The sequence below is a fragment of the Marmota marmota genome, unplaced genomic scaffold (assembly GCF_001458135.2).
Source record: "Marmota marmota marmota unplaced genomic scaffold, marMar, whole genome shotgun sequence".
In the NCBI taxonomy this organism is placed as follows: domain Eukaryota; kingdom Metazoa; phylum Chordata; class Mammalia; order Rodentia; family Sciuridae; genus Marmota; species Marmota marmota.
Window position 1 is genome coordinate 910127 of NW_025999969.1, and position 72089 is coordinate 982215.

General features: G+C 40.5%; 1 non-coding gene and 2 pseudogenes across 1 annotated transcript; 1 reads left to right on the top strand and 2 right to left on the bottom strand.

Annotated features, from left to right (window-relative positions):
• Positions 1-11310: 11310 nt before the first annotated feature.
• Positions 11311-11412, top strand: LOC125617132. Its single transcript, XR_007348004.1, has one exon. It is a non-coding gene; the product is annotated as a U6 spliceosomal RNA (small nuclear RNA).
• Positions 11413-12488: 1076 nt separating this feature from the next.
• LOC107154266 lies at positions 12489-41092 on the bottom strand (annotated as a pseudogene).
• A 29711-nt stretch (positions 41093-70803) lies between these two features.
• The window catches only part of LOC107154293, a 3623-nt pseudogene continuing 2337 nt past the window's right edge, over positions 70804-72089 (bottom strand).

The following is a 72089-nucleotide window of genomic DNA, read 5'->3' on the forward strand; positions in this document are numbered from 1 at the left end:
ATACTACATGTATGTACGGTGTATCAAAATACACTCTCATGTATAACTAAAAAGAACAAATAACAAATAAAAAAAGAAAGAAAGGGAGTCATTAGGTTATATAAAACAGAAAGGTTCAGAAACATAAAAACTGAAATGTGTCCTTTGAAGTTGGCAAGAGAAGGTCATTTGTGGTCTTTGCTAGAAGTTTCTTTGGAGAGGTGAGAAGGAAACGATTACTCTGCATCGTGAGCAACAGTGAGCTGTGAGCCAATGGGCCAGAATGTCTTGAAACCTACTTTTTCAGATGCCTGGATTTGTACGGTGTAGAGAGACAGGTGATGAGATCATGAACGAATCTAGGGGTGCAGAGTTGACTTAATAAACTGAGAGAGGGAATCTGGGAAAAGACTAAAGTGTGGGAGGAGGAGATAATTGATGAATCAAGGTTTTGAGGAAATGAAAAATGTGCTAATATAAATACCAGGATTAATAATGAGTGCTACTAATACTGATACTAGCAAGCATTTATAAAGTGCCTGCTATTGACCAGGTACACTGTTATGTATTTAACATAAATTTAACTCATTTTATCCTTACAATGATCCTAAAAGTAAGTTCTATGATGACCTCATTTTAGAGATGAGGAAACTGAGTTACTGCAAAGTGAAATAATAATTATCATCATTTTTGAGCTTTTTAAAAAATTCAGCTTTACATGTTAGTTATAGTAAGAACACAGCAAGAGGCAGTAGGAACACAGATTGCCTTGGTCTCTGATTTGGGAGACAAGGACAGATATGGGCACAAAGATGGTGTGGGCTAGGAGAGGGAAGGGAGAAGGCAGCAGGAATTTGTGGCAGTCCAGGCCAATGGCTTTGATTTCTTTGATGAGGTAGAGAAACAGCATCTTTATCATAAAAAGCACAGGTAACAATAAAAGAAAACGAGCGGGCTGGGGGAAAAGCTCAGTTGGTAGAGTACTTGCCTTGCATGCACATAGCCCTGGGTTCAATCCCCAGCACCACAAAAAAAGAAAAAAAAAAAAGAAAAAAGAAATAAAGAAAATGAAATATTTAAATTCCAAGCCCTTGCCACAACTATTCTTAACGTTTTGCTGTGTTTCCTTCCAGAACTGCTCCTAAGCATAGATATACAAGCCTACATACATAACAGGGTGAGTGCTTCCTTCTGATGGAAAGGATAAGAGTCAAAACAAACAAACCCAGTGGAGTTCAAACCCTGTAATTTGGATGACAACTAGAATTGTTCCCAGTGCATAGATGAGGGCTGTTTGACCCTCTCCCTTGTCCTGAGAAGCCTCCCTGTGGTCTTTTGTTGTGTGAGTCCTGCAGAGCCTCTCATCTGGAGTACAGAGGTTTGAGGTGCTGTGTTGGGAGGAAGCCAGGCCATCCTGCACAACATGCTGAAAGATGATCTTTGCAGTGGGGGCAGAGGTGCATCTCTGCAGATTGCTTACTTGGAAAAATATTTCAGATCTAAGTATGAATTTAGCTCAATCCCTAGTCGCATGACAATGTACCTATTACAAGCCAATTGCACGTAAAAACAAAACCCAAAACATAACAATACTTAAAATTGTGTTTGTGTTTTTGTTGCAAGGTAGATCTTCTTAGATTAAAGAAATGTGTGATGGTGTATGAGTTCGAGTGTGCATGTGTGTTTCTCTTCTTCACTGAGGAAAGGCCAAAACCACATTCTGGCCTCATAGCTCTCACTGGAATTTGGGGCAGGGTCTCCTGGCATCCCTGAGGGGAAGGCTCAGCAGGTGAGTTGGGGAAATGGTGTGGGGTGTGAGGAGTCCCTTTGTATTTGGTGGGTGTACAAGACCAGCCATTGAATCCTTGACAGAGCATGAAGGAGAGATGGAAATGAGTTTGTTCTGACTCAACACATTTGGGTCAGCCTGAGGATAAGTTGGAAAGTCGTTTGAAGGAGTACAATCCCAGGAGCCATAGGAATCCATGGAGCCCAGCCCTGAGCCTGAACCTTTCCTCATGTGTTGGACCAAACACATGAGAAAACAGCAAGCCAAAGGCCTGGCTGGGGTCCCAGCACAGCAATCCCTGTATTCCAGGAGCGATGGTCTTGGCTGAGCTGAGCCACGTTCTAACGTGTCTGGCTTGGATGACAGACCAGGTGAATATGTCTACCTGGCTCACTTCTTCACGTTGAAAGTCTGAAAAGCTAGGGCTGCTGCCAGGTCAGTAGAATTTTCAGTGTCTCTCACAACCCCAATTCTCCCAGTCCTTTCTCCGAAACTAGGTCCAATCTCCACAGGAATGTGTTCTATGAAGATGTGGGCAGAATGTGGCCACAGATGTAAATCAGGTCTAAAGTAACACAGATTCTTTTGTGGAAGTCCCTAAATGAAGGAAATACTTCCTTACATGTCCCCAGAGTCTTCACTTGGGGTCTGGCCCAGTGTGCATGCACCTCCCAGAAGAAGCCAAGCAGACCTGGTTGAAGACCTGATCCATCTCTGATTGGTTGACACTGGCCTTATTTCTCTTAGATCAGTTTCGCTATCTTTAAAATGAAAAAAAAAAATCTCTGCTCAGGAAGATGGAAAATGTCAATGCAAATAAGTATAACAGGACCTTAAAACTAAAATTTCCACCAAGTGCCAATATGTGTCATGGATCTGAAAATCCAAAGCGAGATGCCAACTTGCCTTATGATTTCCTAAAGAAATGCCAAGAATCTGTTCCAAGACTTTTGAAACCTATTGCTCATTCTGAGACTCTGAAAAAGTAGAAAGGAGAGGAGAGGATTTTGTAAGGAAGATGTCCTTGAAGAAAGCGTTATTGTGAGTTTTATCTTGGGGTCAGGACTGGCCCCTGCTCCCTCACCTCCAACTTGGTGGGGGTGAATGTCCGTGGGCCGGTTTCTCCAAGAGTCTAATGTATGACCCACAGCTGGGGGGTGGTGCCTTGGGTCTGGTACCACTTGGGAAAACTGGAAGGTAAAAGGAGAGCTTATTAGTTGCTGTGGTAGGACTTCTGCCACCTTATTGGGACCAGCCTGCATTCCCAGAGTTTTTTAGGATAAGGGAAGCGTAAGAGTTTCCTCTGGACAATTGTAGGCCCCACAATAGAGAGGGCCTGCAAGGACTTTTAGTCCATGTTTCTGTTACTATAGCAAAATACTCAGAACTGGGTAATTTATAAAGAACAGAGTTTATTTTGTTTATATTCTGGAGACTAGGAGGTCCAAGATCATGGCACCAATATTTGCTCAGCATCTGGTGAGGGCCCTCTTGCTATCAAGACATGATAAAGGACATCACAGATGCAAAGCAAGTTGCTGGCTCAGGTCCTTTCTTCCTCTTATTTAAATACTAATGTCATCGTGGGGGCCTAACCTCAAGACTTCACCTAATCCTAATCACCTGCTAAAGTTTCTACCTCCTCCAAATACCATTAACATATGAATTGGGGATTAAGTTTCCAACACATGAGTTTTTGGGGGACATATCAAACCATAGCAGACTCCTGTGCAGAAGAACTCCAGTGGGAAGAGGTGGGAGACGAATGCTCAGGGCTGTACGAAGTCTCAGGTGACTATCTCACTGCACTTGAGATCCATCCATGGTTGCAGAGAACTCTGGGAGAAAGCTGAGTCAGGAACCTGTGGAGGAGGCATGAAAGCAACTCCATGAAAAAGAGGCAGAATTCAATATCTGCCCAGCTAGAAAGCCCCAAACCCAGCTTATAGCTGTTGCTACCTCTTCCCCAACTCACTTCCCCAGAGTGGCCAGAGTCTCAGCTGTGGTAGCTGGCTGGGGCAGGTAGGGTAGGAAAAGAGAGAAGATGCCAACCCCTCTCCATGTTACCCACTGGAGGTTTCTAGCTGGTTAACCTCAAACTGGGGGAAGAGAAAAGATTTTCAGGTAAAAGTAAATGAATACTTTGCATTAACATTCTAACTTCTAAAGTGAAACTGAATTTTTAACTAACAGCGTTTACAGACTATTCTAAGCTTGAGCAGAAAATTTTGAGGCCTGCTGGAATTGTCATGCAGGCCCAGGAGGCTCCCCTCTCTGTGCACTGATGGTGTAGAGAAAACAGTACCCTGGTTGCTTAAGGCTCTGAGCACAGGGCCCAGAGCTGGAACACGCACAATAGCTTTCTCTTCCTCACACACCTGAGGATCTCAGTTTTGTAGTCTGCTTATCCTGACACACTTTTCTCCAGTTCAGGTGTTACACCTTAAGCATGTTGTCTGTCTGAATGTCAAGGTGAAGTTCTCTTAGTCAAAGCCATTTCTTCCTTCTGATTATCTTTTTTTTTGGGGGGTGGGGCAGGTACGAGGGACTGAACTCTGGGGCACTCAACCACTGAGCCACAACTCCAGCCCTACTTCGTATTTTATTGAGAGACAGGGCCTCACTTGAGTTGTTCAGTGCCTCACTAAATTGCTGAGGCTGGCTTTGATCTCATGGTGCTCCTGCCTCAGCCTCCCCAGCTGCTGGGATAAAGGGTGTGCACCCACAGCACCCTGACCCCTCTGATTATCTTGAGCCAATCTTTCTAGAAATCAAACTTCCTCCATGAAAGGCCCTGTCTTCCTGAGGAAAAGAGGATGTGTTTTTCTGGGTTTCAGACAGAGGTGGTGCTTCCCAAAGAATCAAGCCAGGAGATGAAGTTTCGCCACCTGGCTTCTGCCATTTGCAGTTGTATGGCCCCCATTGACAGACTTAGGTTCACTATCCCACTACTTGTTCCTCTTTACAATGAATTGATAATAATAATGTGTATTTCATGTCGCTAAGAATATGTACTGAAATTACCCATTGGGTAGAACTCTAGGACATGGCCAACATTTAGCTATTTTTTTTAATGCTACAAAAATACACAAAAATAAATGCTGGAGAGGATATGGAAATAAAAGAACAATTTTACATTGTTGGTGGGATTGTAAATTAGTACAACCCCCATGGAAATCAGTAAGGAGGTTCCTCAAAAGGCTAGGAATGGAACCAACACATGACCCAGCTATACTACTCCTTGGTATTTATCCTAAAAATTAGAGTCACTGTATTACGGTGATACATGCATACTCATATTTATAGCAGCACACTTCATAATAGTCAAACTATGGTGCCATCAATCGGTGAATGGATAAAGAAAAAGTGATACACAAACACACATATATATACATATATAGATGTTTTATTCAGTCATAAAAAGAATGAAATTGTCATTTTCAGTAAAATGAATGGAACTTGAGAACATTATACTAAGAGAAATAAGTCAAACCAGAAAGCATGTCTCTGTGTTTTCTCTTATATATGGAAGCTGGAGAGGAAAAAGGAAAATAATGGTGGTGATGGTGATGAGGAATCTTTTGAAAACTGAAGAGAAATCAGCAGAATAGAGGAGAGGGACTGGGGAAGGAGGAGGATAGGAAAAGGGAAATACTGGGGAATGATACTGGTCAAATTATATTGTTATAGAGTACTCATGTAGGAGCATGTAACAATGAATCCTACCCTTATGTACTATTATAATGTACCAATGAGGAAAATATGGGAAAAATGAGGTTTAGGGGTTTAGCTCAATGGTAGTGAACTTCCCCAGCATGTGCAAGACTCTGGGTTGAATAACCAGTTCAGCAAATAAATAAATATAAATAAAAATAAAGCAGTTTCAGATAGTTCATCCTACTATGTGAATGACTGTGTTGGCTTATGCATTCCCCAAGGTCATGTGTTCAAAACTTAGTCACTAATACAACAGTGTTGAGAGGTGGACCTTGAAGAGATGATCAGGTCACAAGGGGTCTGCCCTTATAAATGGATTAATGCCGTTACTTTGGGAGTGGGATCGTTATGGAGGGATAGTGTTCCTGATACCCCTGTTCACCACTCCATGCTGTCAGCACGTGATGCCTTCCACCGCATTATGACACAGAAAGAAGGCTCTCGCCAGATCAGTGCCTTGATCTCTGACTGCTAAGCCTTCAGAACCTCGAGCCAAATAAATTTCTATATAAATTCATTAAAATTACTGAGTCTCGGGAATTTTGATATAAAAGCACAAAATGGACTAACACAGAACTGAGTTGTAAACTCTAAATTGGTAGTTATTGTGTTAGAGTAAAAGAACACAACAATAACAAAAAATCCTTCCATCCTAGCTCTCTAATAGGTCTCCAGAATTCCATTTGCAGGAAAGTCTCAAGGATCCTGAAATAGCTGTGAATGACTGCTCAAGACCCCCCTCCACTTCCTTGACAGTTTCTCCCAGTACCCATAGAGCTTCCTCTCTCTTACCTTCTCACTGCAAAAGCAAGCACAAACAACAAATCCATCTTCCCACAATCCCTGCCCCCCAAACACCTAAAATTCTCCATTATTTTTTGAAATTTCAGTACAGTGTGTCCAAATGAGCATTTATTATATTCATCCTATTTAGCACTCAGCATATCCTTTTTTGGGGGAAGGTGCTGGGATTTGACCCAGGGCACTTAACCACTGAGCCACATTCCCGGCCCCTTTTATTTTTTGTTTTGAGACAGGGTCTTGCTCATTTGCTGAGGTTGGCCTCGAAATTTGGCTCTTTTTTGCCTGAGCCTCCTGAGTTGCTGGGATTACAGGCATGAACCATCAAGCCTAGCTAGGGTATCCTTTTAATTCTAAGGACTCACATTTTTGGGGGGTTTGAGGAATACTCATCTATTCTTTAAAAAAAATATATATATATTCTCCCATCAGATTGCTAAGTTTGACTATATAAACATTAAGAACTTTCATGTGGAGCTGGGGATGTAGCTCAGTGGTAGAGTGCTTCCCTACCATGAGCGAGGCCCTGGATTCCATCTCAGTATGGCAAAATAAATAAATAAATAAATAAATAAATAAATAAATAAATAAATAAATAAAAATAAAAACAGATTGTCATTAGAACACTTAATATGAGATTTACCCTCAACAAAATTTTAAGTGTACAATACTCCATGTTGACTATAGATACAGTGTTATACAGCAGATCTCTAGAATTTACTCATCTGGCTTTCTTTCCACTGATTAGTATTCCTCCTAGTCCTTGGCAACCTCCATGCCACTCTTTGATTCCATGGATCTGACTATTTTTGATTCCTTGGACTGTGAGTGGACTGTGAAATATTTGACTTTCTGTGACTAATTATTTCACTTGGTTAATATCCTCAGGTTTCATCCATATTGTCACATATTGCAGAATTTCCTTCTTTTTGTGTATTTTATAGTTTTAGTGCTGGGCATTGACCCAGGACTGCTCAACCACTGAGTTCTATACCCAGCCCATTTTTTAAACAAATATTTTATTTTTATTTTTATTTTGAGACAGGGTCTTGCTAAGTTGCTGAGGCTGGCTTTGAAATTGTGATCCTCCTGCCTCAGCTTCCCAAGCCACAGGGATTACAGGCATGTGTCATTGCACCTGGTAGAATTTTCTTTTTTTTTTTTTTTAAAGGCTGAATAGTATTTCACTGTGTGTGAGTGTGTGTGTGTGTGTGTGTGTGTGTGTGTGTTATCACATTTTTCTTTATTCATTGGTAGATGGATGTTTCACTTGTTTCTTCATCTTGGCTATTGTGACTTTTGCTACAGGAAATATAGGAGTGCTGGTATCTCTTTGAAATCCTGATTTTAATTCTTTTGGATAAATACTCTGAAGTGGAATTCTCTGATCTTATGGTAATTCTAATTTTTTTTTTTTTTTTGAGAAACGTCCATATTGTTCCATAGTGGCTGTACCACTAGCAGTGTGCAGGGGTTCAATTTTTCCACATACTTATCAACACTTGTATTTCATTTTGGTAATGGCCATCCTGATAGGTGTGAGGTGATATCTCCTAGATTTTTTTTTAAGTAAACAATTTTTATTGAAACCCTCAAAGATTAAATAGGACCAAATGGTGAGTTTGGGTAACCCAATAGAAAATATCACCCCACTGTACATCATTCACAGGAATGAACAAACCCATACCCCCAAACATTCAAATTCTCATGTAATTGCTACAAGTGAATGTAAATAAACTAAATAATCATTTTATCATAACTTTCATTTAATCATAAGAAAAAGATAATTGACATGGCATAACAAAAGATATGCAAAACTTAATGAAAACACAATTCTCTTAAATTCTCAAACTTAATTTTAAAGGATGCAGAATGCACTTGAGATGATTAAATGAAATTAAGCTGATTCTCTTTTTAATTGCAAACTGTTTTAACATCAGTTTAACCCCCATTTGTGGTATTTAAAAATAGTATAGCTTTTTTGATTAGAAACATCACTTAAGTTAAAATGAGAAGTTAAATACTAAAAGTTAAAAAAATGTTGGGTTTCTTTTTTCTTTTTTTGGGAGGAGGGATACTGGAGATTTAACCCAGGGGTGTTTTCCACTGGGTCATCTCTCCATCGTTTTTTATTTTGAGAACCGTGCTTAGGGTCTCACAAAGTTGCTGAGGCTGGTCTTGAACTTGCAATCCTCCTGTCTCAGCCTCCTAAATTGCTGGGATTACAGATGTGTGCCACACTACTGCTCCTGGCTTCCCTCTTACTCTTAAGTATACAAACTACAATATCTTTTGAAATAAAATCCTCACATGTAACTTTAATAAACCATTTAAACCAGAACTTTGAAAAATATTAAATGAGAAATTTACTGGGCAAATAATGCCTTTAATTTATGATTATTCAAACAGTTGAGTATGTGTCTCCTCTTGTAGAGCCCACATTCTCTCCTTTCTGGTCCTGGCAATGAAGAAACCTTCAGCTGGTTGTGCTCTTGAGACAACCTGTAATAATTTTATTTAGAGAAAAAAAATAACTTCCAATACACTGACCTGACAGATCAAGATGGAAGAGAAAGTTGGTGTTTTGGGAAAATTTTAATGAGAAAACCACAAAATTTCCAATTGAAAAGTTTTTTTTTTGTTGTTTTTTTTTTTTCCTCCAAAGGATTGCACCCCTTTCATTTAAGAGTAGGAATCCAGGCTAAAGGCTCTGGGATGTAGTCCTCACCATATATAGACTCCAGACTACCCTTGACATGCCTGAATCTATTGCAACCAGACTGCATGCAGGGTGTTTCCATGACATTTCTCACATAGAAACATAATGCAAATTAAATAAGTTTGAATCCATTTATGACGTAACTAGTTTTTAAAAAATATCCAGAGTTGCTAATAAGGCTCCAAGAAAAAGAAAACGTCAGGGAGAGGACTCAAATCCTTCTTAAAAGGTTGTTCTTTTATGATTTTCTCTAATAACCTCCAGAGTGATAACAATCACCTTTGGCATGCCCTACCCATATAATCTTAAGAGACATAGAACACCACTATGTTCACTACAACTAAATGCCAATTTTTATTGTTAATATTTAAGAGACTAGTTACAAGATTTCATAGCTTAGTCTCAAAAAGGTAAAATAGGTAAAACTTGCTTTGTCTTTATTTTATAATATAGCATTAATATTTTGATGTTCCTTCAGTAAACATTGATATAACTATCCTGGAATTACCCAAGAATTATGAAGTAGCTACAGTTACCTACAAATATTGTATTCAAGTGAAAAAAATACAGTAATTGCATATTTTCAGAAAACACTGTACCCAGAGGAAAAGAGGAAATACTGGGGAGTGATACTGGACAAATCATATTGTTACATTATGAACATGTACAAATATGAAACAACAAATCCCATGATTATGTACAATTCTAATGCACCAATAAAAATGCAGAAAAAGGAAAACATTGTATAAAAAATTAAATAAATGAAAGCCTTAAAGAAAAATAGGTTTTCAAATTGAAGTGACCAAAGATCATAGTAAATGAAAACATTTCTAAACATGTGACACAGAAATGAAGTAATATAAATCATCTAGGGATTCAAATCTACTGTATTGCTATGTTTACCTTTAATGTATCATTCTACATAATTTTCTTCCTTTGGAACAGTAATCTAAGGGGAATGACATTATTTTCATAATATTAGGCCATCAAATCTGTTAATATAGATGCTCAACACGTTCAATTATACAAAATAAATTTGTTTCAAGATGCAAATTTAATTGAAGTGTAATTAATGAAGAAAAAAGATGTTACAAAGATAGCTTTGGGGTTGGGGTTGTGGCTCAGAGGTTGATTGCCTGTCTAGCATGCATGAGGCACTGGGTTCAATCCTCGGCACTACATAAAAATAAAGTAAAAGTATTGTGTCCACCTACAACTAAAAAATAAATTAAAAAAAAAAAAGAATACCCAGATTGGGGCTGGGGTTGTGGCTCAGTGGTAGAGTGCTTGCCTAGCATGCGTGAGGCATTGGGTTTGATCCCAGACACCACATAAAAATAAAAATAAGACAATAAATAAAAACAAATAAGAATACCCATATATATGCTGTATTTCCACTTTGGTCAGTAAAATATCAACACATTCACTTAGATACTGACTTAATTCATGGATCATGGCCACATTCTCAAAGTATTTTAAGGATGCCAGGAAACTGCAAAAGCAGAAGAGATTTGAAGAACAGTATGTGCTAGCTAAACAAGAACTGTGTTTACTTAGCTAGTGAATACTTAGAATAATAAATTTTTACTTTATGATAGCCATCAGGCTCCCAAGCACCCAGAAATAGGAATTAAGGGTTTTAAATTAGTTATAAAGGTCTTAAGAAAATGATTAGACTGAGGTAGATTTACTCAAAATTTTGAGATTCATTAAGTGGTAGCAAATAGAATAATTTCTCAAAGGCAAATTTCTCAGTATACATACATTTGGGGGGAGGAGGGAAAGAGTGCGCATTAACTAGTGAAATCCACCCAACTGCATATAATACTCTGTTACACCAAAGAGTTTGAAGATAAGGGAAATTTTCTAATATAATTTCAGATTATATTTCTTTTTTAAAAAAAGTTTTAAAATTTATATATGACAGCAGAATGTATTACAACTCTTATTACACATATAGAGCTCAATTTTGCATATCTCTGGTTGTATACATAGTATATTCACATCAATTTGTGTCTTCATACCTGTACTTTGGATAATGATGTCCATCACATTCCAACATCATTAATAACCCCTGCCCACTCCCTTCCCCTCCAACCCCTCTGCCCTATCTAGAGTTCGTCTATTCCTCCCTTGCTTCTGCTCCCTATTCCACTAAGAATCAGCCTCCTTATATCAAAGAGAATATTCGGCATTTGGTTTTTTGGGATTGCCTAACTTCACTTAGCATTATTTCAGATTATATTTCATTTGGCTAAAACAGAGTGTAAAGTTGCTTTGCCATATTAAAAATTTACTACAGTGTGTGCTTCACCAGCACATATACCAAAATTGAAAAGATACAGAGAAGATTAGCAGGCCCCTGTGTGAGAATGACATGCAAATTTGTGAAGCATTCATTATTTTTATGCATATATAAATATACCACAGGGAATTTCACCTTTATGTATATGTAGAAATTACCAATCAAAAATAACTAAATAAGGGAAAGAAAGATCAGTAGAGGAAGGAGAATAAGGAGAGGGAGGAGAGAAGAGAAAAAGGCGGGACATGGTGATTGAAATCAAATTCCATGCATGTATGATTTTACAGTTATGCTGTGTATAACTGTAACACTCTAAAAAACAGTTTACTACAATAATTTTTTCACGTAAACATTTAGGCTTGAACTCCAGGACTTAATATGACATGGTAATTTTGCTTTTAATCTGTTGAATAGCTAAAAATAGACAATTTAAAAACTACAACAAAGAAAAAGTTGAAGCACTGCGACTCTTACGTCTTGAACTACTTCTGATGGTTAACTGTTAGGATTTAACAAATTCAAAGAGTTAATGAAGGCTTTCATTCATTTAGTCTTCTGCGCCTTAGCGAGGATGCATAATTACAAAAGACGGGAGACACTGGTAGAAGCTGCAGGACAGTTAGTTTTTGATGAAGCGACAGTTCTCCAGCATGTTTGGTGAAAGAATAAGTTTGCTGATGAAAACCATTATAAGAAGAGTCAATTTTGTGTTAAAGTATTTAAAGATGTCACCTTAAGCAGGAAAAAAAAAGCTTTAATAAAGTCTTCTTTGACTTATTAGGCATTTTCAGTCTATATCGTTAGTGTTGTAATTTTAATAGGACATCTCTACACAGTTATTGTTTGCTTGTTTCTCTCCCTACACATGGCTTCCTCCTTTTCCATTTTTTTAGAAAAAGGAAAAAGAAGATTTGTTGCTTTTCCAGCAAAGGAGAAGCACAGGGTTCCTTCTCTTCTTTTTTTCTTTTTTTGGTACTGGGGATTGAACTCAGGGGCACTTGACCACATGAGCCACATCCCTAGCCCTACTTTGTATTTATTTAGAGACAGGGTCTCACTGAGTTGCTTAGTGCCTCACTGTGACTGAGGCTGGCTTTGAACTCATGATCCTCCTGCCTCAGCCTCCTAAACCGCTGGGATTACAAGTGTGTGCCACCGCTCCTGGCTTCCTCCTCATCTTAATTCATAATGTGCAAAAAGCCATCAAAGATTGAGCGGGTATGCTTGAAAGTAGCAATTAAGCTTAGGGGTACCCTAGGGGTACCTCTTAAGTGTCCCTTGAATTGGTTACTGGTTCGTTGTCATTGTTCTTGAAGTGAATGGGTCTTAATTGATTATCGGGAACATCTTTGACAAAGATCCAGTTAACTTCAAATTTGCCCATCCTTTTATTCTGAGACCACACACTAGTATATGCATTATAGTCCATAAGGGACTTCATTTCAGCCACTGCACGAAAATATCCCTGGCCATTCACACTAAAGAGTAGATGGAGTGGGCCTTTCCCATTCAGGGAATGGTGACCTGCATCTAAATGCTTATTACCATGCTCAGGACTACACCAGATAGAGTACTTGAGGGAATGATGTATGTCATCCTAGAGTAGCTTTCAATGATAAACACATGTCCATCCTTCAGAGTCCAGTCAAAGTCTTGGGGATTGTAGTTGTTTAAGACCTTTAGCTTTTCCAGCACTGGATGTGCTTCTGTGCTAGAAGGTGAAGCGCTGAGAGGTATAACCCCTAAACCAAAGTTTTCATGGCCCATTCCATTGTTCTTGCTGGAGCCTGCTCCCCTGTTCCAAGGAGTTTCCCAGAGACTGTGCAGCTTCTGTGGCTGGGGCTGCATTTGGTGTGGCTGGGCCTGTGGCTGAGGTCCTTGTTGTTGCTGTGGTTGTGGTGACTGAGGCAGCTGGCATTGCACCAATGTTAGCAATTGAATTAATGGCTGAGGCTGTTGGATTTGGGGTTGGTGGAGCCTTTACCACTGACCCCTTTTCATGCCAAGCTTCAATATTCATGGTGTGTTTTATAGGAAGTGGTGGCACAGTAGAATCCCCAATTCCCATATTGCCTTTCCCTTTTTTTCCCCCAAGAGTTCCAGTCTCAGGTCTCGAATTTAAGTCTTTATTATACTTGGAGTTGATTTTTGAATATGGTATAAGGGCTCAATTTAATTATTTTGTATGTGGATATTCTGTTTTCCCAAAATCATCTGTTGAGGAGATTATCCTTTTTCACTGTATAATCTTGGCACTCTTGTCCAAGATTAGTTGAGTGTATATGGTTGGATTAATTTATGGGAACTCTGTTTTATTTCACTGGTTTATATGTCTTTATGCCAGCACCATACTAATTTGATCATTGTAGCTTTGCAATGTATTTTGAAGCCAGGGTGTGATTCCTCTAGCTTTGTTCTTCTTTCTTGATTTATTTGGCTATTCATGGTCTTTTGTGGTTTCACATGAACTTCAGAAGTTATTCTAACTGTGTAAAAAATGCCATTAGGGTATTTTTAGGAATTGCATTGAACCTGTAATCACCCTTAGATGAATGGACATTTTTAACAATATGACCTCTTTCAATCCATGAACGTGGGATGTCTTTCTGTTTGTTTTTATCATTTAATTTCTTTAATCAATGTTTTATAGTTTTCAGTAAACAAATCTTTTATTCCTTAGCTAAGTTTATTTCTACGTGTTTTACTCTTTTCTTATGTTGATTTTTTTAAATCCTGAAACTGTACTGAATTTATATGTAGTTCTAGCCATTTTTAAATGGAATCGTTAGGATTTCTACTCCAAAATTTTTAACTGAAAAATAATAATTTTATATATTTATGGAGTACAATATGATATTTTGACACACATATACATTATGGAATCATTAAATCAAGCTAATAAAGGTATCTACCATATCATATAGTTATTATTTGTCTCTCTGTAAGATGGTATTGTCTGCAAACAGGTATGACTTTATTTTTTCCTTTCCTTTTTGGATGCTTTTTATTTCATTTTCTTGGCTAGAAGTTTTAGTACTATATTGAATAGAAATGGTAAAAGTAGGCATCTTTTCCTTATTCCTAATCTTAGGGAAAAAAACCTTTCAATCTTTCAACATCGAATATGATGTTTACTATGGATTTTTCATATATGATTTTTATTATGTTGAGGTAGTTGAAATCTCTTTCTAATTTGCTAAGTAACTTTTTGAGTGTGTGCTGGGGATCAAACCCTGGTCCTGTGAATGCAAGTCAAGTACTCTACCAATTGAGCTATATCCCCAGCCAGTGATTTTTTTTTTGGAAGGAGACAGGATCAAATCTAGGGCCTCAAGCATGCTAGGCAAAGTGTTCTATTATAAACGTAACATACATCCCCATCCCTGTTGAGAGTTTTTATCATGAAAAAGCATTGAAGTTTGTCAATTTTTTTTTTTGCATCAATTGAGATGGTATGTTGTTTTTCCCCGCCCTTTTTCTGATAATGGTGTATCATATTAATTTTAATTTTCACATGTTGAACCATCCTTGCATCCCACTTGGTCATGATGTGTGATATTTTTAGTATACTATTAATTTTCATTTAGTAATTTTGTTAAGAATTTATGCATGAATGTTCAGAAGGGATATTGTAATGTAATTTTCTTTTTCTTGTAGTGTCTTTGGCTTCAGTATCAGGGTAATACCAACATCATAGAATGAGTTAGAAAGGGTTTCCTCTTCAGTTTTGGGGGAAGAGCTTGTGAAGGAGTGCCATTAATTCTTTAATATTTGTTAGAATTAGGGCTGGGGATGTAGCTCAGTGGTATAGCATTGGTCTAGCTCGTACAAGTATCCTGGGTTCAATCCCTAACACTAAAAAAAATATTGCTTATAAAACCCAGGTTCTTAAAAGTCCACTTTTTGGGCATGGTTATTGATATACACCTGTAGCCCTAGCACTTGGGAGGCTGAGGCAGGAGAATTGCTTGAGCCCAGGAGTTTATGACTAGCCAGTTTGTCTCAAAAAGAAAAATAAATTCACCATTGAAGCCATCTGATCCTGGGTTTTTCTTTGTTGAATTTTTTTTTTCTTTCCCTTATCTTTAAATTTTTTTTTCTTTTTTCTTTTTTATGGTACTGAGGATTGAACACAGAGACACTCTGAGTTACATCTCTAGGCATTTTAAAAATTTTTGTTTTGAGACAGGGTCTTGCTAAATTGCCTAGTCTCATCTTTAACTTGTGATCTCTTGTATCAGCCACCCAAGTAGCTAGGATTATAAGCGTGTGCCACCAAACCTAGTGGAAGGTTTTTGATTTCTAACTCAATCTGCCTACTAGTTACAGGTTGTTCAGACGTGTTATTTATTCATGATTAAGTCTTGGTAGGAAATAAGTTTCTAGAAATCTATCCATTCCTCTAAGTTATTCAGTTTGTTGATGTAAATTGTTTATAGTAGTCTGTTAAGATCCCTCTTACATCTGTGGTGTCAGTTGTAATGTTTCTTCTTTATTTCTGATTTTATTTGTTTCAGTCTTATCTTTTTCCTGAGTTTGTCTAGCTGTAGATTTGCTAATTTTTTTTATCTTTTCAAAAAGTCAACTCTCAGTTTTATTGATTTTTCCATTGTTTTTCTATTTTGTTTATTTCTGCTTTCATCTTTGTTACTTCCTTCTTCTAACTTTGGGCTTAGTTTATTGTTCTTTATCGAATTGTGTGAAGTTCAAAGTCAGGTGAAGTATTTGAGATTTTTAAGATGTAGGCAATTCTCAGTATAAACTTCCCTCTTAGGAATGCTTGTGTTGCTTTCCATAAGTTTTGATATGTTGTATTTTTATTTTTGTCTAAAGCTATTTTCTAGTTTCTTTTTTGATTTCTTCTTGGAGCCAATAGTGGTTCAAGAGTGTGTTGTTTAATTTCCACATATTTGTGAATTTTCCAGTTTTCCTTCTTCTATTGATTTCTAGTTCCATTCTACTGTGGTCAGAAATGAGACTTGGTACAATTTCAGTCTTCCTAAATTTGTTAAGACCTAACATATGACCTATTTTGGAGAAAGATCTTAGAAAAATGTTCACTCTGCTGTTTTTGTGTAGAATGTTCTATATGCTGTTTGATCCATTTGGCCTGTGGTTTTTATTTAAGTCTCTTCATTATTGATCTATAGCTAAATGTTCTATCCATTTTTGGATGTGGGGTATTGAAGTTTTCTAATGTCATCATATTGTTGTCTATTTTTCTCACTAATTTGATCAGTGTTTGCTTTATGTATTTAGGTGTTTTCATGTTGGGTACATCTGTATTTATAATTGTTATATGTTCCTGGTGTAATGATCCTTTTATTATAATAAAAAATCTAAAATATTTTGTGACAGTTTTGTCTAAAACAAGTATAATCACCTGCTGCCTTTTGGTTTTGCCTGGAATATATTTTTTTATCTGTTTACTTTCAGACCATGTGTATCCTTAAATTCAAGTCAAGTTCCCGGTATATGGAATATAATTATTTTTTAATCCATTTCAGCCAGTCTATCTTTGGATTGAGAAGTTTAATTTATTTATATTTAAAGTTATTGGTGTATTATATATATCATATATTTAAGTTTAATATACTTACATTTAAATTATTAATAGGAATGGATTTTGCTATTGCCATTTTTCTGTTTTTTGGTTCTAGTTTTTCTAACTTTTCCTCTTTTATAATCTTTCTTTGTGTTTTGCTGATTTTTTACATTGATATGCTTTGATACTATTCACTTTCTTTTGTGAAATTTCTAGGTTTTTTTTTTCTTGTAGTTTCTTTCCGGCTCACATAAAATATCTAATAGTTATAATAGTCCATTTTAAGTTGATAAAAACTTCAACTGCACAGAAAAGTTCATTAGCTTCCTCCACTGCACTTTATATTATTATTGTCACAATTTGCATCTATTCATACTGGATAGCTTTTCACATATTTTTTTTGTTCTAGTTATTTTTTAATGCTTTTGTGTTTTGATTTTTTATGCTAGAATTAAAAGTGATTTGTCCAAAATCATTATAGTAGCAATATTATGTGTCTATGTATTTCTCTTTACTAAGGAGTTTCATACTTTCTTATGCTATTGTGTTGCTGTTCAGCATTCTTTCATTTTTAAAGAACTCCCTGAGGATTTCTTCTAAGGCAGGTCTTATGGTAATGGACTCTTTCTGTTTCTGTTTGTTTGAGAAAGTATCTCTCATTTTTCAAGGGCAATTTTGCCTGGTATAGACTTCTTGGTTGGCAGTTATTTTTTTTTCCTTTGGGTACTTTTGAACATATATTTTCACTCCTTTCTGAGCTCAGTAACTCTTATAAAATGTAATTATTTTGTTATCAGCTTGTCTGCTTTTTTTTTTTTCTGTAACTGTGGTTTTGTTATGTTTTTTTGGTGGGAGGTACCAGGCACTCGACCACTGAGTCACATCTTCAGCCCTATTTTGTATTTTACTTAGAGACAGGGTCTCACTGAATTGCTTAGCTGGCTTTGGGAGGCTGGCTTTGAACTCGCAATCCTCCTGTCTCAGCCTCCTGAGCTGGTGGGATTACAGGTGTGCACCATCACAGCAGGCTAATTGTGTGTGTGTGTGTGTGTGTGTTTTTATGTTTGAGATCTCTCATTGATTCTTTTTCTATTACAGCCTGACGATTATTGTTTCTTGGATATTATAGACCTTCCCTTATTCCTTTGAGGGTTTAGATTTTACATAAGTCTTGCTATGACTACACTTTTCCTCCGTAAGTACTTTTATTGTTGTTCTATTTCTTTCGTGACATTGGCTTTACTCAAATGCTTGCTGAATGTTGACTGTGCTCATGGTTGTAACTGAGAGGCTACATTAGACTTTTTAGTTTCTGCTTGTGCTGCTTGCTTGGAAATAGAGTGGGATGGGAAGGAGCAGGGACAGGTCAGGGAGGGCAGCTTGGGACAGGGCATGGCAGAAGCTAATCTTGTGGACATGGGAGCTCCAGTTTCTGGTATGCATGGAGCACTGCCTTGTCTCTCTGACCCAAGCCCACACCTACTGTGCAACCTGCAGGGCCACACCTAGTGCCTCTGACTGGCTTATCTATGTATATGGGTTTTGTGTTTACGTGGGCAGGGATTGGTTTATAGAGATAAAACACATGGCATTTTGTTGTTATTTATTTGTTTTTGGCACTAGAGGTGGAACCTAGGGATGCTTAACCACAGAGTCACATCCTCAGCCTTTTTATTTTTTATTTTGAGACAAGGTCTCTCTCAGTTGCTTAGGGCTTTGCTAAGTTGCTAAGGTTGGCTTTGAACTTGTGATCCTCCTGCCTCAGCCTTCCCGGCTGCTAGTGTGCCCAGCCTGGCAGCTCTTCTTGGTAGTTCTGCCTTTGGGCTGCCTGGGTCCCTCTAGCTCTCAGGTCCTCCCTACTCTGGGTTTAGGGCTGTCCCATCCACAGTTTGGACTTTGCTTTTTTCCTTAAGTCCAGCCCTATCTTCATTGCTTCAGCATTTTAACCTTAGAAAATTCTCCATGGTTTCTGTCCCACCAAGGAAACCCTTCATGATTTTGAGTTGCAGATTTTAAAAAATCTTTTTTCTTTCCTTTGTTGGGGATTTATCTTATTTATAGTCCACCATCTGTGAATCTCAAGCTTGCAGAGAGCTTAGGGCTAGATATATAGATTTTGGAGTCATTTGAATAATAAATGAAAACTTGAAGCATGGGGGGCATAAAGATATTCAGAGTCTGTACATAGAGGAAAGAATTTAGGAAACTATAAAATGAGGAATCAATGGGGAGGAGTAATTGGAGGTGGCCAGAGGCTCAGAAAAGGGAAGAGGAGAGGAAGGGTAAAGACTACAGAGAGGTGAAAGATCAGACCTGAGAGAACGTCAGAGGGCAATGCCTGAGGCAGCTGTGGCTTTTGAGAACTCCCTTGCTGGAGGGGTGAAGCTGAAGCCAGATGGGCATTAATTAGGGGTGAGTTGAGAGAGCTGAGGCAGGCAATGAGTGTCCTTTTAGTCTAGTAGTGAAAGTAGTAGTGAAGGGGAGAGTTGGGAGACACTAGCCAGGAGGGAGTCCCCGTCAGCCCTTGAAAAATTCCCCCATTGACTGAGGCTTCCTGACACCCACATGTAAGGAGCTTCCCTCTTTTCATAAGAAGCAGATGGATTAACAGACACAATTATTATTCGTATTTTAATGTGTATAGCAAGAGTTGTATTAGAAATACTTGTAATAGGTGAAATTCCCTGTTATAAACCCATCTTTGTTTAGAAGCCATCTTTGTTTGCTTTTTAGTTTTCTTTTCACAAATAAGCAACATTTTTTCATTGAATGACACAAGAAATGTGCCGTGTCACTTTTTTTTTTAAGGCAAGGAATCTTTTATTTTTATTTTTATTTATTTATTTTTTTACCTTTTACTTTTATTTATTTATTTTTTTTGGTGCTGGGGATTGAACCCAGGGCACTTAACCACTGAGCCACATCTCCTGCCCTTTTTTATATTTTATTTACAGACAGGATCTCACTAAGTTGCTTAGGGCCTTGCTAAGTTGCTGATGCTGGCCTTATCCTCCTGCCTTAGCCTCCCCATCTGCTGGGATTACAAGTGCACACCATGGCGCCTACTGGTATCACATTTTTTCCCCCTAGAGAAAGTAATAAAATGTATAGAAACTACTTCTGAACTTGGAACAGATGTATGCTGGTGCTTGGAGCCTGGCCATCCTCCCCAGAAAAAAATTCTTCTTTCCTTACTCTGGAGAGCCACCAAGCTCTGGAAACCACAACTGCCTACACTAGCAGAAAAATCCGAGTTTTCTGTGAGAGACTCAGGGATTAGTCTTTCAGGGATATGCCATGTTGGCATATGGTCAAAAGCAATAGGGTTAATAGTTTGGCACCATGAGTGGAACTAAGGGGTGTATTAACCCTGTGACTGGATTCTGTTTAGTTGGGTCCTGACACTTTTATCTATTATTGTCATATAGGTAGATTATGGAAATGAAGGCAAGACAGGGTATGAGAAGGGGGTGAGTATAGTGGGCATTTGTTGTTCTTTTTTTCTAAACAGATTTATTAAGATATATTGATATACAATAAACTTCACATTTAAAGGGTACAATTTGATAAGTTTTGACCTATATATACCATCACACTATAAAAATAATTAATATGTCCATTATATTGAAGAGTTTCCTTGTGCCTTCAGCAATTTTTCTCTCACCTACCCCTATTCCTAGGCAATAATGGATCTACTTTGTGTCTCTATAGGTAAGCTTGCATTTTCTAAAATTTTATGTAAATGAATGCATGCAGTATGTACTCTTTTTACCTTTTCTTATTTTCCTCAACATTATTATTTTGAGATTTACTTAGGATGTGTGTATCAATAGTTCATTCCTTTTCATTTCAGAATAAAATTTCATTATATGGATATGCTACAATTTGTGTATCCTTTCATCTGTTGATAGATATTTTGAATTATTTTCAGTTTTTGACATTATAATTAAATCTGTGATGAACATCTGTGTACAAATTACTGTGTGGACATATCCTCTCATTTCTCTTGGGTAAATACCTCTCAGTGGAATGGCTAGATCCTGTGATACATGTTTTAACATTTTAAGAAACAATCAAGCTATTTCCCAAGGTGATTGTTTCATTTTACATTCTCACCAGCCATGTAAAAGGGTTCCAGATACTCCAAGTCTTCACAAAATATTGGGTACAGTTGGTTTCTTTAAGATGCTCTAGGTGCACAGTGGCATCTCACTGAGCTGATCATATGCACTTTGAGTGGAGTTCTTTTAATTCAGGATTTCATGAACATAACAAAAGCCCTGAGTTGAGAATTATTCTGCCCATACAAGTGTCCTAAGAAGAAATGGTTAAAAATAGTTATGTACAGAAATAATAGATGACCTCTGGCATCTATCTTTTATCTTTCCCTTTCTGACTCTGGTCACATCTGAAGCTAGATGGGCCAAAGAGAAATACATTTGCTTGACTGTGTGTTCAGCTCTAATTTTTCTGTTCCCAGGTTACAGTGCCCTCTCTTTTGCCTCCTGTGTGCTCTAGGGATGCCTCCGTTCCCTATGGGACACAGGAGTCGGAATGAACCTTATGCTGCATTCAGATTCTTGAAATTGTAAATAGAATTTGAACATTTATTAAACATTTGGAATTAAGGATAATTATTATGAACTAATTTTCTTTTCTGCTGGGCAGTGATTCCTAACTTCTTCTGGGTCATGGATTCTTTAGAGAATCTGACAAACTAAGGAGGGGGAAAGGATAGGTGCATCTAGGACAAAAGGACATGTGGATCCAGTGCTCGCTGACACTATTGGACAGATTTGTGCAATGCTGGGAAATGAGGAGTGGTCTTCCTCCCTCCTCTTCTTCTTCCTCTCCTTCTCCTTCTCCATTTTTCATCTTCCTCCTTCTTCCTTTTTCCTTCCTCCTCCCTCCTTCTCTTCCTACCTCCTTCTCCTCCTCCTCCTCTTATTTAACATGTGGGTGGTAAGGTCTGCTATGCATGTCAAGAGAAATGCTGGAAAACCTAGTGGGAACCTGTTGGTCAAATCCTGCAGAAGTCCTCCCTGCCCTGGACTTTAGGTTACACAAGCCACTAGATCTCATTGTTTGAGGTGATGTGGGTTGAGATTTGTACAAGCGGCTGAAATCACCTTCATGAGTCCTGGGGTGAGTCAGATTTTGCTTCCTCTGAGAGAGCCAGGGGAATGTATGGGGAGATTTTGGGAGAGAAGGGAGTTGATGGTGAAGGTCCTCGAGTCCTGGGAGTCACCGCAGGAGTGGACTGAAGGTCTTGGTGGGTGTGGGGACTCTAGGAGGGTTAGGTAAAAATGACCATCTCTCCCACCCTGTTCAACTGCCTGGGGTGGAGGCATGCCCAGCTCTCGTTAGGACCTTCACCCAGAAGTGAAGAGCCCCTTGTTGCATTTCCCTTTGCCAATGACACAATGCTCTGTGTTGGCACAGGGCTGGCCGTAGGACTTCTCCCTGGGCAGCCATGTCTGAGCACACAGGAATCCCCCAGCTTCTCTTCCTTTTCCCAATTTGACAGTATTACTCTCCCAATCCCTTATTACCTGCAGGGCTTGGCTTTGACTAGAGTGGACATTCTCAGTGGATCATTGCTAAAGGGACAGCAGAGGTCAACCATTCTCTCCCATCATAACAATCTGATCTTCTAGCAGGTGGCCACTGGTCTCCTATCCCCTGCTTTTCTCTGGAGGTGGAGAATTCCCACCTTTCTGGGCACATCCATTCTGTCTTCTCTTCCACCATGATCATCTCCCTCAAACACCCCAGGATGACATTTCTTGGCTTCTAAATCTCTGGCAGTTTCCCCATAACCTAACCCCCACGTGTTAAGGCTCCCCATGCTCTGGCCCTTTCTTTCCTGTCTCTATCACTCCACACATTGCAATCAAGCCTTATCAACTCCCTTGTCGTGGGACTTGAAGGAGTAAAGATGAGCACCTGACATTGCAGTGATGAGGCACCCTTGGAACAAATGGTGCAGGTTTTGTTGAGATGGACCACTGAGTGGTCCATTCCTGGACCAAGGGCTGCCCTGGAGCCACTGAGAGGCAAGGGGCCTAGGTCTAAGGGAAAAAATGGGGAACAGCATTTTGGGCAGGAGAACCAGCATGCGCAAAGGCCCAGAAACAGGTTTATGGTTCATTTGGGTAAAGGCAGATGATTATGCCCTCTAAACTCTAGAACAGAGTATGAGTTTGTGGGAATAAAGGAGGAGGTGAGACAGAGGGGAAATAAAGCCTATGAAGGGATTTGGAAGTGTGCTCTGTTCTACAGTGATGGGCAGTGTGGTTGCAAGCAGGGAGCAACCTGACGGCATTGACATTCTTCAGAGATGGCCCCAGGGCCTGTGCCGGAGGGAAGACCAGTTAGGAGATTTGTTCTTTCCGGATAGGTGACAAGGGCCTGCCTCTGTTCCATCAGCTGTAGGAGGAAGGGAGGTTAGAGAGGCAATTCCCACACTGTGGAAGGTGAGGACTAGTAATTTCTACAGAGAGTACATGGTTAGGTGGTGGGAATCGCAGAAAATGTGAGATGGAGACAGAGTAGGGAGATTGCTGAGCCTCATCCTCCAAGCTCCACAATCCCACCCCACATACTCTCCAGCCCCCTAGATAGGTCATTGTTCTCTGAACACACCTTGTTCAAGCCTTGGCTAATGGTCCTTTCTTCCTGAAAAGATCTCACCACCTATCCTTCTCCACATTGGTAAATAATAATTATGATTCATAGTAAAAATAATAGCTAAGACAAATTTTTGAGCCCTCACTATAAATTCAGTTATGAAATTGATTTCTCTGTAGGTGCTATGGTTTGGATATGTTTCCCCAAAGTTTATGCATTGGAGAGTCCTCCCCCCCCCAAAAAAAATCATGTGGTAATAGCATTTGGAGGTAGTTGGATTAGATGAGGTCATGAGGGTGTGTCCCTGTGATGATATCATGACTTTAAGAGAGGAAAGAGACCTGAGCCAGCCACAAGTACTATGTGATATCCGTGCCATGTTATAATGCAGTAAGAAGGTCCTCACCAGATGCTGAGCAGACACCAGAACCCCATTCTTGAACTTTTCAACCTCCAGAACTGTGAGCTAAAAAACTTCTATCCTTTATTCGTTACCCAGTAGGTGGTATTCAGTTACAGCAATAGGAAAAAAAAAATCTGGCAGTAGGTACTTAGTGCCTACAACAAACTTGAGATAGACATTATTACAATTGTCAAATGAAGAAATTGAAGCCCAGAGGTGTTAGGTTGCCATTGGGTACCCAGATAGTAAATGGCAGAGCTAGGATTTCAACCCACTTCTCACTGTGGCCCAGCTTGAGCTCTTAAAAGCTATTTTTAGAGGGGCACAGGCTTAGCTCCATGGTCTATCCTTGCTGTTCCTCGGGGCACCCACAGTTCTTGATTCTTGGCCTTGGGCTCTGATTTTGGCCATGCTAGGACTAGGGAAGGGGGCTCAGTTCCTTCTTGTCTCTGGAGAAAGACACCCTCCCCATTCTCAAAGGTCCTGAGTCTACCTGTCACCTGGAGGAGAGGGCAGGTGACCTTTCCTGTTTTTCCAAGAGCGCTTCTTTCCTTGGCTTCCTACATGCCTGGCTACTCTCTTAGTCTCTTGCATTATCTTCTAATTCTTTACCCTTAGTATTTATTGGTGGTTCTTAGCACTCTTAACACATGATCCTGTCTTAATGACTGCTGATATCTAGCAATTCCCCTCTTTATCTCGGTCCTGGGCCTCTTTCACAAGCACCAGCTATGTATATCCACTTATCTACTTGACATCTAAACTTAAACAGTCAGATAGCAATTCTGACTTTGTTATCTTCTTCCACAGTCCCACTCTTCTTTGTTTTTCTTATCGCAAACTGGCCTATTACTTGGCCTCCCCAGAGCTGAATCCAGAAATCCTGGGTGTCCTCCTTGACCTATCATCCTGGGACCCCCAACTCCTCCTGACCAATTCACAGCTACAAACTGTATTGATTTTCTTTTTAAAAAATATCTCTTGAATCTCCAATCCCTCCCTACTATCATGCTAAGGTCAACTACCTTGGCTTTCTGATACCTAGTTTTTAAAATTTTTATTTATTTTTTATTTTTTATGGTCCTAACAGTAACTATAGACGTCTTTCTAAAGTGGAGAATGGCTTAGACCCCTGTAGTGTGGACTCTGAGGCAAGACTCTCTGGGTTCATGTTTCAGCATTTTCACTTTCCACCTAAGCAATCTTGGGAAAATTACTTATTCTAGGTTTCCTCATCTGTAAAATGGGGAGAATAATAATAATAATTTTACAATCTCTTATTAAAACCCCTTGGGATCACATACGTTTTAGAATTCAGAAATTTCGGATTTCAAAAAAGGCAGTACTTTGCATGTGTCATAAATTTCTTGACATCCCCAGTGAGATCTGAGGCAATATCCTGTAATCAAACAGTATTTCTGAAGTGAAGCATGAATATTCACATTATGTGGGGGTAAACAAAGATAGAAATAGCCTCATGTCAGTTCAGCTCAAATTCTGCTGCCAAATAAGTTATAAAAATCTTTAGGTTTGCAGAGTTTTGCATGGTGGAATTGAGGGTAGGGATTGTGGACCTACTTCATGAGGCTTGTAGGAAGAGTAAATGAATAAAACATGCTTGTAATTTTATAAAGTTCTCTGAAAAATGTTTGATGCACAGTAAGATGATCTAAGTCTTGGTTAGGATGGGTGTTTAGAACCTTTTGAGGATCCCCTGGTCCCTGGTGGAGTCCTGCCTCTTGGAAGACCCTACATGCTACCCCTTCTGCTGAGAGCCAGTTTCATCCCTTTCTTTCAGCTCCTCAGTTGTGCTCTCTGACTCGTTATGCTCTGGCTTCCACAGAGCCTTTCGCCCCTGATTGGACCACTGCCCACCATGCTCTATTTCCTTGTTGAATTCCAGAAAGCTCTCCCTGCTCCAGTCTGGCTTCTCAGAGTATGGCCACTATAATCCTCCCTGGGCCACACTGCAAGTGCTGGTTGATTTGCTTGGTTTTCCACGGGCCTCTCAGCTCTGTGTGAAGGAACCCTGAGATCTTTCTCCCCCTGGTATCTGGCTTACAGTATGTTCCCAGTTTGTATTTATTGGGGAAATCAATAAAGTACGTGCACTGATATTTATTGAGTATCTACACATACCGGGTATAGTGCTAAGCCTGGTGCACGATCATTCCACACAGGATGGTGAGCTCCTGACCCCTCAGCAGTTCCTACCTGTCAGTCTCCCATAGCTGCTGTTGGGTCATCTCCTTGCCTCTTGAAGATTTTGGCTCATGTCTCACTGTTTTCCCTACCAGCTCAGGCCCTTTCCATGTCCTGGGCCAGCCCCAGCCCCATGTTGGCTTCCCCAGCCCCCTCCTGTCCAGCTGTTGGCTCACTTCCATCTCCTTAGACACTAAACTCCAAACCCTGCTGTGACCCTACACCCTTGTTCTTCCCTCATGAAGACCCTCACCACTTTCCATGAAATGTCATTCTTCTATCCGTTGGTGCCCTGCAGCACCCACCTTCCACTTTCTGCAAAGCTCTTCATGCTGATTTTGTCTGCATTTAAAAAAAAATTTAGTTGTAGATGGACACAATACCTTTATTTTATTTATTTTTATACAATGCTGAGGATTGAACCCAGGGACTCATACATGCTAGGCAAGAGCTCTAACCCAAGCCACAACCCCAGCCCCTGCACTGTTTTTTTTTTTTTTAAAGACTCAGTGCCATGCTTGTAAAAATCTAGTCATTTCATATTAAAATCTAGATTTATGTCTTCCCTTGGGAGGGAAATATCAGATTGAACTGAAGGTCTGCATTCCTGCCAGAGATCAGGTGGCCTGAGTCTCCAGTTAGCCTAATTCCAACCACTGCCTGCTTTTCTCATCTCTAGTACTTGATGGCCTGAAGGCATCTGAGTACGTGACCTCTGTCTTGGGCTGAAAACTTTTCAAGGTAGGCAAAAATTGCTTACATTGGTCACCTCAGAATTTTCTTAGTCATAAAATAGTATGGATAACGATGGCTATAGTTTAATGCCGCAGTCTGGCTGGGCACAAATGCCGCAGTCTGGCTGGGCACACAATCACGAGCCACCACACAGCTTGTAGATTCAAACAGCAACTCTTTATTCCCGAACTCACACCAGCCGTCTACAATCACGTTCTGGGGAAATCCACGTTCTCTGCCCAAATCCACCTCCACTGGGCTTCTATCTCCCAAAAAATACTGTCTGAATCCCGTGAGAACTCAAGGGGAACTCAGGCAGCAGGATACGCCCTATTCCCAGCAGGAATAATCTTAAACCTGGAACGCCCTAAACCCGATTATCCTAAACCGGGAACACCCTAATCCGCCCTGGTCCTTGAGCAAGGTCACCTACATGCAATGTCACTGCAACATGTCCTATTTCCACGAGTCCTTCCACTAAGCAACATGGGGTACGCTGGCAAGGAAATTGTCATACCTACTTGGCTAATGGCTCCCAGCATTAAGGGTTTACTATGCAATGGGCACTTTATGTAGAGCGTGGCTCTCTATCACTCTAAGGGATGCATATTATAATTCCTTTTTATTTTTAGATGAGAAAACCAGGGCTTGCAAAGGGTAAGTAATTTACTTACTGACACATAGCTGGCAAATAGCAAGAATTTGTGGGAGCATGTGCAAAGATTGCTCAAAGTACCAGAGAATTTGGATCTTTGTGCATATATTCCAGACAGGAAGGAGCACAGCTCCTGAGAGGGCGCTTGACATTTTTGACCAGCTATACCCACCTTTCACAGATAACCAAATCCTTCTTATGGTATAATAGACATGCTGGAAGAATTTTGAAGAGCAATATCTGGTATATAAAACTCTCTAATGATCTGACTGAGTAGAATTGGGAATGGGGGTGAGTGGTTATAGGACCAGAATGATGCTCTAAGGAGGCCAAGAAGCAAAAAGGAAGAGACACAGCCCCAGAGGGAAAGGCAGAGGGGTGGGCAGAGACGCTGGGTTGAGAGACAGAAGAATAGCAGCCTGTGTCTTCTGCATTTGCTTCCTGGGGCAGGATGGTCAGGGCTTTTTGGGCTATCTAAGACAGTGACATCTCTTGTGTAGGAATTTTAGGGGGGCATCTGGGGATGCCTCAGACTCTGAGATAGAAGGGCTATTAGTTGTGGCTTTGGGGACAGACATTCCTGCTGCCAATGTCTCCTTTTTCTTAGGTTCCTACCTGGCTTCCCTGGGGCTTGTACCTCCCTCCCTTCTACCTCTGAAACAAACACTCCCCATACCCAGGTGGCTGCTTCGGCTTCTCTTGGGTGTGACACAAGGAGGCCCATCTGCCTGAGGCTTGATTCTGGGCATCTGGGACTCATCTTTTGTCTCCATCTCTCTTGGTGACAGGTGAGATGGAGACTCAGGGTCTTTCTAGACTGGGTGGCACCCAGGCAGCCAGACAGAGGAGCAGTCTGCCTTCCTGGACTTCTGTGAAGGCCTTTTTCATAGGTAGAAGGCGAGCCGTGTCCTCTGACACTTTCTCTCTCACGATTCTGGCCAGCATAGGATGATATTTTAGAGGGTTAAGAGAAGAAAAACAGGATCTGATAACATAAATACCATTTGGGGTTTAGCAATCAGCATAGGAGGGAAATGCGTCAGCACACCTAGAAGTGTCTCCTTTGGAAATACTACCATGGGACAGTACTCTTCCTTGCTACATTTTCTATCAAGTTCCAGGTTTTCTACAAGAAGGAACAGGGTTACTTTTCTAAGACAAACACATTTATCCTTTTTGCAAAGTATTCTGAGTTAGGGGTGTAGTTTAGTGGTAGAGTGCTTGTCTAGCATGCATGAGGTCCTGGGTTGATCCCCAGCACTGAAAAAAAAAAGTTATATCTGAAAACTTGCAATTGATAATAAAAATGTGGATGTGTAGTTAAAAGTTTACTGTGCTACTTTCTGGAATATCACCTGAGCCTTCAAATATGATATAACACACTCCCCAGAGTCTCCCTGTCCTTCTTGCCCTCTTTATTCTTCTTCACAATATTGTTCACAACCTGTTATAATTTGTGCTTATTGAATTGTCCCTTGTCTTTTCTTTGTCTACCACTAGCATGTCACTAGCATAGGAACAAGGGCTCTGCCTTGTTTATTCCCAGCCTGGAGCAGGCCTGGCAGTGAGAAGGCCCAGCTCAATGTATGTTTTTTTGAATGAATGAATTTTCTGCTTGTTAGCAATTTCAGTTTTACTCGTAACACATTTCTGAGCTATTCATGGAATGAACTGTTATTGCTTACAGATCAGAAGAAAAAACAGAAACGACATAATGGAGAGATACCTCAGTTGTAGCAATTGTGAATGAACTTCTTTTGTAATGTAGTGAGCATTCTTTTAAGTCTCAAAAATACACAAGAAACTGCTGGCAGGTCACTGTTGAGCTGGGTGAGAGGACAGATGTGTAGGAGAAAGATTCCTCGTACAGAGCCACTATTCGTCTGCAGTCCTCAAAGGTAAACAGGATGGACCTGTGTAAATCTGCAGCCCCAGAAGGCAGGCTGGGGAGCCCATGTGCTCTCTGTCTCTCCCTCTTGCCTGACTGTCCGTCTTTTGGTTTTGGGTCAGGAGGTAGGAGATATGTTTGCTTCCTGAAAGCCTCTCTGATTTAGACTTCCAGATCCTCGTGAGGGTGGGCATCAGAGGGAGGGTACCAGGCTTGGCCCTTGCTCCTTGGGAGGACAAGCTGCGGCTTCTCTGGATTCAGTTATTGAGGCATCTTGTTCTTCACCCTTTGGAGCCTGCTCCTCCAGGGTGAGTCCACTAAGCCTTTGCTTGCTCCCTGTTCCTTCCCTCCTCCCTTTGTCTAGGTAAACCATTGTCCACACAGTGTATTTTCTATGCCTGGGAATACTACCTCTTTAAGTGACACTCAGGGTTATCTTCAAACCTTGGCTTATGTTGTCTGCCATCCTGGTAAACATCTCGGTCCTTTGTGAAGCTTTCTGATCTCTGATAACAGCGTTTCTGATCACAGACTCTCTCAGATTGTAACAACTTCACTGAGTAGGGGGTTTACTTAGTGACCCTTTCTCTGTGCCTACCATCAGCACCTCCTTTCTTTCTGCCTCTCCAGACTTCCAAACATTGTGTTGTTTCTTTTCACACAAGCAGGCTCACATCAGTAGAAGCGGTGGCCTCCCAACTGCACCAAGGGACACATATTTCTATATACAGATGCTCCTCAACTTGTAATGGGGGTTATGCTTCAATAAAACCATCATAAATTGAAAATGTCTTAAGTCAAAAATGCATTTAAGCCGGGCATGGTGGTGCATGCCTGTAATCCCAGCTGCTAGGGAGGCTGAGGCAGGAGGATTGCGAGTTCCAAGCCAGCCTCAGCAAAAGCGAGGTGCTAAGCAACTCAGTGAGACCCTGTCTTTAAATAAAATACAAAATAGGGCTGGGGATGTGGCTCAGTGGTCAAGTGTCCCTGAGTTCAATCCCCAGTACCAAAAAAAAAATGCATTTAATATGTTTAACCTGCTGAACCTGATAGCTTAGCAACATTATTATCCACTGTAGAGCATTGGTTATTTTCTCCCTGTGATTGTGTGGCTGACTGAAGCTGTGGCTTGCTGCTGCTACTCATGAGAGAGTGTGGCACTGCATGTCACCAGCCCAGGAAAAGATCCAAATTCAGAATTCCAAGTATGGTTTCTTTCTTTTTTTTTTTTTTTTTTAATAGATGTGTGTGTGTGTGTGTGTCCGTGTCTGTGTGTGTGTATATATGTATATTTAGCTATTGATGGACCTTTATTTTATTCATTTATTTATATGCAGTGCTGAGAATTGAACCCAGTGCCTCACAGATGTGAGGCAAGTGCTCTACCACTGAGCCACAACCCCAGTCCCCCAAGTATGGTTTCTACTGACTCTGTCTGTCACACCACCATAAAGTTGAAGAATCCTCTGTTGAAGCATTGTAAGTTGAGAACTGTCCAAAGTTTTCTTTAGCTCTATTTCCTTTCATCTCCTTTGTGTGTTAGTTGTGTCCCCCTCTTCATTTTGATGAAGTCCAAAGGCCTTCTGGAAATTTCTGTGATCTCTGGGAACTGGCAAACTCCAAGTTCCTGCAACTTGGGTACCACTAAGATTTACATCCACATTTCATAGTGATTCTTCCCCTTCTGCTCCCACTGACTCTAGGATGGCCTCTTTTTGGTTTTCCCTCAGAATCATTCACACATAATGTTTATTTGAGAAGTGGACTTTAGTGAAAAGGTTGGATGTTTTCACATTGCAGCTGGGCAGTCAATTTTAGCACGAAGTTGTTAGACATCTCTGCTTCTAAGTAGGCTGGAAACTCTCCCTGTTCCCTCTCCCCAGGCTCAGGCCTCTGCTAGGTGTCTTGTTTCCCTCCCTTTCCCTAGACAAGGTGAAGCCACCTCTTCCCACCTCTCCCAGGACCGAAGTAGATAAAGTCACTTTCATATTTTAAGCAATTTACCTTGAAAAAACCCCCAAAAGTTGAAAAAAAAATGAAGACATTGGAAATCCTCACAATAATAAGAGAGCAAATGTGGGCCATCATTGCAGACGCTCCCTCTCGCAGGACCACAGGACACATGCCAGCCTTAGCACAACCGCCTGCAGCCTTTCCTACCCAAAAGACCTAGCCTTGTGTCTGCTCTCAGTCTTCTTTGCTTTAAATGGATCTTGGATGTGCAGAAGTTGAAAAATGATGACCCTCATTTGTGACATACTCTCATCGTTGGTCCTTGATTGTTCTATTTACCTATTTGTAGAGTCACGTGTCTGCCTCTGGTCCATGGCATTATCAACAACTTTAACTGTGGGGAGCCACTCTGAATGACCCACGCCTTCCAGTTCTGAAGCAAGAGGCTCTGACCAATCACTACATTTCAAGGTGACTTGGACATTGTCCCAGCTCCAGAAGTAGAAGGCGTGTCTTCAGATGTAGTTGTCACCCCTGAGGTTGAACTATACTCACCTAGTCTTTTGTAATCCTGCTCCTTTGCCCTGTTTGGGATGGAATGTTCCATGGAAACTCCCTTTGTGTGTTACCTTCTCTGGCTCTGCCTTTGGGTGTGGCCTTCCTAGATGTCAGTCAATCAGCAGACATCGCTAAGCTAGACTCAACCCTCTGAAACCTGACCCCTTGCTCATTTGAATGGCTTTCCCCCCAAGAGGGTGCAGCACATTCTCATTCTCTCTCTCTCTCTCTCTCTCTCTGTCTCCACTGATCCCTAAGAACAGAGGAGCTGGCACAGGACCCAGAGAAAAAGGTATCTCTGTCTCTTGTGTGATTATCTCATGCAGCCCGGTTCACCTGGAGTGACCTTGAGTGTTAAGTTGTGGAACACTACACTCATCTACCTCTGGGTTCCCACCATATTTCATTCCATGGCCTCCCTTCCTCCCCACTCCTGACAGGTTCATCTTTCTTCATTTTATTTTTATTACTGGCTTACCTCTAAGAAATAGCATTACCTCAAATTTTGGGAGTAGCCAGTTTACTTTTCAAAAGAAACAATATGGAAGGGAAACTTTTCCTACCTGATACCAGAATGGAATAATGCTGCAACAACTTGCCTATCTAACCAATTCAGGGTCATCTCTTCCCACTTATTTCAGTGTCCTCTTCCAGAATGCTAAAGTGACCAGGTAAGAGGGCTTGGATTCCCCTCAGAGAGGCCTGGAAACCAGAAAAATGGAAAGGTTGATAGGGCGATGGCATGGAAAGCCATCCTCAGAGCTCGTAGGTTTACTTGGGGATGAGGAATATAGCTCCAGAGATGCACAGCCACACTGCTGATCCCAGGGCTCTGTAGTGTTACTCTCCTAGTGCCCATTCTCACAAAGCTCATTACAAGGTCAGGACAGTATAGCTGTGAACAGAAGGATAGTCTTTAGATTAGATAGGTATTTCTGTCCTGTGCATGGCCTCTGCCCTGAGCTTCTTGAGCTTTTTATGGCTGGGACTCCCAGGGAACAGTTGGTACCTGGCCCTTGAGAATTTTATTCAGAAAGACTAGTGACAGTTCCAGAGGCTACAGAGGCCATAGGCAGCAGCCTGAACAGCAGCCTCTAAGCCCAGGTCCAGCAGAAGAAGATGGTGAGGAAGGCCAGGTCCACAGGGTGTCTACCCATCAGGGTTGTCCAGAGAGTGGCATGTATAATACCAAGGTCACCTGCAACATCCAGTAGCCAAACATGAACACTATCCAGACCTTGAACACCTAGAGTGGGGCTAGTCAGGGACACAGACCTCGATGGTAAACACCAGAGCCAATGGGAAGACAGGGAGCAACAGCAGGTTATGCACGCAGGTCTCCAAGGCCTTCTGTGTTCCATGGGGCCACCGTTTGGAGCAGCATCACAAACGAGGCCAAGGCTGTGACCACTCACTCCTGTTTCCTGCTCTTCTGGGTCAGCCATGTCTAGCTCCTGAGCTCCACCAGGTCACTACGTAGGAAAAGCCCCAACATGATGGCATGCTGCCTTAAATTGTGGTTCTAGAAAGGCCACCAACAGTCTTCCAAGTTTATAAGGGAAAAATGGTTGAACCCAGGTAGGAAGAAGAACTCCACAAAGATGGAGACAAGAAGTCCCAGCCTTCACCATTTCTTCCACATGTACCTGTTACCAACGCTCCTGGCCTCACTTATCCCTTGAGGTAAGTGGGAGGAAGAGGAGCTGTTTGACCCCAACGGAGGGTTCAGAACACCATCACTTTATAGTAGAGTAGTAAGTGACCAGCCTGGGAAGCAGATGTCCAGGATAGTGGCATGCTGTCACCAACTGTCTGCTCAGAAGTAGAATCGGAATTGTGAGTGACTGTTGCCACAAGGAGCATGTCACCTCTGAACTCTCAGAACAGTTCCAGTTCACATGTCTCTGTTGCCAAATGTGGGTCAGACACAGGGGTCAAGTGGGCCCAGGTCTGTTTTCAGGTGGCTGACAAGGCAGAGCTCCAGGTGAGGGTGATACTTCTGATACTAGTTTGCTCCCTTCCTCAGTTTTCAGCTCTCATTTCTCCATTGAGCTCACACACTAAAAGAAAGCATGAAATACTTGTCACAAAGGAAGTTCTCAGTAGATAGAATTCTCTTCATATACAGACAAAATAATTTAGTAAGCTTCTTATCTATTTTATTCCTAGGGACACTAGGATCAACTAGCCAATGCCATAGTTCTGCATGAATCACACTATTCTGATAATTGTCTTGACTGCTGTCCAATATTGTAGCCAGACCCATCTTGACATTGGCAGTTGAGTGCCACCACTTGGCTCCTGTCACTCTGAGATTCAATTGCTTCCATTACACTTATGTTTCCCAATTCAGTGAGTGCAGCAAGGTCCAGTCTACAGAGAAGAGCAATTGCAGAGTTCTTTACAGCTTCCTTCACAAATATCTCATAGTGTTGGTGAAATGTATGTCTTACGGACTCTACAAGTGGGGGTAAGTCTTAAATGACAAATCCCCTCTAACATTTCAATCTCCCTGAGCCTTTTAAATCCCATCTTCTCCATTAAACCAAGTCCTATCCAGCATTTCCAGTTAGCTCACTGTGGGCCACCTTTGATCCATGAGTCAGCTGACCAAACTGTTGGAGCCTTCTCTAACTCCCTATGTCATAACATTAAAGGCAGAATCATCTTAGTGTGCCCATATAAATATATTTGCTCTGATCCAACTTTATGTATCTTTCACTATTATCTATATTCTTTTTTTTTTAATTGGCGGGGGGGGGGGGGGGGGTGCTGGGGATTGAACCCAGGGCCTTGTGCATGTGAGGTAAGCACTCTACCGACTGAGCTATATTCCCCAGCCCTTATTTCACATTCTCAATATCCATTCTCATATGTGTTCCCCAGTGTAAAATTAAAAAACTCAAGTAGTTCTTTTGGGCTATAGCACATTTCCTCTTGGGGTAACTTTGTACCTTATCTTTACCCCAGTCTAGTTGTAGATCTAGAAGCAGAGAGGGATCCTAGGGGTGGATCCTGAGGAGAATCAGCATGACAACTGTCTCAGGAGGGCCATGCATATCCTTAGGCAATGCAGGGTTTATCTCCTTAAATGGAGATAAGCGGGCCTTTTCCAATGTCGGAGAAGACTCATTAAATTTAGGGAATTGATGTCCACAGCCTCATTAGTTCTCTCACACTTTATCATCTCAACTTACATCATCAACTTCTTTTCCAATCAATGCTTTAATTTTAAAAGTAGATACCCTGTGAGGTTAGGAGTTCAACTAGTGTTGTAACTCTGCTAGTTATGGGATGAAATTCTCGGTTTAGTTTTTGGCCTGGAACTACAAGAAATAAAGGTCTCCTTCAGGGCACATGAAAAAGCTCTTAGGTATGTATGTAGCTCTAGAGCTAGGTATTTGAATTCTTGAGCTCATTCTTTTCTTTCACCCCCCTTCTCAGAGACATCAGGAGCAAATAGCTAATCTCATATTCATTAGTTTTGCGAAAGTGTTTAAAAGTAGTACATATATGGTTTCACAACCCCTTGCTTCTTGGAAATGGTTGGTTAGGAGTCTATAGAGGAGATATTTTGCCTATTTCCATTGTTATATCATGCCATGTACTACTACTGTTCTCTTGAATATTGGAAATAGAGTCATCAGTGTCTTTAAATATATAATCAGGTTAGAGATCTAGTTCCTCAAACTCCAGAACCCATACAGGAAACTTTCCTTTTCTGGTCCTTTAGAATCATTCTCAGTATGAAAATCTTTATTAGTCAGCATTCTTCAGAGGAGAAGAATTAACAGGAGGCAAATTAAATATACTGAGAAGTCTCATTATCTGCCACCTGCAAGCTGGGGACTCAGGAAAGCTGGTGGTTTCAGTCTGATTCTAAAGGTCTAAGAACAGAAAAGAACAGAAAGAGGGCTGGAGTTGTAGCTCAGAGGTAAAGCACTTGCCTAGCATGTGTGAGGCACTGGATTTGATTCTCAGTACCACATATAAATAAATAAAGTTTCATTGACAACTAAAAATAAAATAAATTAAAAATATATATATATATAACAGAAAGACGATGTTGTAAGTTCCATATGAGGGCAAAAGAAGACAACATCCAGCTCAAATAGTCGAGCTGAGAGAAAATTCTTTCTTCACCTTTTTGTTTTAATTGGGTCCTGGGCAGAGTGGATGGTGCCCACCCATGTCAGGAAGAACAACCTAGTTTACTCAGTCCACCAACTCAAATGCCAGTATCATCCTCAAGCACCCTCACAGATATGCCCAGAGATCATTTTTAACATCTATCTGGGCACACCATGACCATATAAATTAATCATCTCAAGTCTCATTAGCCTTCATGTTAAATAGATCCTTTTGTAGAAGAGATGTCAGATGCCTCCAGATATATCTGAGCATATCTCCTACCTTTCAGAAACTGTTTTATTTTATAGATATAGAAGATTCAACATTCTGTAGTTGGATTCATATTATATATGCAATTTTTTATTCTTCTTCCTCCTGAACTCATTTAATTTCTCAAAATTCATGACCTATCAAATATAGTTTTCATTTAAATTGCAAATGGCTTTTCATTAAAATTACAAAATATATAATTTTCTGTTCTAAATAGAAAATCCTATTATTATGAGCAAGATTGCAAGGGTCACATATATCCAGGGTACTCGATTACCTTTAGTGCCAACTTTCTCAATTCCAGCTTAATTGTTCATGGTTTGCATCAAGGTGAAATTAATGTAGCTATCTCACACTTTCCATCTGACAATAAAAGTACTTAAAACCTTTCTGGGCCTTTAATTAAATTTATCAGCACACATACATGTTGCTGCAATTCTAATCATCCTAAAAAATTAAGAAAAGCACAAATAATTATACCACTTACTATGTTCCAAGATCCTGCTCTCAGCATTTAGCATATATGCGAACTCATTGAATTCTTCACAACAATTCACATGAACCTTTCCCCAGAAAAGCAAGCAGAAGGCAGTAGTAACCAGCCCAAGGTCATTCACTGGTCAATAGAGACCTCACCCAGGCTGTCTCTCCTAATCCTAGGCAAAGTTTTCATCTGTGAATTTCTGCATCTTTCCCCATCTGTAAGAACATAGCCACAAATGTGGTGACTGTGTTTCAATCATAGTCTGTTCTCTTTTTTCTCTGCTGAAAAATTCCTGAACCTATTTTAGAAGTGAACTTGCACTATGCCTGAACATCTGGTGTCTTCTGGTGCAGGGATGTCCTGGAGCCTGGCAAACCCCCAGAGGTTGTGAATTCAACTTTGGTAGACTCCTTGGGGAGACACTCAGGCACATTCTTTGGGATTCTTGCCCCATAAAACGTCACACAGTCCAGGTTGGGCGCAGTGGGGGTCAGCGTGTAGGCAGCTGGGAGGATTTCATCAGACCTGCACGGTAAGGGTAAGGCTTGTTCTGCCTGTTTGGTGTGCAGTTGTTGTTACTAATCACGAGAGAGAGAGAGAGACAATAAACTGGCTCGGAACCCAGCAGAGGAAATAGAGTCTTTTGAGATCCTGGAGAGCTTCATCCCCCAAAGCAGCCTAGTTTAGATGCCAATACTCATGAGATCTGCATGGGTCTGGGGACACTATTGTGTAGGCAGCAGTGGTAAGGAGGTGCTAATGTTTGGATATATGTTCCCCAAAGGCCCTGTTGTTAAGGGCTTGGTCTCCAGGATGTTGCTATTGGGACATGGATATTTTAGTGTTGTAGGGACAGATGAGGCAAGGCACCCAAGATAGCAGGAAATGGTTTTATTTGGCTGCAGCCAGGTTCAGAGGGCACAGTTTTTGCTGTAATCAATCAGTCTCCCCCGAGTTCAGGTAATTTCAGATTTTTATACCCAGCATGTAAGGTGAGAGGCTCAGAAGTTCACAGTCTGTAGAAGTTCACATAAAAGCAGTTTTTTTCTTTCACTATTCTGGGCAACACCTGAGAAGGGGAGAGCGTCTTCTCCCCTTTCTTTCCTCCTCCTGCCATCTGTTATCACGGAGCCCAATTGGTAACTTCTCTTATCTTAGGAATGTAGACATCTCTGTGAAGCCCAGCTCAAGGCCAGAGGCTTTATTTACACATTTCTACAAACTACTATGCTGGATACATGTTTGTGAAAAACTAGTAACAGGGTGCCCAGCACCTGGAGTGCTGATTTCTTCCCGGCCAGTGGCCAAGTAAAACAGGGCAACACGAAAATAGAAAGTTTATCTACATTGAACTCTTTTGCAGAGACTCTTTTGCTGACAGTCCTAAAATCAGCCATGGTGAAGATTTCTGGAGAAGCCCAGTTAAGAGTTTTCCGTGGAGAAAGGGGGTGTCACTATATTAGGAGATAGGGCCTTATGGGAGGTCCTTAGGTCATTGCCCTTGAAGAGGACTATTAGGCTCCAATCTCTTCCTCTTTCCTTCTTGGTTTGTGATGCAAGTTGTTTTTTTCTGCCATACATTCCTGGTATGATGTGCCTCCTTTGCCAGAGGCCCAAAGCAATGGGTCATCCAGTCTTAAACTAGAACTTACAGAACTTGTGAGCCAAAATAAATCCTTTCTCTTTATAGGTTAATGATCTCAGGATTTTGTTATGGTAATGTGAAGCTGACTAATGCAGGGTGCCACTGACTGTCAGATCCTCCTGCACTGAGATGCAAGCACCTGGTACACAGAGTCTTCCTGCTCCGTGTCCTTGGCCCCTGTCCCAGTCACTGGGTCTTGGCTTCACTTTCTTGCTCCTTCTCTATACAATCTCTTATCTCCACTATAAGCAAGGCCTTCTTGGGACAGACATTGTCTTTGGGTTCTTGACAGCTAGTAAAGTAGACCCACAAACACAAAGAAGCCCCACAATACAGAGCAGGGGTGAAAGGGACAGCAAACAAGGCCCACAGAGATCAAAGAGGGATAGACTCCCAGCTGAAGGAGTTAGGGGAGATCTCAAGAGAAGTGGTATTTGGACTGGGCTTTGAAGGTTTAGATATTGCAAGCGGGGGACTGGGGGGGGGGGAATCACAAGAGAAGAATGTACAAGAGGAATGGTGGGTGGAGGGGGAAGCCAAACAGACAAGTTGGAACAATTTGGTGAGGGCTTCTTTCATAGAGGACTGAGGACCCCAAAGCTCAGAGCTGAGAGATGGCCTGGGCAGGGGTTATAACACTTGAGCAGTTCCCAGGGTGACGTCTGGCACTCTTTGTTGGCGATTCTATTTCTCTGTCTTTTTCTAGACATGAGCATCAGGAGGACAGGGGTGTGAGGATTGTCTAATGGTGTAAGGGACCTAGGGTGGAAAGAGAAGACCACAGGTCAAAGTGAAGACGAGATTGGAGGGAGAAGGCATATATGTCATGTCTTTTGGGATTAGGACAATAGCTAATCTGATGCTCAAGCCAGAAACCAGGGCACTACCCAGGCTTCTCTCTTCTTTTACCCATCACAGTCAATAGATCACTGTGTCCAGCAGTTCTACCTCCTGCAGAGCTATTTGGACTTTACCCCACCTTGGTTCTTTCCTGAGCCATGGCAGCATCTTCCTGATACCCCTCACCTCTTCCCACACAGCTGTCAGAGAAGTCTTTCTTGTATTTATTTGTGATTATAATATTTCTATGTTGAACATTCTTCAAATACCCTTTGTCAGCTGCAGGCTGCAATCGGAATTTCTGTGACAAGGTAGACAAGGCTAATATTCCCCTACTCACTAATGTTTATGTTTCATTTCAACTGGATTCTTTGTATTTTTCTAGAATATACTCATTGCCTGCGTATTTAATGTTCTCTGCCTGCAAACTCTCCTCCCACCTTTTCTTCTTGGTAAACTTCTATCCAACACCACTTTATTATCCAGGGAAATAACTTTTATAGTTCAGTTATACTTTGCATAGGTTTGTCATCATCTATATGGAAGGACATTTAATAGGGAGAGGACTCACTGTCCAGCTATAGACACATGGTAAGTTGTCCATTCAGCCTCTCCCACACCTGAACAAGGCAGTGTTATAAGGGCTTTTCCATTTCTCCCAGTGGCTGGACTTCTCAATGGGCAGCCTTTGCTCTGTACAGTCTCTGCTTTGCCCAAAGACAAGGTCTGTCCCAGGAAGTGGCTTGCTCAGAGTAGGGTAAGAGATTGTACAGGGAAGGAGCAAGAAAGCAAAACTGAAATGCAGGAATTGAGACAGGGGCCAAGGATGGGGTGTAGGAATATCAGGTGCTTGCATCTCACTGCAGGAGGATCTGACAGTCACTGGCACCCTGTATTAGTCAGCTTCACATTGCTGTAACAAAATGCCCGAGATAATTAACCTAAGACCCTGGAGAGCCTCACTCCAAAGAAAAGCTCAGTTTAAATACTAACAATTATGAGGTAGATACTAATACTAGCAATTATCTTCAGGTAGATGCTCCTAAAGCCCCGAACTTCTCTGACCCCGAGAGCCTGCCGAGGGCCCACTCTACATCCGAGAGCTCACTCTCACGTGGAAAGATAATGCAGAGGTCTTTCCCCACAAGACAACACCTTCTGTCCTGGCTGCTAGACTTCACAATCCACATCCTTGCATATTTTTACTGGGGATATGCTGGTCCAGTGAAAAAAGAAAGGGACTATACCCCAAAGAGGCTATAAGATCTAGTCAACATATACCCCAATAAAGACTCTGGGCCATCCTCTGCCTTCACTCTTCTTTTGCTCCCTGATCAACCCTGGTCCTTCCCCACGTGTCCTGAGTGGTGTGCTAGGCATTCTGTTTCAGAGGGATCTGTGAGCACAGCCTTTTTCTTCATGACAATCATTTCCACTCCTGTGGGATCATAGCAAGCCTCTGCAACAATCATAACCATACCTGATTAAAACAAATCCCAGGCCCATTTGTACAACAGATGCTATGCTGGATGAGATTGCCTGTGAATTAGGCATTCCATAGCCTCTGGGTAGCAGTGCTGGCTGAGGCCTTAGGGCTAAGAAAGCCAAACCCATACCTAGAAGAGCTGTCTATTCCTGTGAGCATGCACTGCTGACCTTTTAGGACAGAGGGGCCCAATGTAACGAACTGACCGCTGTTTGGCCTCCTCAGAGAATAGTGCCAGTGCAGGCGAAGATTTGGACTCTGTGCACACAGATTGGGCCTCAGGGCCACAATAGCTAAACTGTCCTTGGTGAATCCATATCGAGCCTCGGTCTCTGTCACCATGGCCACTTTGTTCATCCGCCCATTGTGTTGGCACAAGGGTAGCCACTGATGAAGGCTGGCTGGCCTTAACTGGCTGAGTTGTTATGTCCCTGTGGGGCCTCTTCCACTCGGGATGCTCTCTTGCACTCCTGGTACTGAGTGCTGCAGCTGGGTACTCCAGCCAGGAGCTGTGAGACAGAGTGGGTGTGACGTTGTTTCATGGAGGAGTGACACCTGCAAATGGAAAAGGGGAAAGCAGGATTGATCAGGGGAAGGATCAGATGGCAATGTATATATGACAACATCTCTGCTGGTCAAATGTGGTGGCCACAGAGCAGAGACTGGACTTGTACCTCTATGTTGTTGGTACAACTGGCTGGGACTTCTTCAAGAATGGAGTGACCTTCACTGCAAAATTGGGTGGGTCATGGTGAAGAAAAAAAGGTGGAGACTGTCTCCTGACCACATTCCTCACAGCAAGTTTTTTCTCTGAAAGGATCAGCAGTGCATCTTCCTTTTTGCGAGGGGCTCAGATGCCTCAAGAATGAGAGCTTGAGTCACCTAAATGGACAACCTCTGAGTCCAGCAGATGGTATCTCCGGGTAGTTTAGGGTTTTTTTTTTTTTTTTTTTTTTTTGTATCAGGGATTGAACCCAGGGGTGCTTAACCACTGAGCCATATTCCCAACCCTTTTTTATTTTTATTTTTTTGAGACAAGGTCTTGCTAAGTTGCAGAGGCTTGCTATCTTCCTTACTGAACCAAGGAAGTTGCTGGAATTATAGGCATGCGCTACCACACCTAGCACAAGGGTAGTATAGAATGAAAACATAGAACAGGTAGATGGTGAGTCCCAGTTGTGGCTCCAAGACCCACTGGAGTGAATGAGGTCTACACTTCATGCGCTTTAATTTCTGTCTTCTAGAGAAGCCCCCAGAGACATGGGGAAGCTGCTCCTCAAATGTGTGTAAAGGGTGAGACTGTGGTAGACACAGAGCTGCAGCCCTCAGTTCTTCAAGAAATGACTGCTGCCCTGTCTCAGGGAATGTGGTGAGTGACAGCCTAGGCATCGAGGTGGTTGTTTGAGGTTGGCATCAGCATAGGAGCTGGGGTTGTATTCTTGCAGGGTGGCCCCAGCCAGTGACTGGGCATGACAATGGTATGTGTAAGGCCTGGCTGTTTCTCTCAACCAGGGACGTCTCTAGCAGGAAAACTTGGATATCTGTGTTCCAGAAATGGGGTGAGCAGAAGCTTTGCCACCTCCGCCTTGTGGTCTCACAACTCCCTGCCCCCAAACATCTTCCTCCCCTATTCTGTCTGCCCCTGCTCCTTGGAGAACTCTACCAGCACAGTCTGCAAGGCATACTGCCCCTGATCTCTGAGGACACCTGTCTTGACAGCAGGTGACTCATACCTGTTTGTGATTGGCCAGGTGACCCACTAAGTACCTAGTTCAGCCTGTAGGCCCCTGGGTAGGAGAGAGTTAAACAGGAGAAACCCAGGCACTGGCAGCCAGTCTATGTTTGTGAGTTTGTGATTCTCAGGCACAACTCCAGGACTCTGCAGTGGGGACCCTGCAGTATGCACTCTACCTGGGCCCAGCTCTTTCCCCACCAGATCCTCCTCCACTTTCCCCAGGGCTTAATGAAGAAGAGAGACTTCTAGATTAGGTTTCAAGGACTGCGAGGGATCATGGAACCCAGCACCAACAAACAGGAGCTACATTCTGGAGAGCAGATGGAGCTCAGGGGAGATGACAGCAGTTTCACAGACTGCTGGGGGAAGAAGCGGCCTCCCTGGTTCTGGAGGGGGCTGCAGTTGCTGAAACTGCTACAGAGGGAATGGGGAGGGGCCATTTTATCATAGACCTTTGTGGCCACAGAGAGGGGCTTCAGGGGAGGGGAGAGAGCAAGAAATAAAACAGCCTCCCCAGCAAAGCACAGAGTCACAATTTCCCAATGAAAGGAACTAGGGTCGCTATGAATAACCTGCACTCCAGCTGTCCATTGTATGTTTTTGACCTTTGTTCTATTGGGGGAATCAGGTGAAACTGCCATATTTGTAGGCTAAAAAAACCTGATCATCTTGGTTTTCTGTTGCTATTACAGAATACCGGAGACTGGGAAACTTATAAAGGAAAGAAGTTTACTTAGGTTCATGGTTCTGGAGGTTGGGAAGTCCAAGATTGGCGACCACAACTGGAGAGGGCCTTGTACAGCTTTATAATGTAGCAGAAGTGGGACGGGAAGAGAAGACACATGCAGAGAGAAAAGAGGGACTGAACTCCTACCATAGCCACTTATTCCCATTAGAAAGGTGTTAACCCTTTAATGAGGGCTCCACTCCTGTGACCAGACACCTCCCAATAGGCCTCACCCCCCCAAACTGCTACAATGAGAACTTTAGGTTTCAACACATGAACTTTTAGGGTACACACTCAAACAATTGCCCTAAACATAAAGTTGAATTTAAGTTAGGGACACACACACACACACACACACACACACACACATATTCCCCCCCACACACAATTTATGTTCTCTATTTCTAGAGGTCCCTTAGCTACTGTTCCTGGAGCACCCCCTGCAGGCCAGCCACCAAACTGAAAATTTACTGAGCACCATTTAATTCTATTCTCTCAGCATCACAGTGTATGTACCATCATCATCATCTCTATTTCACAAATGAGGAAAGAGAGGCCTAGGGACACACAGCTAATGAGTGACAGAGGTGGGATGTCAACTTAAATTTGTTTGACTCCTGAATCCCTGTTCCTGATCCTTGCACACACTGCTCTCCTAAAGTGTTCTGCGTGGCATTCAGTGGGGTTGGAATAGGGATGGGAACTGGATGCTTGAGTTAAAGAACCATTCAGCAAGCTCTGAACTGAGGGGCCCCTATGTGACCTAAGGTTTTGTGGGATTGTAGGACCTTCATCAGAAAAAGTAAATACCTAAGAAGTATTTTTGCACATTTTGCAATATATATCTTCATCTAAACATTTTGCCAAGGCCTCTCCTTCACCTAGAAGGGGTGTGTGCAGGTGAGGGGTTCTGAGGCTTAATCTTCTTTATCAAAGTTCTGACGCCCAAAGGATCCAAGTTCTACTGGTGTGTGTGTGTGTGTGTGTGCGGAAAACCTTACCTCCTTGTCCATATGCTGGGCTGAGGCCACCACAGCTTCCTCCTGTAGCCAGCCATCGGGGGAGGCACTGTCCTGGAAGTGTCCACAGAGAAGGCTCACCCTCCCAGCCCCCTTCAGTGACACTTGGGCCACTCCCTGTGGTGTTCCTCCTGGGCAGCTCTGGTCTGAGGAGAAAGGGCTGATGGCTGGTGAGGCTGCATCTGCATCCTGTGGCTTCCCCTTTCAAAGAGGAACTCACAGGAAAAGGAGGACACAGTGTCTGGAGGATGTAATTCTATGGGTATTAAAGAGCAAACTTTTGTTCCCTTGGGAGCCACTGGTCCTAAAGAATCTTCATAAGTGAAAACTAGCTATATGTTAAAACTAGAAACATATACAATCTAATTCAAACTTAAAATCTTCAACTCAGAATTAAGACTAGGAGAATTAAACTACTTGCAGGTTCTCCCGGGCTCTGTGCTGTAAGTTTGGAGGGGGAGGCCACCTGCTCTTGGAAAGCCATAGCCCACAGTCTCCCTTGTCACAGGTGTGAGCTCCTGGAATCCAGGTCTGGTCTTTGCCCATTTGATACCTTGTGGCCCAGCATACTGAGGTTCTCACTTAGCGTTTCTAGAATGATTGAATAAATGATTAAGACGGGTCAGAAAATGGGAGAGAAAGAAATGATGGGACAGAGAAGGAGAGGCAGAGACTGACTATAGTTTATTTAAAAGAACTTCTAGTGTCTATTCCTCACAAGACTTTGGAACTCATGAAGAGAGGCCAGTATTGAGGTGAATAAATTGGTGCTCCTGGTTTCAGTAAATGACACTCTTGTGAAAAAGAAAGATGTGCAATTATCTGTAATATTGGGTAAGGCACAAGGGCCTTCCAGGAGAAGGCCCAGTGCTGGGAGCCATTAGCCAAGTAGGTACGACAATTTCCTTGCCAGCGTACCCCATGTTGCTTAGTGGAAGGACTCGTGGAAATAGGACATTTTGCAGTGACATTGCATGTAGGTGACCTTGCTCAAGGACCAGGGTGGATTAGGGTGTTCCCGGTTTAGGATAATCGGGTTTAGGGCATTCCAGGTTTAAGATTATTCCTGCTGGGAATAGGGCGTATCCTGCTGCCTGAGTTCCCCTTGAGTTCTCACGGGATTCAGACAGTATTTTTTGGGAGATAGAAGCCCAGTGGAGGTGGATTTGGGCAGAGAACGTGGATTTCCCCAGAACGTGATTGTAGACGGCTGGTGTGAGTTCGGGAACAAAGAGTTGCTGTTTGAATCTACAAGCTGTGTGGTGGCTCGTGATTGTGTGCCCAGCCAGACTGCGGCATTTGTGCCCAGCCAGACTGCGGCAGCCCAGCTTCCCAGTGCCCATGCGTCCCTCTGAGGAGAAACACTGCTGCAGGGTCTCCTATCCTCTAACTGGCCCTGGAAAAATTAGTGAGACCCCTGCTTGACTCTTGTTCCTTTGCAAGTAACATGTTTGTGTGTTAGTTTATTTCTCTAGAATCTTTAACCATTTCTGTGTCCTCAGCATGTTGAATTTGGGTTATAATGAAGCAGATATACCTTGGTGGAATTATTTTCCATTTATTGTTCTGGGTTCTTGGATGAAGTCTAATGTTCTTCAGCTGTAGGAAATTTTTTGTTCTATAGTTTGAAAATAAAATCTCCCCCATGGTTTCTGTTCCCATTTCTAGTACTACAGCTAGTCAGATTAGAGTCCTCAATAGCTTTTACCTTTCCTCTCACATTTTTTGTTTTGTTGCTTTTTAAGCCTATTTTTAAATCTACCAACATTTCTATTGAAATTGTTTTTCAGGATGATATTTTTAATTTCCAAGAGCTTTATTGTAATTACTAAATTTTCTTGTTTTAGAGCATTCTGCTCTCTTTTTATGTTTGTAATTCCTTCTCAAATTTCCCTGAAGATACTATATGTAAATTTTTAAGTTTTCTCTTATTCTCTGAGTTCTTGTTTTTTCCCCCCTAAGGTCAGTTTTCCTATTCATACATCCTTTTCCAAAGCATCATTAATTAATATTTTGCTATATTTGCTTTCTCCCCCCCCCAAGTCCCTTTCCAGTTTTTTTTAATCATTTGAAAGTAACTATAGACCATGATATTTTACTTCTAAATATAGTCAGTCCTGTATTCTCAAGTTCTATATCTGCACTTTCAACCACCCAGAAAAAACTAGAAAAATACTGAATATGTATTAAACATGTACAGATTTTTTTGGTCATTATTCCCTAAGCAATATAGTACAATAACATACCATTGTCAATGTATTAGGTATCGTAAGTATTGAATCCAAGATTCAATCAAGACTCACTAATTAATTACAGATATTGGGTTTCTTTACTCTCTTTGAACCTAGAACTGTACCCACCCCACCTCTGCTGACACACCCCTTACTGATATTTTGGTGGTTTTCAGTGTGGCCTCTTTGAAGAGCTCAGGCCAATTGTATGTGAGAAGTTCTCCACTCTTGATTCCAAAACCAGGCAAAGACACATCAAAGAAAGAAAACTTCAAACCAATATCTCTAATGAACATAGATGCAAAAATTCTCAATAAAATTCTGGCAAATTGAATACAAAAACATATCAAAAAGATAGAGCACCACGATCAACTGGGATTCATCCTACTTATGCAAGGTTGGTTCAACATACAGAAATCAATAAATGTAATTCATCATGTCAATAGACTCAAAGATAAGAATCATATAATCATCTTAATAGATGCATAAAAAGCATTTGACAAAATAAAGCATCCCTTTATGTTCAAAACACCAGAAAAATTAGGGAGAACAGGAACATATCTCAAAACTGTAAAGGGTATCTACACTAAGCTCCAGGCCAACATCATTCTAAATGGAGAAAAATTGAAGGCATTCCCTCTAAAAACTGGAACAAGACAGGAATGCCCTCTTTCACCACTTTTATTTAACATAGTTCTTGAAACACTGGCTAGAGCAATCAGACAGATGAAATAAATTAAAGGGATACACATAAGGAAAAGAAGAATTCAAATTGGCACTATTTGCTGATGATATGATACTATACCTAGAACCCCAAAAAGTTTCACCAGAAAACTTATAGAACTAGTAAATGAATTCAGCAAAGTAGCAGGATATAAAATCAACACCCATAATTCAAAGGCATTTCTGTATATCAATGACAAATCCTCTGAAAGGGAAATGAGAAAAACTACTCCATTTACAATATCCTCAAAAAAAAAATACTTGGAAATCAACTTAACAAAAGAGGTGAAAGATCTATACAATAAAAACTACAGAACCCTAAAGAAAGAAATCCAAGAAGACCTTAGAAGATGGAAAGATCTACCTTGCTCTTGGATAGGCAGAATTAATATTACCAAAATGACCATACTGCCAAAAGCACTATATGGATTTAATACAATTCCAATCAAAATCTCAATGGCATTCCTCATAGAAATAGAAAAAGCAATCATGAAATTAATCTGGAAAAATAAGAGACCCAAAATAGCTAAAGTAATCCTTAGCAGGAAGAGTGGAGGAGATGGCATCACAATACCAGACCTTAAACTATACTACAGAGCAATAGTAACAAAAACAGCATGGTATTGGCACCAAAATAGACTGGTAGACCCATTGTACAGAATAGAGGACACAGAGACTAACCCACAAAATTACAATTGTCTTATATTAGACAAAGGCGCCAAAAACATACATTGGAGAAAAGATAGCCTCTTCAACAAATGTTGCTGGGAAAACTGGAAATTCATATGCAACAAAATGAAATTAAACCCATATCTCTCACCTTGCACAAAACTCAACTCAAAGTGAATCAAGACCTAGGAATTAAACCAGAGACTCTGTCTCTTAATAGAAGAAAAAGTAGGCCCTTATCTTCAGCTTGTTGGATTAGACCCCAACTTCTTTAATAAGACTCCTATAGCACAAGAATTAAAACCAAGAATCAATAAATGTGATGGAATAAAACTAAAAAGTTTCTTCTCAGCAAAAGAAACAATCATGAGGTGGAATAGAGAGCCTACACCTTGGGAGCAAATTTTTACCCCTCACACATTAGATAGAGTACTAATTTCTAGAGTATATAAAGAACTTGAAAAGCTAAACACAAAAAACCAAATAGCCCAATCAATAAATGGGCCAAGGACCCGAACAGACACTTATCAGAAGAGGATATACAATCAATCAACAAATATATGAAAAAATGTTCATCATCTCTAGCAATTAGAGAAATGCAAATCAAATGTACTCTTGAGATTTCATCTCACTCGAGTCAGAATGGCAGCTATTATGAAGACAAACAACAATAAGTGTTGGCGAGGATGTGGGGAAAAAGGTACATTGCTGGTGGGACTGCAAATTGGTGCAGCTAATATAGAAAGCAATATGGAGATTTCTTGGAAAACTGGGAATAGAACCATCATTTGACCCAGCTATCCTTTTCCTTAGTCTATACCCCAAAGACTTAAAAATAGCATACTACAGGGACACAGCCACATCAATGTTTATAGCAGCAATTCACAGTAACTAAACTGTGGAAACAACCTAGATGCCCTTCAGTAGATGAATGGATAAAAAAATGTGGCATATATACACAATGGAATATTACTCAGCAATAAAAGAGAATAAAATCAAGGCATTTGCAGGTGAATTGATGGAGTTGGAGAAGACAATGCTAATTGAAGTTAGCCAATCCCCAAAAAACAAATGTCAAATGTTTTCTCTGATATAAGGAGACTGATTCATAGTGGGGTAGGGAGGGGGAGCATGGAAGGAATAGATGAACTCTAGATAGAGCAGAGGGGTGGGAGGGGTAAGGAGGGGGAGGGGGTTAGGAATGATGTTGGAATGAGATGGACATCATTATCCAAAGTACATGTATGAAGACACGAATTGGTGTGAATATACTTTATATTCAACTAGAGATATGAAAAATTGTGCTCTATATGTTTAACATGAATTGTAATGCATTCCACTGCCATTTATTTTAAAAAATCAATAAAAATAAAATTAAAAAGAAAAAGAAAAGTTCTCCACTCTGGATTTATCTGACTGTGTGAAACAGCTTCAACATTTTTTTCAAGAACACTCCCTAGGTAATCTTGTGTACCTAGGATCCCATTCCATCACACAGCAGATATCTCTTCATGATTAGATTCAGCTTGTCACTCTCAGCAGTAATATTTTATGAGTAATGCTGGGTCCTTTTGAGGGCATCACATTCAGAGACAGGTTGTCCCCCCGTCCCTTCCCTAGGAATGTTGATTCTGACTGCCAGTCAAGTTGTTGCTTTGTCTACTCATTTTTTGTCTTGCAACTAACACATCACCTTTGGGAGAAGTTTTAAGGCTATGGGAATATTGTGGCTCCCTGTCAAGCTTTCTACCATAGACTTATCACCCATTTTCTTCAATCAGACCTTACCATTGCTGGTTGTAAAATGGTGATTTTTCAAATTTAACCACTCTTTCTATATTTATCAGCGCTGTCTGGTTCTCCATGATGTTTTAAGTTCAACTTGAACTTTTCATGCCCTGCTCACTTAACCAGCCATTTCTCCAGGGACCTCTGGTTCTTTTTAGTAGCTTTCTGTATTTTGGGAGAGTACTTTCACAGGATAATAGATGACAGTTGTAGGTTGGCAGTCTCCCCTCCCTTCCTTTGGTTCTTTTGAAGAAGTTTTTCCATTGTTTTCTGGTTTGTGGTATTTATGATGAGAAGTTAGTGTCTTGTCATTGTTTCCTTTAAAATATTTTTATTCAGTGTTTCACATTTGTCTGTTTTTAAGATTTTTCTCTTTATCTGTGGTTTTGAGCATTTGAACTTTGTTGATCTGTGGGGTGATTTTTTTGTTCTATTTGAAAATCCTTTAGCCATTATTTCTTCAAATGCATTTTTTCCTGCCACCGTATCTCACTGTTCCTGCTGGGACTGTCAATTACCCCTGTGTCAGACTGCCCAAATTGCTGTGCAAGTTCCTTAGGCTCTGTTAATTTTTGCAATCCTTTTTTTTTTTTCCTTCCTGTGATTTGCTTTGGATAGCTCTCTTGTCTGGCCTTGACAGTGATTTTCTTCTTCCCCCGCAGTGTCCAAACTTTCCTTAAATTCTTTCCTTAAAAATTTTGACTTTGGTGTTGTCTTTTTCAATTCAAGAATTATCATTTGGTCCTTTTTTCATAATTTCCATTTATCTATTCAGTGTCCCCATTCATTCATTCAATATGCTCAGCTTTTCTCTGTAAGTCCTTAAGTGTATTTATAATGGTTGTTTGAAGTCCTGTATCTGTTAATTCTAACATCTCTGGGTTAGTTTTCCTCAACTTAGCATCATGTCGGGGTTTGTTTTTCTTAACTATGCCCCCGCCTTCTGAGTTACATATTGCTGCTATTTCATTTGTTTAATGATTTTTGCTTGTATGTGGTACATTGTAGATGCTGTTTTGGGGAATTTGTTTTCCTTTAAAAGTTATTTAGGTTTGTTTTTTTAGCCAGAATCAATTTACTTTGAATCAGCTTGATTTGTTTCCTAGAAGATAGGATTGTTTTATGCATTGGTAGGAGTGGTCTACATTATTCCTTATTTTTATTAGGAATAATCTTTGGAAAGAATAGCTCCATTCCTAAAATGAGGCCCTTCTGAGATCTCAGCTTAATTCCACATTGTTTGGCCACCCTGGCTATTTGGAACTGGTACTGTGAGAATTCCGGAATCTCTGCAGCTCACAGCTCCCCAGTACTATTCTCTATATTTTCTATCATGCTTTGTAGTTTCATCTATTTATTTATTTTTTGGTACTAGGATTTGAACTCAGAGTCATACATCCCCAGTTATTTTTATTTTAAGAAAGGATCTCCCTAAGTTGCCCAGGCTAGCCTCAAACTTGTGATCCTCCTGTCTTGGCCTCCTGAGTGGTGGGATCCTTGGTGTGCACCACATCAGACTTCATCTCTCCATTCTCAACTGAGAATTTAGTCAAAGACTTAAGTGGACTGCTTTGTAGATTTCTGGAACTCTTTCTCTGTGTAACTCTCTTTGTCAGTTCTCTGCCCCACAGATTTTAGCTCTCTCAGCAACCCTAAAACATCTGGTCTCTTGCTGGTAGCAGGCCCGCCCTGGCCCCTGGGGACTCAACCCCCAGTTCTTTGTTATGCATGTCAATGTGGCCAGCTCACAAGGCCGTGACTCGGGCTTGCGGTTCCCTGTTTATCTGCCTCGCACACGTGTCTCTCGGGAACATCTTGACCTGTTCGAGCCTCCTGATAGGGGACGGTGACGTGACGGTAACCCAAGGACGCAGTTATTACTCTTCCCTCCCCACTTTTGAGTAATTTCCCGCAGCTGTTAAAAAGATATATAAGGGGAACAAATCTGGCAATAAAGCGCGCACATGCTCCCTCCTGGATGAACAACCTTGGTGTCCTGTGTATTTTTAACCCCGCCGTCCCTCGCCTGACTCGGCTCCGTTAGCCGGACGCGGCAGTCTCTGCTTTCTCCATTCAGTGAGTTTGTTGTGCTCTGCTTGAGCTCCATCTCTCTGTACCGTGGTCTAGAAAGCGACCAGATGATAATGGCACTCACATAGGGTTCTCTTCTCAGGTGTCATAGTTCTTGTACTAGCTCTTGTCCAATATCTGAAAAAAGTTTCTTTATATATTTTGACTAGGTTTATACTATTTATAGCAGCAGGGCTAGTCTAGTACTAACTACTCTGTTATGTACAGAACTAGTGGAAAAACTCAAAGCCAAATACACTTTTTCATTAAGTTAATACATGTTTGAATTTTCTATTTCTTCCACTGGCTTTGGTGAATAGTCTCAGGAAGTTGTCCAGTATATTCAAGCTGCAAACTATTTTGGTGTAAAGCTGTTTATAATATCCTCTTTATCTCTTAAAGTTTATGGGATCTGTAGTGAATTCTCTTTCTCTTTTTTTTATTGCTGAAATTGGTATTTTGTGTATATGTGTCTTTTTCTTGATCAGTGTTACTAGGAATTTATTAATTTTTTTTTGTTGAACACATGGCTTTGTTGATTTTTTTCTTTTACTATTTCATTGATTTTTGCTTTTATTTTTATTTTCCATCTTCTCTCATTTAGCTGTTCTTTTACTAGTGTTTGAGTTGGAAACTTTGATTACTGGTTTTCAGCCCTTATTCTTTCCTAATATATGCAACCTAGGCTTTACATTAACCTCTAAATGTTTTAATTGTGTTATATTTGTTCTGGTATGTTATATCTTCATTATCATTCAGATAAAATATTTTATAATTTTTGATATATTTCTTCTTTGACTCATGGGTTATTTAGAAGTATATTGTTTGATTTCCAGGAAACTGAAAATATTCTAGTTATCTTTTTGCTATTGATATTTTTAGCTTAATTCCACTATAGTTAGAAAACATACTCTGAATTATTTAAATCTTTTGAAATTTGTACAATAAATAACCATAGTGTGTAACTATTGATTGTATCCTGTATTCAAAGAGAGTGCTAATAAAGTAAATTTGGGCACAAATGAATATTTTAAATATTAACTGTATCTTAGAAGATATTATTGATGTTAAGCATTTAGGGTGTGCTAATAATCTGTGAATACATAGGACAACTTTATACTTAAAGGAAATGTTGATGAAGCACAGGCATCCCTCTGTATCCACAGGGCATCGAGCCATAACTGATCATCTTTTTTTTTTTTTTAACTGATCATCTTTTTATCCTTTTATATTTGACCATCTGTGTCCTTATATTTAATGTGTCTCACAAGCAGAATTTTTTTTTTTCATTCTGGGGATTGAACTCAGGGGCACTAGATCACTGAGCCACATCCCCAGCCCTATTTTGTATTTTACTTATTTATTTAAAATAATTTTTCAGTTGTCAATGAACCTTTATTTTGTTTATTTATATGTGATGCTAAGAATCGAACACAGTGTCTCACACATGCTAGGTAAGCGCTCTACCTCTGAGCCACAACCCCAACCCTTGTATTTTATTTAGAGATAGGGTCTCACTGAGTTGCTTAGTATCTTGCTTTTGCTGAGGCTAAGCTTTGAACTCGAGTTCCTCCTGCCTTAACCTATGGAGCCGTTGGGATTACAGGCGTGCACCACCTTGCTTGGCCACAAACATCATTTTTGAAGCCAATTTGACAATATTAGTCTTTGATTTGCAATATTTAATCCATTTACATTTAATGTTATTCCAGGTGGGGTTGGATTTATAACTACCCCCTAACCTTTTGTATTTTGTGCAATTCATCTGTTGTATGTTCTATTTTTTCTTCCTTTCTTCATTTCTTTTAGAGTAATAAAATATTTTTGTAATTCCATATTCCTTCTATTAATTAGACAGTTGTGCTTTCTTTCACTATTCTTTTAGTTTTGCGCTAGAGAATATCACTTAAGTTGATGATTTAATTGACTTTATATGTGATTTAAAATTTTTGAAAAAAAATTTATTTATTTTTTTGGTACCAGAGATTGAACCCAGGGGTGCTTAACAACTGAGCCACATCCCCAGCCCTTTTATTTTCTGTTTGAGACAGGGTCTTGCTAAGTTGCTTAGGACCTTGCTAAGTTGCTGAGGCTGGCTTTGAACTCACAATCCTTCTGTGTCAGCCTCCCAAACTGTTGGGATTACAGGCATGTGCTACCACTCCTGGCAAATTTTGGGATTTTAAAAAAACCTTTATAATAGTCCTACTAAGATATATATCTCAGAGGTATCCATGCTGGTCAATTTTTCTATGTGCATAAGTACATTCAACATCTGGATTTAGGACTATTTTATTTCTAGAAAGTTTTCTCAGATTACAATTTTTGTGTTTAAACACTTTTTTAAACCAGCTTTATAGTGATATAATTTATATAGTAAACTTCACCAATCTTGTGTACATTTTGGTGAGTTTTGATAAGTAATGTACAGTTGTATGATAATCAATACAATTGTTATTGGGTTATAGTTTTAAATATTAGCTTTGTTCCATTATTTGGTTTTACTTTTTAAGCAACTCTAATTATATATATATTTGGTGGGTTTTGGGGGGCAGGGTTGCCTATTTTTTTTTTAATACCTATGGCCTTTTTCTCTGGTCATTTCTACCTTTTTGCTTTTGTATTCTTGGATATGTCCCTTATTATACTTTTAGTTAAAGTTGAATTTATTCACCTTTAGGCATTTTGTAATTTAGCCTTTATTTCTAATATGGCTTAAACTATTTTTCTTCTACTTCTTTCCAGAGTTTGATTAACTCACCGCACATAAGGTTTTTGTTTTTTGTCCATTTCATCCTGATGTTTTGAATTTTGTGTACTTTTGTATCTTCAAAGGTCTGTTTAGTAATATTTAATTCATGTTAGATACTGTGTCAAAATTTTCTTTGTTTTAGAGGAAAGTAAATTCATCAGTTGAAGATACTGCACTCTTAGTTTCTATTTTCTTTTATAGTGACTTTGTATAAGCTCTCCCTGTTATTTTTGTTTATTTTAAAGCCTATTTAATTTTCCTGGGCCCTCAATGACAGGTGCTTCTTTGTGGGAGGGAGTGTGTTTTGGAGTGGCTCACTGTGATTCTTAGTATGAGAATGTGCCATTCTCCTGGCACAGTGACGTTAAGTCTTTAATGAATATAAATAAATCTGTTGTGCTTGTGTGAGAGAGAGGTTGGTGGCTCCTGATTTCGACCCTCTTTTGTTGTTTTAGGACTCCTTCTGCCACCACTCTGTTCCCTACTTTTCTTTACATCTCACCCTCAAGCCGTGCATCCCTCTCCCCAGGAGTGGTATCGTTCCAAGACTGGTTCACCCAGCAGCTGGTGCTCTGACCCCTCAGATTGCAGGTCTATCTCAATATTTTTCTACTCATGATGAGACCCTCTCTTTCTGGAGGGGGGCTTTTATTCAAGTTCTCTACTGCTGGGACCCCATGGCCCTCTCGCCTTTTCCATGCTCTGAATGGGTTCTGGAACCAGCTTTGCTGATATCTTAGGTTCGATTTCCTCTCTTACATATAAGTTAAAGTGGTACACCTATTGTTATGATGTAGATATGGATTATATGTGATTTAATTTGTTCTCCTTTTTAATTCTTATGGGTTCTATAGCTTATATAAAAGATCTGGATGTAGATAGCTATCATTTTCCCCAGGAGAATCCAATAGAGTATTTTAAAAAATATTGGTTTTATTTATTTTGGATGGTTTACTCAAATTTCTATATTTGAGAGTGTGGTACCGACAGCTATTAGGAGCCCTGTGTGTGGGGTGGGAGGTGGAGACTGGGCTTTTTTACCAGTGGTGGTGCAGGAACTGGCTAATCTATGGGAGACCCACTCATTGCTCCAGAGTAGAGATCTACATGATCCTCCCTGGAGAATCAATGCCTGTTTTTTCCTACACTGGAAGTGGAGGGAGGGGAGAATGGAATAATTTTTACTCTGCATGCACTTTCAATTAGCTACCCTGTTTTCGACCCTGTGTATCTCTCTCGACTGTCCTATACCTGGTTTCTTAGAGACCTGAGTCTCCCTGATGCTCCATAGGATTAAAATTTCCTTTCTGTATTTTTTTTTTAAACTTCTGTGCCCGTGTATTAACCCGTAGCTTCTTCACCCTGTAACTTAAGCTATCATTTCTCTCATTCTTTTGTGGCTGTAGTTTATCAATTTTCATTCTTACACTTTAATTTTAGTGAGGAAATGGAAGGAAATAGAAATAAACAGAGATGGTAAATCTGACATCTTTAATTGGAAATTTCTCCTCTTGGACTTTTGAGTGGTTAAAATAAAATCATTCTCATTAGAAAAAGAAAGAAGGTGGCAGATAGTTGAGGTGGCAGGAGCTGGATCTGACCTTAACTGCAGCTCTTGGGCTGGACAGCAGGCTGGTGTGGTTGTGCCTGAGAGCCGGGAGATCTGCCTGAGTCCACAGCAGGCCTCTGCCCCTGCGGGCTATTGCTGAGACCCCATTTCTGCCCCTGGGTCTGTAGTTTCACATTCTACGTACTGTTGAAAATATCTTAGATGTAACAAAAACATTGTTTTGTGTCACAGTGAACATTTCTCCCTGTCATTAAATATGGTGTCTGAGGCTGCTTTCAACAGTCCTGAGAAGCACCATAGTTTATTTAACCAATTCCTTATGGGCTTCCTGTCTACCCCCCATCCCATCAGAAAAAGTCAGCTCCCTTGTATATGTGGTTCTGGCTTCTCTCACTCCTCTTAATTAAACACCTATTAAAACCCTGGCACGCTTTAGTCATAAACTCACAGAATTATTAAGAAAAGGGACTCCAAACACCCCAAGAAAATGCAAAAAGAGAAAAGAAAAAAAGAAAGGCACGACTGGACCCCAACACACACTCCTTGTCCTGCAGTCACAGTCTTGGCTGAGCTGAGCCAGTGTTTGGCTTGGATGCTAGAGCATGAGTCCACCCTTCTGGGCCCCTGTGCTGAGTGGCAGGAGCCTGGGTCCATGGCCTTTCTCTGGAGCTAAGGCCAGAACTCTCCTGTAGCAATGGCGTCACTGATTGTCATCAGCTCCACGGAACCTGGATTCTTAATGGAGGAAAACACACGCCTCGTGGTCCCAAGAATCCTGCCTTTGGGTTTCAGGTCAGTGAGCACTGTTCTCACGGATATGGCCTAGTGTGAGTGTAGCGGAGATCACTTGTGTGACCTTGGGCAGACCATTTTCTCTCTCTGAATCTAAGTGGGGATACAGTGCCCTGATGGTGCCTATCTGACTGAGAGGCTCCGATGTGTTAATAAATGTAAAATTTTTGTACATTACCTGACAAAAATATGTCCCCCAACAAGTACAACTTTGCTTCTTATTCTCCATTGACCTCATGGTCTCTGGACCTTGTCCTACTTTGTCCCTGACCCATCTCTCTCTGGATATTGGGACATGTCTAAAGCATGTTCACTAGCTGAATGCAATGGCCACACCCTACTCATATGAAGCACAGATTCTTGCCTGCTTCTCTTTTGATAGGATGTCTAGGTATTATCTCCCATGCTGGTTCTGGGGTATGCACCATATTTCTGGGGCTTCTCCACCTTTGTGCACCCTTGGATCCCCTCCCCCTGATCCAAATAGTAGAAAATTATCTCCCCAATTTCTAAAGTTTGAGCAGTGTACGAAAGATGTAAGCATAGGACACGCAACTCTATTAGGCTAGGATTTAAATCTCTGTTCTGCCATTGATTAGCTGTTACCTTTCTGAAGTTATTTATTGCTTCTATATCCTAGTCTCTTCATGTATAAAATATGATAGAAATAATACCTACTTCACAAGATTGTGAGGACAAAATCAATATAGATGGTACTTTATATGTGGTAATGAATTGGCAATTGTTGTGGATAAAGACATACTCCCTAGAGGGCTTCTAAAGGATGCTATTATGCCAGCTGGGAAGCATTTCAAACCCTCAGCTCCCTATGGTAGCTCATAGATTCCAGGTTGATTTAAACATCCAGCAACCAATAAATGCTCAAGACCCATCTATCTTCTTCATTCAGTGTATGAATATTTATTCAAGTCTACCACTTGCCAGGCCTTGTTTCATGCACTAGTCACACACCAACAAAGCAAAGAAAACCCTGCTCTCATGGAAGCCTGTGTTCCAGTGAGGGACCAGGCAAGAAACATAATAACAAATTATAGCTTATTAGAAGCTGGTAAATATTATAAAATAATAGAGGAGGATAATGGAAATTGGCAATGTTGTGGGGAAGAGACTTGCAACTTTATGTGGAGTGGTCAGGGAAGGCCTCATTGAGGTCTTTAGAGTTTGAAGGAGATGAGGGAGTGAGCCACAAGGGAAAAAGGGAGGGTCAAGAAAGTGTTTTTTTTTTTTCTTTTTGTAGATAAGAGAACTAATAATATGATCATATGCATACGTGAAAGACTCAGTAGAGGGAAAACAGTGATGTAAGAGAGAGGACATTCCTGTGCAAAAGTCCTGAGGCAGGAGAAAACTTAAAATGTTTGAGAAACTTCGAGGAGGTCAAAGTGGCTGAAAAAAATGGAAGGAATAAGAGTGGGAATAATAAGAGGTGAGATCAGAGGCAACGGGAGGCCAAATCTAAAGGGCCTTGCAGGCCACCAAAGTGACTTTGGTTGTTTAGTTTGTTTGGTTGTTGGTTACGAATTTACCCAAAGAAACTATTCCTTAACCCATATACTCAGGTTTTATAGTTCAGGAACAAAAGTCTGTGATCAAATTCCATGGAACTCAATCCAAAGAAATTCTTTACATTCCAAATTACTTTGCATTCTGTAGAATACCAGCTTTTTAAAAAAATCGCCTTAAAATCTTACCTGAAATCAAATCATAATTTCTATAAAAATCTGTATCTGCCTTTCTCTGTGGGTCAGCCACAGCAGACTTAACAGGGAGCTGCAACCCTTAGGGGGAAAACGCTCCAGCAGGGGCTGGGATTGTGGCTCAGCAGTAGAGTGCTCCTCTTGCACGGGCAGACCTGGGTTTGATCCTCAGCACCACATAAAAAAATGAAGGCGTTGTGTTGTGTCCATCTACACCTAAAAAATAAATATTAAAAAAATGCTCCAGCAATCTAAAATTGAAGACACCTGGCACGAGGCCCCACATCTGGAGTTTCCTCAAAGCCCTGGAAGCCAGGGCATCTGTTATCCTTAACACCTGACTGCAGTTTTTACTCTGATGTGAGGAACTATTGGAAGATTTTAAGCAGAGAAATGATTTATTTGACTTGTGTTTGGAGGGGAACCCTCTGGCTGATGAGTGGGGAATGGATTTGGAAGAGGCAAGGGTGAAAGCAGAAAGATAGGTAACTGTTCCTAACACAGTGAGGAATTAGAGTGGCTTGGATCAGGACTGTACTAATGGAGGCGATAAGATTCTGAATATATTTTGAATGCAGAACAAAAACAGGGTATTCTAATGGATTGGATTTGGGGAATTAAAAAAAAGCATCAAGGTCCAAAGTTTTTGGTCTGAGTATGGAAAAATAGAATTGTCATTATTTGAAAATTATAGGTTAGGCAGATTTGGGTGGGTAAAATCAGGAATTTTTTTGGGGGGGGCGGGGACAACTGAAATACAAATTTGGAGTCAAGGAAGAGTTTAAGATTGGAGATATAACTGTGGAATTGTTCAAATATAAAGGTATTTGGAGCCATAACATTGGATGCAATTGCCAGAGAGTTAGTGTACAGAGATGTGAAGAGAACCCAGGAGTGCTCCCAGGTGAAGAAGTAGAAGATGAAGAACCAGCAAAGGAGGCTGAGGAGGAACAACCAGTGGCATCAGAAGAGGGTGGTGGATTGGTAGAGCATGTTTCCAGAAGGACCATGGTCAGCGGTGTCAGGTATGTTGATAGGTCCAGTAAGATGAGAACAGAGAATTGATGGATTTTGCATCATGGAAGTCGCTGGTGGCCTTTTTCAGAAATATTTTAGTGTTGTGGTGGGAGCAAAGGCCTGATTGAAGTGGATTCAATAGAGAATTAGAGGAGAGGAATTGACCAAGAGAGCACAAGCCATACTTTCAAATAGTTTTCTATGATAGGAAGCAGAGAAATGTGATGGTAGCTAGAGGGAAAGGGAAGATCAAGAAAGTGATTTCTTTTTTCCTTTTGTAGATTAGAGAACTAATAATATGATTATATGCCCGTGTGAAAGACTCAGTAGAGAAGGATTCAGTAGAGGGGAAAACTTAGTGATGTAAGAGAGAGGAGGTAGAATCACTGGACAGATGTGCTTGTGCACTGGGGGCTGGCTTTAGATCAGAGCAGAGATGATTAATCTGTAGTCAAAGGAGGGGACAGAATATTCAGGGCAGATGCCTACAGAGCAGACCGTGTGGTTGGGGATGGGAGCTCTGGATTGCTCTCTTTTGATGGATTGCATTTCCTCAGTAAAGTAGGAAGCAGCATTACAAGTAATAGTCATGGTAGGAAAGGTGTTGGAGGGTCAAGGAGAAAATAGATGATAAATAGCCCTCTAGGACTATAGGAAGAGAGAAAGGTTTAGGGTGTTCAGCTGCCCACTGTATTTATGGTATGCTTCAGATTCATGGTCATGAATTTAGAATGAAAACATTGAGCAATTTTGTGCCTTTTTCTCCAGCCAGATTTAGGTGCATGAGGACAGATGTGAAATAGCTAAGGTTTGGATTTAACCTGATTTGAGGTTTGGCTAAGAGAATACTATGAAGTATGGTAGATGAGGGCAAAGGAATTAAGATTGGGATAAACAAAGCAATTGCATTAATTGGCTGAGAAACATAAATTTGGCAAGGAACAGAGAGAGATTGAAGGACTAGGAAAAAGTGATTGAGGCAAGGGAACTTGTATCCTTGTGGCATTAAAACATTGCTGGACTTTGGGAAGTAGAGGAAGTGAGCTAGAGATAGAATCTGAGAGCAGAAACCTGGGATGCATAACTGAGATTGTTGGCTTTTGTTATTGGTAAGCAGGAATGTACACAATGGTCACGGAGTGAATCAGGTACTGAGGATCCAGGATGTTGGGTTCCAGCCAACTCCTGTCACTCAGCAGGTGTGTGTGTGTGTGTGAGTGAGTGTGTGTGTGTGTGTGTGAGTGTGTGTGTGTGTGTGTCTTAGCAAGAAAATAGACTTGCTCCATTTTCTTATCATTATAGTAAAAATATCAAATACCTCAAATATGCATAATTCATTACTCTCATATAGAAAAATGATTGGCCGTTCTCTGCTGAGAACTACTTGAGTTTTCAATGTTTGATTTTTCTGTGTGGAAATGCATAGACAGCTGTTGAAAATGTGGTATACATATGGAAGCAAAGTTGGAGATCTGTAAAATATAAAATGAAAAGGTGAAGCAATGCGAGTGGAAAGGATTGTCTGGAGAGACTGTGTACACTGAGAGGAAAGCAAAGACGGCCCTGTTGGGAGAATTCCCGTTTCTAGGGCAGGAGAAACCAGAAGAGTTAGTGATAAGGAGGGAAGAAATGAGGGGTAAGGATTCAGAAGATACAGGGAGGAATGAGTTTTTAGAATAAGGGAGTGGTCAATGGTGACAAATAGTGCAGAGAGTCAAGTAGGACCAAGGCAGGCAGTGAGCCATTAGGCTGGCAGCTGGGAGCCAAGGGTCATCTTTGAACAATCTTCACGTAAGGATAAGGCTAGGCTGGGATGGGCTAAAGGTGGTGGTGAGGATGTGGAGACAAGGTGTGTGAACTGTTCTCTCGAAGATTCGTGGTTAGGGAACATGAATTGAAATTCAAACAGGAAGAAATGCTCCATGAAAATGAGGAGAGTAGGGAAAGCAGATATTCGAAGCAAGTTCTTAAAACTGAAGATCTAGAGCACAGGGGAGGAATGAATGTAGGCAAAAAGAAACACAGCTTCTTTGGAGACAGAAAAGAAAACAGAGATCCTGAGTCAAGACAGGGTGGGTTAGGCAAGTCAGGATGCTCATATTGATCATGCTGATAGCCAAAGTGACAGTTTACCAAGAGCCATATTAGTTCTGTGCATAGTGAGCTTACCTCCTGGTTTTGCTCACTCTCTCCCTTTCCAAACTTGTTTTTCTCCTTAATGGCTCATCCTTTCCTTACCATTTGCTAAGTGTGGTCACATTCTAGTTCTCTGTCCCATGGAACTCTCTTTTCTCTTTACCATGATTGTCATAGCCAAGAAATCCTATCTTAGGATACGGGTGGCTTTCCTCTTTACCCTTTTAAGCATCAAAACTCTAATTATTTTTACTTCTTTGGAGGGGTATCAGTCAAATTGGTCACCACACTTCCCTGATGAAGTGGAGAATGCTAGCTGGTGACTTTGTTAAATTAAATTTGGCCTAAAGCTACTTTCATATGTAGTATACTATAACCTGACTTAACTTCTAATCAAATGGAAACCTAACAGAGAGTGGATCTTGTAACCATCAAAACTTGTCTAACCACTGCAGTGAACTTTCAGCCAGTCACAGACTTCAAACTGCTCAGCATATCCAAACAAGGCAAAGAAGAAGCTGTAACCAATCAGGCTGTTTCTATGTGTCACTTCAGTTTTCTGCCCACATTGCTGGGTAGATCTCTGTGAACCTTTACTGGTTCTGGGTGCTGCTTGATTCATGATTACTTCTTTGTGCAAATAAATTCTACTAGGCTTAATTTGTCTGATGTTTCTCTTTTAAGAGATTAGTATCAGAAGTAGGATCTAAATTAAACCTTGAGTGATCTTCAGGAGCGCTGAGTGATTGAGTGAAGGTATTTGCCAGGGTGCATGTGTCCACTGATCTCCCACAGAAACTGGGATTATTTGCCGCAGCCTGGCTGGCTGCAGCAAAATAACCGGGGGATGACGAATAACTTGTGTAGATTGATACAGCAGGAGTGGGAGCCATTTATTGCAAGACAGGAGCAGTATTTATACATTCCACACAGCTTATCTAATTAGCATAAACTAGATACATCAGTCAACCAATCAGGAATCTCTACACCTAATGGCTCGGTTTTGTTACTTCTCAAACCACTCCCTCTGACATTTTGCCAGGCACCATCCAGACTTGTTTACGAACTTTAACATTCCCCTGGCAAAATGCCAGGTGTTATTTTGACTTGTTTACAGACTCTAACAATTATTGGTGAGTTTTCTCTCATATTTGAATTCTCCGGAGTTATGTTTTAACCTGTCCAACTTTTTTTTTAAAGTAATTTTTGTTGAATCTGATAATTAACTGGATTGGATCCATTTATAAGCCTCAGGTATGGACCTTTAAAAATCAGCTCTTCCAAGCTGGGCATGGAGTGCACACCTGTTATCCAAATGGCTCAGGAGGCTGAGGCAGAGGATTGTGAGCCAGCAAGGCTCTAAGTGACTTAGTGAGAACTTCTCTCAAAATAAAAAACAAAAAGGACTAGGGATGTGGCTCAGTGGTTAAGCACCTCTGGGTTCAATCCCTGGTACCAAAACAAAACAAACAAACAAAAAGAGTTCCTCCAAATCTAAGGAGTCTGGAATTTCACTTTGTAAGATACCAAGAAACTTTATGAACAAAAATTATGAACCCAGAATCCATGTATTTTTGAAAAAATGGGTTAACCTTACTAAGGATTATTCAGAATTATAGTGGTTGCTGTGGGAATTTTTAACCTAGATAAAATTGTTCACTTGTGAAATACATTAGAAAAGAAAGGATCCAAAATACTTCAAAAGCAATGGAATAGATTCTTTAATTGGTATGTAGAGGCATCAAAAGATTAAATGGGCCAAAGATCGTCTCTTAAAGGTTTCTTATAGAAGACAAGTGAAAAAAATCTTAAAAGTCTTCTTCATAAATATTAGTAAAAAAACATTAGCCATCTGAACAGGAAATATTGTTCCATTGGATGGAAAAGCAATTTTGATTTCTTTAATAAATTAGTGAAGTTGTATTATTATACCCAGAATATAGCTAAAATTTTAGAATGAAAGCTACAAGGTCTGTTTCTGTCTATATGTTTATGTATGTCTTTGCACATGGTGTATGTGGTATTTTTCCATCTTCTTATAATATCATCAAATTAAATTGTGAAAGAGCTTTATTTAATTAATTGTCTTTAAGAAGTAATTATATAAATGAAGTATTCTTTCAGGAAAATGAGAACTAACCCAAATGCTTTTCAAGTTCATATGACTTGGGTAAACTTTGGTAAATAAGACATTATGATTTGGATCTATAGAAAGTGGAGTGGAAGTAGAAGTGAAAACTCATTTAGTAGACCTTGGGTCTCCCTGCTTGCACAGGGATGCCTAGAAAGCTGTTTCCCTAGGATTTGTTTCATCCAGGCACTCAGAAGCCACTGTAGCCAAGGTCCTACAGGGCTCAGCTATTGCTTGAGCTGGCAGCAGACCTTGGCATTGTGTAGCAGAGTGTAGCGAGGTTGTAATCCCTGTGGGCAGCCCCTGAGTGGGTGATGAATGAAATTGTGAGAAGGAAACTAAAGCTACAGTGCAGATCTGGGATTAAGAGATGCCAGTGATGAGGAGTGGACAGAGCCAGCCTAAGAGAGAGGCCACGGGCTGCAACTAGTAAGGCCATAGGTGCAGGGATGCCCAAGCCCTTTGGAATTCACATCTCACTGCCACAAGCCTCAGATTCCAGACATGAAGTTATGGGACTTGTTTACCCACCTGGAGTTTGGTCTTGCTTTGGTCCCCCCTCCCCCTTCCTTTCTTTCTTCCTTCTTTCTTTCCTTTTTTTTTTTTTGTGTGTGTGTGTGTGTGTGTGGGAGTACCAGGGATTGAACCCAGGGGCATTTAGCCACTGAGCCACATCCCCAGCTTTTAAAAATAATTTTAATTTTGAGACAGGATCTCACTAAGTGGCTGTAGCTGGCTTCAAACTCTCCAGCTTCCTGCCTCAGCCACCCAAGCCCACTGGGATTATAGGCGTGTGCCACTGTGCCCAGCCCATCTCTTCTCTCTATGCCCCTATCTCTCCCTTTTGGAATGGAAATATGTATTCTGTGCTTTGATATATTGGATATATATAACTTGTTTCTGTTCTTTACAGGGGATCACAGTCAAGAGTTTGGCTTTGAGTCTCAGAGAAGACTTCAATTTGGGTTTTTGGATAGTGCTGGAACTGTTAAGATTATGGGGACTCTTGGAGATGGACTAAAGACACTTTGCATCGTGAGACAGGCAAGAACTTTTGAGGGCCAGTATGGAATGTTATGGTTTGGATAAGAGGCATTCCCCCCAAAATTCCTGTGTTAATGAAGGAAGTGAAGTTTTTAGATTATGAGAGCTGTTACCTAATCAGTGAATTAATCCATTTGATGGAATAATAATTTGGAAGGACTAGTGTACTGGGTGATAATCAAAGGCAGATGGGGCATGGCTGGAGGACATGGGTCACTGGGGGCATGTCTTTGGGGTTTATATTTTGTCCCTGTGCCTCACTCACTCTGTTTCCTGGCTCTCATGAGGTGAGCAGCTTTCTTCCATCATACCTTTCTACTATGCTGTTCTGCCTCACCTGAAGCCCAGAGCAATGGAGCTGGCCATAGACCAAAACTTCTGAAACCATGAGCCAAAATAAAATCTCCTCCTCCAAGTTGTTCTTGTCAGGTATTTTGGTCACAGTAATGAAACGCTGACTAACACTTAAGAATACTCTTTACTTTATTAAAACAATAATGTCCTCAGAGTTTTCAACATGAAATTAAAATATAGATGCATGACTTTTCTTACCTGTGTTTATTGGTAAAATAAGCTCATGTTATCTCTGTCTTACAAAATGTGTCAGCAAGAAAAATAACAAGATAATAGCAAACTATTTAATGTTACATCTTATAAGCAATCCAAGCATATTTTTAAAAATAAATGAGTTAAATAGATGTACAACAAAATTCTCCCATAAAAGATGAACTTCCATACCAAAAAGTTTTGACATTCTTATCATGAAGAATGCTAAATTACAACACAGACTAACCCACATAATTACAGTTATCTTATATTAGACAAAGGCATCAAAAACATACATTAGAGAAAAGATAGCTTCTTCAACAAATGGTGCTGGGAAAACTGGAAATCCATATGCAACAAAATGAGATTAAACCCCTATCTTTACCATGCACAAAACTCAACTCAAAGTGGATCAAGGACCTAGGAATTAAACCTGAGACACTGTGTCTATTAGAAGAAAAAGTAGGCCCAAATCTCCATCATGTTGGATTAGGCTCTAACTTCCTTAATAAGACTCCTATAGTGTAAGAATTAAAACCCAGAATTAATAAATGGGATGGATTCAAACTAAGAACCTTCTTCTCAACAAAATAAACAATCTGTGAGTGAATAGAGAGCCTACAATTTGGGAACACATTTTTACCACACGCACATCAGATATAGCATTAATCTCTAGGATTTATAAAGAACTCAAAAATCCTAACACACACACACACACACACACGCACACACAAAACCCAAATAATCCTATCAATACATGGGCCAAGGAACTGAACAGACACTTCTCAGAAGAAGATATACAATCAAATCAACAAATATATGAAAAAGTGTTCAACCTCTGTAGGGATTAGAGAAATGCAAATCAAAACTACTCTAAGATTTCATCTCACTCCAGTCAGAATGGCAGCTAATAAGAATACAAACAACAATAAGGGTTGGTGAGGATGTGAGGAAAAAGGCACACTCATACATCCCTGGTGGGATTGCAAATTGGTGCAGCCAATATGGAAAACAGTATGGAGAATCCTTGGAAAATTGGGAACTACCATAACCAGCTATCCCACTCCTTGGTCTATATCCAAAGGACTTAAAAACAGCATACTCCAGGGACACAGCCACATCAATGTTTATAGCAGCATAATTCACAATAGCTCAAATTTGGAGCCAACCTAGATGTCTGTCAGTAGACGAATGGATAAAGAAAATGTGGTATGTATACACAATGGAATATTCTTCAACATTAAAAGAGTAGAATTTAATGCTAGGTGAAATTAGCCAATCTCAAAAAACCAAATGCCGAATGTTTTCTCTGATTTAAGGATGCTAATTCATAATGTGGTGGTGGTGGGGGGCATGGGAAAATTAGATGAACTCTAGATAGAGCAAAGGGGAGGGAGGTGAAGGGGGGGCATGGGGTAGGAAAGATGGTGGACATCATTACCCTAAGTACATGTATGAAAACACAAGTGGTGTGACTCTACTTTGTGTACAACCAGAGATATGAAAAATTATGTGTAATATGAATTGTGATGCATTCTGCTGTCATATATAACAAATTAAAAAAAAAAAGAATGCCAAAATCACAGGGGCTGGGGTTGTAGCTCAGTGGTAGTCTATATGAGGCACTGAGTTCAATCCTCAGTGCCACATTAAAAATAAATAAGTAAAATAAAGATATTATGTTAATCTACAACTAAAAATAAAAGAAAGAAAGAAAGAGAATGCCAAGTTAAGCCAGAGCTCTCAGTCTTAGCCAAAACAACAAACCAACCAACCAAATAGAACAAACAAACCCATGAGAAGGTAGAGTAATTTTGTGTCCTTTATAATTTCTTATTACCAAGATACTAAAGCTATTTGGACCTTTTAGTTAATATGTTCTGGGCCACACTATGAATCATAATTTCTAGAAGCCTCCCTCCCCTTTGCCCTATCTATAGTTCATCTAATTCTCCCATGCCCCTCCCACCACCACATTATGAATCAGCATCCTTAAATCAGAGAAAACATTCGGCATTTGGTTTTTTGAGATTGGCTAACTTCACCTAGAATTAAATTCTCCAACTCCATCAGTTTATCTGCAAATACCATGATTTTATTCTCTTTTAATGCTGAAGAATATTCCATTGTGTATATGTGCCACATTTTCTTTATCCATTCATCTACTGAAGGGCATCTAGGTTGGCTCCACTGTTTAGCTATTGTGAATTGTGCTGCTATAAACATTGATGTGGCTGTGTCCCTGTAGTACAATTTGTCAGATTTGCAGTTTATAGATTGCTGGTGTGACTGTTTAGAGTTGCTTGCTTCCTATTGTTCATTGGAAATTAAGGTCACCAAGGGTTTAGAATTCTAATTAGCATATGTAACTAAGATTACTAGAAATTATAAGGGAAACAATTCTATGTGCAAAAATAAGGAAGGTAAGATGTGCTTCCAGTAAGCAAAAGCTATAAGGAATTAGGAGTCTGTGTTTTGTCAAAAGAAAAAAAAAGTATATTTGCCCTGAAATATAATGGACGGTTTTTCCAAAATGAGGAGAGAACAAATGTAGGACAAAAACCAAGTGAATAATAGAGAAGATTCATGGAAGATGAATCTTGTGAAAGGAAGTTTATGTATGATCAGGCTGGCTAAGATTAGAAGGAAATTATAAGTTTTCCTAATAAATGAGCCTTAATATCAAAAATCTAATGTAAAATTAGAGTTTGGTCTTCTCTTTTAAGGATTTTCTTAAAATGTCTTAAGAGGGAATTGTGAAAGCTTTTTCTTTACCTTTTATGTAATTTGCCTAGGAAACAAAGATTCTGTGTTTTACCAAGATAATTTCCTGTGCTTCATGTAGTTTTTTTAAATTAGGTTTTTCATCACATAAGAAAACTAAGTCCTCTCTATTAAAAAAGGTAAGGTTTTTCTAAATCTATGAAACTTTTTGTATTTACCTTTGAAGTTTTTAAATTTTCACTTTGGTCAAATGAATGACTATTATATACAGTGATCTTTCTTCCTTTTTTGATGAAATGTTTTAAATCTGTGACATTTTTTTATGAACTTCCCCATATCAAAGTTTAAATCAAATCCTTTTCATGATCTCCAATTAACTTTTGAATTTTCCTGATGAAATTTTAGATTTCTCAAAAGGATACCTCTCCTATAAAAAGAGATATATTAAATAAATTGGACTTATTTGATATATTATTTATGGAAATGATATAGGAAACGGAAATATTGTCAAATAATAAGCTATGCTAAACCTTCTTTGAGTTATATTTGTATGGTTGTGTTGTTAAATATGTATTTTAGAAATTGTATGAAATTCATAGTTGCTGAGGCTGACTTTGAACTAGTGAGCTTCCTGCTTCAGTCTCCTGAGCCACTGGGATTAAAAACTTGAGCTGCTGCTTCTGATGCCATAGAAATGTAATATTCCTGGTATAATGTAATAGTCATAATCCTAGTTAACAAACTGTTGTATGATCCAGAAACAATAGAATTCCCTGGTCAATTGCACCATTATTGTAATGAACTCTCATCAGATCTTTAAAGATAGCCAGTTTAAGACTTGTCATCATGGACAGTTAATTGTGTATTCTGGTACTTTCCTGATCATCTCTAAACCTGAAACGTTTTGTCTCTGAGATGATTCATGACAAAGACTGACAAATTCGGGTTTCTGAATTTTAAGATCATATCATCAGACTGGGTCAGAATTCCCAAAACTCTAACGAAGAAGCTAATGGGGTCATGAAACTGCCAACCCAACATTAAGTAGAACAAGAATCAATTAAATATCAAGGAAATGACTTGGTGGGTTTTCATGCTAAATGAGCCAGTACTGAAATTAAGGTATACAATTTGAATGAATTCTATTAAGATTGATCAAATTACCTATGATAACCTATTGAATAAACAATGCTACAGACCTGAGTTGTTAAACAAAATTAGTAGTTAAGATGATGTAAATCCAGTATCAATCATGTACTCATGGATCACCGGGATGGCCACCTGATCCTTCCTGAGCCCTTAAAACTCCCATATTAAAAGTCTTATTTTCTATAATAAGTCATTGAAGAGATAAAATGATCCAAAATGTGAAAAAAAATCGATGAGCTGACTGTTTTAAAAAATTGTTCATAACCAATGTTTGGTTCATTGAATACATAATTCTAGTAAGACAATAAAAACTCAGGCCAGACATTTCTGGGACCTGCTGGATCACTTTAACATTTAAGATGGATTCATTCAATTATCACCATTTTTTCCCCAAATAGAATGTATGGGTTTATTTTAATTTTGAAATGGAATTAATACTACCATAATTAAAGTGTACAATTAAGTTGTTTTCAGTACATGTTCAAAGTTCTGCAATTATTACCACTTCCTAATTCCAGAACATTTTCAACACCTCCCAGAAAGAGATCCCATATCCACAAGCAGTTAGTCCCCAACCCTCCTCCCTTGCCAATCACTAATCTACTTTCTATCTCTATATATTTGCCTAGTCTGGACATTTTATATAAATGGAATCATACAACATGTCTGGCTTTACTTAGCATGATGCCTTCAAGGTTCACTTATATTATAGCATGTGTCAGAAATTCATTCTTTGTGTGTGTGTGTGTGTGTGTGTGTGTGATATCAGGGATTGAACCCAGGGCCTTGCATATGATAGGCAAGTGTTCTACTACTGAGCTATATCCCCAGCCTTTTTAATGTTTTATTTTGAAGCAAGGTCTCACTGAGTTGCCCAGGCTGGCCTTGAACTTTCAATCCTTCTGCCTCAGTCTCCAGAGTAGCTGGGATTACCGGAGTGTGTCACTGTACCTGGAACTCATTCCTTTGTTTGGAGAATAATGAAAGGAATAGTTCATGGAAACCTTTTGTTTATCCATTCATCAGTGGATAATGTGCATTGGGGGTGTTCAAGTTTAGTTTAAAGATGTAATTATATAATCACATGTACTTCTATAAATGCATTCCTCACCTACCTTTTTCCTCAAATGAAGGAAAATCAGTAGTAAAATGAAGGGTAAGCAAACCAGCCAACAGCTGGAACTTAGAAAAGAAAAAGCCCTGATTTTTAAGTTGTCAGTGAAAAACAGGGCCAAGATTTTGTGTTCTCCTAGTTCAAAACTTCTAATGTCTTCTAACACTCTGAGATGAGACCATTCTCAAAGCCACTGATTTATCTACTGGAAAGTCCCTAGATCAGCAGAAAGGACCAAAAGTGACTGTCTGCCCAATGAGTAGTTTCAATAGCCTTCCAGAGACTAAGTTTTCATGGAAGTAACTGAGCCATCAAGAGCACACAGGGGCTGAGGAGCACAGGAAAGGACTGTAGACCCAGCCCCTTCCCAGCTTTAAATGTACAGCTCTGATTTAGTTGTTTTATTTGTTGGAACAAACAAATAGAATCCATGCCCCGCCCCTCCCCAGAATTGGCATGCACTTGGTCTAGTCCTCTGTGGAATTGCTGGGCTGGGTCTGCATGGTGGCCATTTTCATGAGTTTTTCTGAGGAACCTTGATGGTGATAGTCTTCACCTCCTTGTAGGCTTTAAGCCCATCCTCCCCCAGCTTCTTCCTGTTGCCAGATTCTTCAAAGCCTCCAAACGGCTTCTTCCAGTCCACATAGGAGCTTGAACAGAACAGCTAAAAAATGGCTCTGGTTTTTTATTTAAGGTAGTACATCAAAGGCAGGATAAGGTTTCAGTGGGTGGAGTCTTGCTTCCTGATATCTTGCAGTCAACAGGTTGATTGATATCTGTGAGAAGCTGTGTGTCTATGTGGCTGCAGCAGGTTACCCTATCTCTGGCATTGTGCGGGGACCTTTGGCAGAGCTGGATGGGAGTTCACATGTATTTGGGTCTTCTCACAAACAGGAATGCTGCTGTGAGTTCCTAGATACCAGACTTCCCCACTCAATGGCTTCTATACAGATCTGGTCCATGCACATTTCACAGATGGCTCCTGACAGTAGGTGAGTGACGATGTTGTAGGTGTTCTCCCACACTGTCCTAGCCTGGAGTGCCTGGGTAAAATGCATGGCCTTGTCCAGGCCTCTGGTGAACATGGCAGCAGCCAGGCTGTACCTAGTGGTATTGGCCCTCTCGGTCACGTCTTTGATCTTCTTGAACTTGAACAGGGGCTGCATGCACCTGAAGATCTCCTCCTTGGCAATCCTCATGACATCCTGCATGCCACCAAAGACAGTGGGCTTGATGAAGAAACCACGCTCCCCAAAAGTCTCCCTGCTGCAAAGAAGTTTTTTCCTCTTCTTATGGCCAAGCAGGTTGTAGCCCAGGATTTGTTCAAACTGTTCCTTGTCCACTGGGGGCCCCTACAGAGTGTCCAGCTCAAAGGGGTTCCCAACTTTCCTTTCTCGAGAAACTCATCATATATGGATTCTTTGACAAAGGCCCAGGAACCAGCGCAGCAGCACTGGCCTGTGTTGAAGAAGAGGGCTTTGTGACATTGGTCCACAGCATGAACCATGGCAGCATCAGCCAACAAATGCTGGGGCTTTTCCCACCTAGCTCTAGGATGACTCTCTTGAGGTTGGAATTGCCAGCAGCCTTCTGGATCAGGTGACCCACCTTCATGGAGCCAGTGAAGGTGTCTTTGTCAATATCCATATGCTGGGCAATGGCCGCTCCTGCTGTTGGGTCATAGCCCACCTCCTTCATG